Below are 72,089 nucleotides of genomic sequence, written 5' to 3' on the forward strand. Positions count from 1 at the left end.
TGGATTAGCATGTCTAGGTTCCCATGCATCAAATTTCTACTGCTCTAATTACTGTTACAGCACCTATAACAAAAATAATGTTTGATATTTTGTTTTAGCTTCTAGTGTAGATCTGCTCTCACACCACTGGTTTCTGATTATACAACCTCAGAGGTCTCATCAGCTCTTAAAAAAAAAGGAATGATTGTGCTTCATTTCTCTGTGAGAGTGTACAGGGGTATAGCGTCCTGCAAAATGTCCTTACATTTGTGTCATTTAGGTTGATCATTGTGGTGCTTGTTTGGGTAAGTGAATCAGTGGGATCAGTGCATTGGGCAGTAGTGAGACAATCAGTGGGCAATGATTCATAATGTGGCTAGTGCTTACTGCCTTCAATGAGAATATGTATGTGTGTGTGTGTGTGTGAGAGAGAGAGAGAGAGAGAGAGCACATGCTTGTACTGTGCAACAAAGAGAAGTCTACAGTGTGTACATTGCCTTTGGAAAGAAGTTCAGGCTAGCATGAATGTAATATATCACATCTGTTTTGGTTATGAAACAAAACATTTTTTCAATGAAAAATTACTTTTTACAATAAGCAACTGTTCAGCAAAAAAATGTGCATAATTTGCAGATATTTGCATGCAGAGATGTATTGCAACAAAGTTGTCCATTTTGCCACCTCACAGAATTTGGAACCCCAGTTTGATTCCTGTCTGGGGTGGTTTTGGACATGTATGTTCAGTGACAACACAGTGGAGGTGATATTCAGAGCCAAGATTTTTGTTTTGTAATTCAATGTCTTAGCCAAGGCCTATACATTGGCCAGGAATGCCTCCTTTGCCACACAGCAGCCTCTTTCAGATGAAGCCATACCTTTCAACTGTCTAGATTTTTACTTAAATTTTTGGTCCATTCCTCATCAAATGTATGGTTTACAGGCAAGGACTGTAGTTATTAAATGACATACATTTGAATTTCAGACTCCATATCCTTCAAGGAAATGCATATTAACACAAATCTTGATATTCTATCAACTTTTTGACTTTGTAAAAGCAATATTTACAATCTGAATCTATTTTTGAGCCTCTGTCCTCCCGTTATTTTAGTCTTTGTTCAGGTTTTTGCACTAAGAGTTTGAAAGGTATGGATAAAGCTCAATTAAGTCTGGCAGTTTTGTGTATTTAAAAAATGTTGATACATTTAAGCATTGTTCTTGTAAGGAATCATGATAAATGCAAAAAGGCAATTCCAAATAAATGAATGATAACATTAATTTGACAGAAAATCAGTAGTGACTAAGTAAAAGCTAGTGAAATCATACTTGTGTTAAGTATATGACTGTTGGAAGAGGAGTTAAAAATATTAGCCAAATGATCATTATAGTAATTGTCTATCCTTTTCCCTTTATGTAAAGTACAAAGGATTACTTTTTATGAATAGTACCTTTTTATCTCGGGGAACCATAAGAACTTTTTTATTGTTTAATTGCAATCAATTATGAGAATCTTCACTTTAATTCTTCTGATACACTGGTTCTTTAAAGTCAGTAGTAACAATCCTGTGCAGACTTTAAAGTAAAGGTGTTTATGAAAGATATGTGTTTTCTTATCTGGCATCGACTTGCATATTATACACAAAAGGGCTGAGGAAAAATGATTGCATTCTACTGAGTTTGAAGCACTGTCAGTTAAATGTAGTGTTGCATATGGTTGCCAAGAAGGTCAGTTTTAAAAGGTTTGATATTCTCAGAAAGGACAGGACTTATCTATCATGTTGGTTTTTCATTAACTTTTTAAATCAATAAATATGTATTCAGTCATAACCACTTAAGTATAATGTGTCTGTATCTTAAAGTATGAAATCAGTTGGCTGTGAACTGCACAGGCAGAGGTCCCTTGCATTTTGACAAAGTTTAACACCTACTAACAAAAGTAAATTTGACTGCATGCTGCTTAAGCAAAATCTTCTAAAAAAAATCAGCCAGTGAAGCAAAAAAATAAATGAGTCTACTCCAGATAAGTTGTTCCCGGGTCCAGAGAGTTTGGCAAAAATAGAAACAGATTTGTTTGTGACAGTGAATGCTGAAAGCACACAAAATTCCGTAATTTTTCATTTCATACAGATCTGTAGTGCTGGTTTAAATACTGTCCTCATCTGATATTCATTGCACTGGCCGTTGTAATATTGTTTAAGGTGACCTTCAGTGTAATACTTCAGCTTTCTGTTTAACAGCATTAGTATAATCAGAAATTGGTCTGGGTGTTGAAATATAAAATATAGAACAGTAAGAGACTAAAATGTCAAACTGACCTTCAAAGATAAGCACTGGACTTCACCTGTTAGATTCCAATTAGGACCTCTGCTCTAAAACAGGTACAAGCAGATAAGGTGATATAGCAAAGGTACAATATACAAAGGCTTCCAAGTAGAACTCTGTGATGTATTCCAGATTAAGCAATGACACTATCTATATGCCTTACCCTATACTCTATAGAATATCCATATGTTCTACTCCTAGTTAAACAGCTATAGTACACTTGAGATAAAATACTTAAACACTAAGTGCAGTAATCAGAAGACTTCATTTAAAAGCAAATGCTACCACTTAATCTCATATCAGCATGTCCATGTTATACATTCAGCAATTTGTTTAGTTTTGTAGATGACCTTGCTTTATTTCTCAGCAGACTGACTTGCTCGCAATGTAGAACTGACAGCCATCATACTTTTTATAGGTAGTTATTTTTTTCCAAAATAAGTATCCTAAAGGGGTGGACTAAAGAGAGAATTCAGTTTACGGAATTATATATTTTGTATGTCATTTGCAGTGTATACGAATCACTGACAAATTTATAGGCATCCATTAGTTATGGTTGATAACTGCTGACGCTGGCATACTAAGAACACATTACACTGATAAGTAGAATGTCAGTACATGTGATTAGTAATTGATAATGCATGTCATTATTTTGCTGACCTGTATAATCAGTTTTAGTATTTGCTTTTAAATGAAGCTCATCTTCATTAGTTACAGATAACTGGCTGCACTGGTAAGTGAAAGGCTGTGACAATTATGTGTCAGTCTAAATAATAGTTAAAGTATGGCTGTGAGTTTCTATTGCTACTGAAAAGTGAATGTGATTAAATAGGAGGCAGCTTTGTGATCCAAATACAATCACTTTTGTGGCAAGGGTGCAGCTCAGTGTAGGAATTAATATGTACAGAGTGGTATGGAGGCAAAGTTCCATTTAACAAATATATGGAGGGATACAGGGCCTTTGCATCTTGCATGACAAACGATTTATGCAAATACTTGTATGTGGGCTTTGCATATAGGAGGTGGAGTATCAAGACATTTTAATTGTTGGATGACTTTATAAGCCAGCACAAATGCTTCACTTCATTACTGAAACTGGAGAAGAATAGCCCACATCTTCCCTTCCTAGAAAATCTTTAATATTTTTATTATTATTTTCTATTAGCATTGTTCAGGTACATTCTGCGTATTAATAAGGGTGGTCAGGAGAAGGATAATTTCTTCTTTTGCAGTATGACTTCATTTATACTTCATTTCTGGCCATATGTTATAAATTCAGAGAAGCAGTGGCAACTCAGGAATAAACTAAAATGTATGTTAAATGCAACCACCCCACCTGGAATAAATGAATGTTTTCCCGTGAAACCATTATTAAGTAGCTGAAGTGGGCGTGTCCCTTAGGAATTAATTAATTATTTATTATTCATTACATATATATTCATCTTTTGACTGTGGTGGTGGTGCTGCGGTAGCGTTGTCACCTCACAGTTAGACGTTGCCCGTTCGATTCTCAGTTAGAGCATCTTCTGTGTGTCGACATGCATGAATGGGCGTTCCTTCATTGAAGGTTGTGCGTTAGGCCCGGCAAGCCAGCACGTAAAAATCTACTGCCAGTCATTAGCGGACCGGAGTTCCACTGTGGCGACCCCTAACCGGGAAAAGCCGAAAGACACAAACAAACATATATATTCATCTGTTACATAAAATGTGTTTTTTACATAAAATGTAACTTTGAAGTAGTAAATCCACGATATAAAATGATAAACATGTAGTTACATTGTATACTGCATCCATGCACATTTATATATACAAATACAGATATTTCGTTGTTTTAGTTATATTTGAAAATTTTGAAATGTGTTTTATATACATATATATTTATATTTAATTGTGTATTTAACATTGTTTTATATATTCCTTTAAGAATGGAGTGTTCGAGTTTTTAAACAATTGATTGTATATTTTAGATTCGGAATTTAAGGTATGAATATGTAGTTATGGTAATTAATTAATTAATGAATATTTATGAAGTTAATTGATGAGGTGAAGTGATTGGATGGCCTTTAATATTTAAATGTTTAATGTCTCAGTATATAGTGTTCCGAGGAAGTCTACAGTGAGTAGATGAAAGCGCTAAACCAATAAACCAATAATAAAGTTTGAGTATTCATCACGGAATTTGCTTTCATTTGGGGGGCTTGACATCGTTGTTGCACCAGTGATTCGGACTTGTTTTTCTTGTTGTGGATAAAATGTATGTTTGTCAGCAGGATTATGCATGTACCAAAAGTGGAATCAGTGGTACACAGAACAGGTGCCATTCCAACTGTATATGCAATGCTGTAGGCATGGAGAGCACACAGAGAAGGGTTTGAAAATAAACTGAAAGGGCACACAGCAGGGTAGCATGGATAATAGACAAGATAGGCTACACAGCAGGTTGTTGCTGTGTCTCTTAATATACAAAAAGCTTAGATGAAGGATGTCTAAAACTTAGATTGCACTGAAGTGCTGCACTGTATGCCCTACAATTGTAAAGTGTGGTACAATTACTACACAGTATGACCAAGTATTAAGGTGTGCAGCTGAACAGCACTGTATGAACTGAAACAATGAAGTAAAATACTGCATACGAGGGAACTAAGTGTACAAAGGTACAACACTGCGTTCATGACAATAGTAAAGTACAACAGAACACATACAAAGTATTAGGTTGCATAACAATACAACACTGTATGTTCACTATAGTGAAGTACAACAACATGTTTGGGTGTACTTTGAAGTATTAGGTTATATAGCAGAATAGCACTGTTTGCCCCTCAACGGTAAAGTACAAAAGCAAATCTGAGGGGCATCCAACTAATTCAGATCTCGAGTGTTACTGGCATTGTGCATAAGACACACAACCTTGCCAACTGCATTTGTGTGATGGAAAGCACATGGACTCCTTGGCAATCACATTGACGATACTCGCAGCATATAGCAGTGAAAGTGTGAAACACAACACTGAACTGCACCATGTGTGATGCTCCGCCCATTACAACAGTATCAGTGTTCAACAGTCGACTGGTTACTAGCATGGCCTTTGAGGTTTGCACTTTAGAAGGTGAAAGTTGCTGAATTCTGATATATTATTATGCTGAGGCTTAAACAATGTTAAAATATTTAAATAAAACACAAACTCCACAAAGTAGATGAACCACCAGGTCTGCTTTAATCCTGGTACCTCGGCATTTCGCCTTCAATGGATATTTCTTCGTGATACACCAGCATCTTAAATAGTATTACATTTGAAAGAATCTTCCAATTAAATAATTATACAATTATCTCAATTAATTAATTGACTATTACAAATGCAAATGCAGATTCCCAACACTGAACAATACCCCCCCTTTAAAATAACAATAATTATTCTTGCACTTCACCAAATCATAACAAATATAAAGCAATTTATAAATATATACAAAGCTTATGTATAAATTTGGTTAGCAGAATCTAAAGAAAGTTGAGCCAACATAGTTAAAAAATGTCCCTCAAAAAGTGACACAGTAAATAATACAATTGTTATTACTTTACAAAAGTACATGCTTTAAAATTTCATTGATACTTCTTGATTTAATCCACCTGGATATAAAGTGCCATAATTATAAATGAATGTGGTCTCTATATAATTTAGCCTAGAGTTAAATGTACCCCCTGTTTTCTCGACCTGGGCCAAAACACTGAAAAATAAAGAGGAGCCATTTCCCCCATGGACAGATGAAAAATGAATGGCTACTGGGCTTTCCCTTTTGTTGTTTCTAATGTCTAAAAGATGTTCTCTGACTCTTATCCTAACTTTCCTCTTTGTTTGCTCTATATACCATCTTGTACTATAACATCCACAAACCAATATGTATACTACTCCAAAGAAAAGAGCTTTGTATATATTTATAAATTGCTTTATATTTGTTAGATTTTCGTGAAGTGCATGAATAATTATTGTTATTTTAAAGGGGGAAGGTATTGTTCAGTGTTTGGAGTCTGTATTTGCATTTGTAATAGTCAATTAATGAATTGAGATATTGTATAATTATTTAATTGGAAGATTCTTTCAAATGTAATACTATTTAAGATGCTGGTGTATTATAAAGAAATGTCTCTTGAAGGCGAAATGCCGAGGTAGCAGGATTAAAGCAGACCTGGTGGTTCATCTACTTTGTGGAGTTTGTGTTTTATTTAGATTTTGCTTTGGTGAAGTTTTGTTGTTAATGTTAAAATATTATTGTAACAACTGGGATTCGAGCCCAGTGGGATAAAGGATGCAAAAATTACAACTTAATGTACTAGGTGACATTGCCACAGGACAGTTAACTTTCCGCCATAGAAATTTGACATACAGTGATAGCTGAATGAATGGAGATACATCTCAGAGAGGACTATATGTGTGTGTGACTGTAATTATGTCTTGGAATGCATTCCTACATAAAAGTTATTCTTTCTGCAACTAAATATAGTTCAGATGAATGCAGATGAAAGTGATGATTAATAAAGGTCAGTTTATGTTACATAAATACTTCACAGGACATAAGGGTTCTAAACACATAGTTGGAATATGTAATGAGTCATGATGATTGCAACAAAAGCATTGTGCCTATCATAACTATGCAAGATAATTTAATATGAAATATTTTCATTGTCATGTCTAAGAAAGTGGACATACATTAGGCTGTGTTTATCTCTAAAACATTAATCTTATATGCTAAACAGCACATTTTCGTTATGCAAGGCTTGCTGTGCTTGCAAGAAACAGGTTTAACATTATCCGTTTTCTTTACTGCTGCAGTCCTATTCAAAAATTTGTGAGAAATATGCTACTTACACCCATTTTAAAAAGTAGCTTATAACTGGATTTGAATAATTAATAGGCTGTATTATTTACCATAAGTCACTGCCCTTACACCTTGTGCCACAGAAATAAGTCTATGACATGTGGAATTTCTCCTCTAAGTACAGTCCAGAGTGTAGAGGAAAGCACACCTTTGCCTGGCATGCTTAAACTACCTAAGGCAGCCAAAACTAAATTTTCACTTTTTCCTTAGGCAATGGACCGTGTCTGCGTGCTGCCAAGCAGAGAGCAAATATACATTAAAATGAATAAAAATGGAAAAGTAAATATTGTGAATAATGTGAATAATATGAAAGCCTTCTGTAAACAGGATTTGAATGATGCTTTATGTGTCTTATTTCTCTTGATTCACTTCAATTATACCTTGTGTCACAGAATTTTGACATCTGTTAGGTGCGTTTATTGAATAAGTACTCTCACAGTTTTGCAAGGCTGTGCAATGATGCTAGGCATATTTGAGTTACCTAAGGCAGCCTAAACTAATTTTTTTACTTTTTCCTTAAGTAGTTAACTGTGTTTGCATGCTGTCAGGTGGAGAGCAAATGAAAAAAAAATGGAAAAGTAAATATTGTGAATAATGGCAAAGTGTTCTGTAAACAGGATTCTCAAAATGATTCATGTACTTTATTTCTCTTGAATCACATCAGATAACCTTGTACCATAGAATTTGACATATGTCAGTTGTATTTACTGAAGTAAGTACTATCTCTATTGCAAGGTGGGGGGGCACAACAATATCAGATGTATTTGAACTACCTAAGGCAGCCTAAACTAAAATTTTCACGTTTTTCCCTTAGATAATGAACCCTCTTTGGATGCTGCCAAGCAGAGTGCAAATGGTAAAGATATAAGAAGAGCGATACGTGATAAAGAAATCAGAGAAAGTGAATAAAATACAACACATGGGTGTATGTAGCAATGGCCAGAGCAAGAGCTGCATTTAAGTGATCAATTTTCCTTCTTACATCTCCTTGCAACATTAGACATGTACTTTGTGGATCACGTTATCAGAATGTTAGTTAATGAATAATTATGTTAAAATGGACAGAATAATGATCACATGTTGTTAGCAATACAATCAGCCAAGGACAAGAGTGAATTCCAGTGTTGGTAGAAACACAGGACTAAGCATGGCAAAATACACCAACTGTGAGCCACCAAAACAATTGTGGGAAGCTTTTAATAGAAAAACAATAAAAGCATCCACAGTTATGCACTTTTGTCTTTTTGTTACCAAGTCATCATCAGAACTATGAATGTAACTCAGACTAACTCCATTTAAAATGATACAAATGCAGACACACCTCTAAAACAAACTAATCACAAATTAGTGATGTAATCAGTACAAAAAAAAGCTTTTTAGAGAACACACTCAGTAGAGTTGTATAAGTATCCCATGCACACAAAGAAAAAAAATGTTCCTAATGTTAGCCCCACTAAAAATTCTAACAAAAATCTTTAAAAAGATTTGTATAATGCTTGTTAAATAAATGAAACTGAAGCAGCAACAATGTGCCTAAAATGAAGGCACCTCAACATAATCTACTTGCTCTTCTTTTAAGCTCATTACTGATTGAAAGATTATCATTTAAATCATGAAGGCTTGTAGCATCCAGCCCTTATTGCCAGTACATTTCCTAGTGAAGCAGCTTGTTCTGCCAATCACATACAAAGGGAAAAATGTTTATTTCTTCCAAAACTAAGCAAGTAAACTTCAGAAAACCAGTAGAAACCATGGCATACCTGGCTAAGGCACTTTTACCATCTTTATGTTGAATACTATAAAGATGTTCTTAAATGCACTTGTTTAAAGCATTTATAGTTTTATCCATATAAATATGGTGGCACAATGCACAGGTAGCCATGTAAATAACTCTCTGGGAAGATCAATTGAACTTTCCACTGTGACCAGCCATATCAAGTTGTCCTAATAAAGGACTATTGCAGAGTGTATTAATGTAGGGGCATTGATGGCAATGCCCAAATTTCTTAGTAATGAAAATTCAGTACAGTGGTCAAGGGGCTTCTCCAAAAGGGATTTTATGTTCCATTTATTTTTGTAAGTAAAACATGGTAATGTAGGGAAATATTTTTGCCACTTTCGTCACTTTGCAACAAGAACCAATTTTTATGTAAAATCTCAGTGGCCTTCGCATTTAATGTATAGTGCAGGACCATGTTGCTATGCACCTCATCATCAAAATGATTGTCCTTTCTTGCTACTTGACTTAACCCACTCCTGATAATTGGAGCATATTTGTGTTTCCTCTCTGCCCATATTTCATCTCTTATGGAATCCAAGAGGAGAGGGGGGGGGGTAACCATGGTCCAAAAACATAGATTGCAACTTCTCAAATTATTCCAGGCACTCTATGTCTTCTGACATCAAATGGGAAGCCCTAATATATTGGCTCTTAACCACACCCTTCTTTTGGTGGAGGGGGTGCCTGCTGGTAAAGAAAAGAAATGTGTTGCAGTAAGTTGCTTTCATGTACATATTAGATGAAAACTCTTCGTTGGCACCTTTTCTGATATCGACATCAAGGTAGTTGATTCTGTCAAGCTTGCATGGATAAGTAAACTTAAGAAAGGAAGTACTGGCTTGAAGTTGAGAAATAAACTCATCCAGCTCAGCCATGGTACCTTGCCAAATAATCAGTAAGTCAACAAAGTACCTGAAATAACCAAAACACTTACCGAAAAGGGGGAGTTTAAAGAGTGTTTTCAATTCCCACCTCAAAAGGACAGCATTAGCAAATGTAGTGGCACATGTTGCCCGCATGGCCACTCCAAAGGCCTGCTTGTACTAGTCTCCCTCAAAGGTCAAAAAGTTGTAACTAAGCACCAGTTCCATAAATTTGATGACTAGATCAGTATCAATCTCAGAGAGCAAAGCAAATTACCTTAGGATTTCCCTAAACCACTCAAATCCCACATTGTGTGGTTTTACTTAAAACAAACTCTGCATGTCACATGTCACCAACAAAAATTCATCTTTAGCTGGAATTTCCTTGAGCTTGTCTAAAGGATCCCAAGAATCTCTTATAATGTGTGGAAAAGAGGAAAAAGCATTCTTGTTTCTGGTTAATAGACTTAGCCTGGGTTTTCATAACTGATCCCCTGGCAGCTACAATTGCCTTAATGGAGGGTCTGATAAATTGGAGTGGATCTTTGGAATACCAAAGATCTTTGGAATGATGGGAAAATCCACTCTAAGATAATCATAAAGACCTCGTGAGAGTTTCTCAAACAACAGCGGTTTGTCCAATGTCACTTTAATAGCCCTATGGGCAAGACTGATATCATTAATAGAAACCGCATTGTAGACACACTCATCATGTAGCAAGTTCAACATTCACTAAGAATAATCAACCTGGTGCATTATGACAAGACCCCCACTTTTGTCCGACTTCATACATCTAATGTCAAAGCTGTGCACAAACTGTTGGAGAAGCTGCTTCTCAGGGAATGACTAATTGAAGATTTTTTTTCTCCTTAACTGTGCAATAACGCACATATTTATTTTTCACATTGCCTCTCGAAGATGTTAATGATGGGATGCAAAGGGGGGTTTGCTGTGCTATCCTCTTAAGTCTGTTGGGTGTATTACTGTTTACTTCATTACCAAAAAGTAAACAGCTTGATGTTAAGTAAAGCATCCTCCACCTGAACTCTAGTGGACTGAATGAAATTGAACCCCTTTAAAAACAAACTATGATAGTCAGGGGTAATAGACATCTCAGTGTAAGTATAAATGTGGTATCCAAAAAAAGTGGTAACATTGACACTGTTAGTCTGCTTGCAAATAATATTGTCCATGTAAGCCAAATCACCCCCCAGGGAGATGCAAATCCTGACTGGAAAGTGTTCTCAAGTTGCTTCTTGGCCAGTCTCGCCAATCTTCTCAATGGTTATTCTTCTAAAGTGATATCAGAAAAAAAATGTTTTCTCCTAGTTGTTGAATCCCTGAGCAATTTGTTTTGTCTTTTCTGCTCTTTATCTCTACAAGCCTGTTATCAACCGCTTGGAAGATGTTGTTGAATTCCAATTTGTATCTGTGAAACTCTAAGTCCCCAGTAATGGAATCAACTACTTTAATGATCTTTGGCTTATATTTAGCTAGGTGTCTTTTATTCTCCTTAATCAACAATCTCATAAGTTCTAAGCCTGTATGGTCAAAGAACTCTTAACAGTTCACTGTGGAATGGTGAAGTGGTTTCCACTTCTTGTGGAAATTTCCACAAACAGAGTCCTTTTGCTATGCGCTGCCTCTGTGCACTATCACCCAAAAAATAGCTGTCAAGTTAAATCATTTTGTATTTATATAAGTTCTTATCTGATAATGGAATTTGCTGAGACAGCTTTAAGTACTGTCCATCAGAAGACTGAATGTATTCTTTCTGGTTTAGAAACTCACATTTATCCAGCCAGTGGTGAACATTAGCAGCGGTAGAAAAATCAATGGGAGACTTAGCGGTAGACACATTAACAGCATTCACTGTACTTGATTCTTACTGCCAGCAATGGATGCTCACTCTGTGTATATCATTAAGCTGTGCAAGCACCTGGGTGAGCTGCTGACTCAAAAATGCAAGATTTCCAGGTTCAGCCATGAAAAAATTAGGTGCATCTTGAAAAAGATCCTGCAAGTTGGCTGCTAAGACAGCCTAAATTAAATATTTCACCTTTTTCTTGGAGTAGTTAACTGTGTTTGCATGCTGCCAAGTGGAGAGTAAATGTGCCTTAAAATGAAAAAATATATATGGAACAGTAAATAATGGCAAAGTGCTCTGTAAGCAGGAGTCTAAAAATGATTCATGTGCCTTATTGCACTTGTTTCACATCAGATAATGTTGGACCACAGCATTTGACTTCTGTAAATTGTATTTACTGAAATAAGTACTGTCCATGTGTCTCTGTTGTGGGAGAGGGCAACACTGTCAGCTGTGTTTGAGCTACCTAAGGCAGCCTAAACTAAATTTTTCACTTTTTGCCTTAGATGGTGAACCCTGTGTGGATGCTGCCAAGCAGAGTGCAAATGGTAAAGATATGAGAAGAGCGATACGTAATAAAGAAATCAGAGAAAGTGAATAAAATGCAATGCATGGGTATATGTAGCAATGGCCAGAGCAAGAGCTGCATTCAAGTGATCATTTTTTTTCCTTCTCACATCCTCTTGCACATCAGACATGAACTTTGTGGAACACATTATCAGAATTTTAGCTAATGACAAATTATGTTTAAAGTGGACAGAATAATGATCACATATTGTTAGCAATAGTGACAGCTGTTGATTAAAAAAAATAACAGTGGTATCATAGAATGTTAATATGTATCCAGACAATCCTCAGTAGATTCGAACCATGCATCAGATATATTTCTTGTATATGCTCACCACACTTACACCTTTTGCCACAGAGAAAGTTAACTGTCAGCTGTATTTTCTTCCCTGAGTATTATCCAGACTACTGATGGCTGCACAATGCCACCTGACTGGTTTGTGCTACCTATGGCATCCTAAACTACATTTTCCTTAAACCATGATAGTGATTTTCATGCTTCAAGTAGTGCACAAAAATACAAGAAAAAAATAAATAAACTATTGTATATCAAATAATTTACATGTACATGTGTTATGTTGCAAAATGGACCTGGTTGGATTTGAACACTTAAGGTTATTGAAAGCAATTATTTTGCACTATTTCTCAGTTGCCACAAACAAAGATATATTTTAGCAAGGTGATGAAGAGCTCAGATGTAATGATAATGTGACATTGTATCAAGTCACATTGAAAGTGCAACACAAACAAGTTATGGCAGTTGTTGTTTCACATTTGACTGTAAATGTCTGGAAGACTGCGATATTGCAAACCATTAGCATAGGCATGTACTCACACAATATTAAACAAAGACTGCAATCACTGCAGGTGTATCCCTTTGTGTCTGGAGCATCCTTTCATTATCTATGCTTTCATAAAAACAACTCTATATCTGTTTTCTTGTCATATGTTATCTTTAACAATGCTTACAGTATTCCCTTTAATTTGAAGAACATTTCCTACTAAGGGCCAGTAACTGTGGTCATTTAAGCCAGCATTTGAATGCTAGGACTTTTGGTCCCCTAAATCAGTCAATGTACATGCAGTCTTTTTAAGTGTGCCATCTCCTTGACACACACTTAGTAAGTGTATATCAAAAATGGGAGATGTGAACGCTGATTACTGCTGCAGTCAAAGTAATCAGAACCACCTTCAAGCCATCAATGGTGAGCTCTCCTCAATTCTCATCCTTGCATTACTAGGGTATGTGTTTGTAATCGTGTAGGTCTTTACACCAAGTTTTCATTCCTGTTGGTACTCGGGAATGCTAACAATTTGATATGTCATTTGCATAATCAGAGTGTTCACGGGTCTGACTCTGCACTACATATAAAGGTGATGGTGTAGATAATGCCCTTGTATTGTACTGGGGAGAGTGTTTTGAAACGAGAGCTCGATAATGCTAGTAAAACAAGACTTTGGGAGATTTATCTATTTTCTACATTGCTGTATTGTCAAGGAATGTTATTATTTCTAAAGAAATGCTTTGAATTTAAACGTAAAGTGTTGTGGCTGCTTAAATGCATTTGTATCATTTTAGATTTATTTACATTTCTACCCTCCTTTTGCAATAGCCATGTCTGCATTTCTACAGTTATGAGACAAAATGCTACATGATCAATTTATTATTATTATTATTATTATTATTATTATTATTTTATTTTGTATGCCATGATGTCACACTTACTGCAAGCAGTTGAATTGTTAAGATGTATGAAGATCTGGTGATTTTATCTGTGTTAGCAGGGTGTTCTGTTTTTGTATTTCTACCAGACTGAACTCCACAGCAGTGAATATGGCAGTTTTAACATTTTGGTGTTACTTTTCTAATGCTGCATTTATAATTGTTATTGTTAATGCGGTGATGTATTACAAACTTTAAACCTGTGTTATACCCATTACATATGTGTTATAAGATCTGTGCTGGTAATTGAGTTTTAAATATACTTCTTTTTTTGTTGTGGGGAGGTGAGATGGGTGGAGATTGGAGGGGATAAGGGGGCCTAACCTGTGTGTAGTCATAAGTGAGAAATTAACACATAGAAATTGTTTGTTAGTATGTTGGTTGAATACGGTCACACAGAACAGAGATGACAGCCACCCTATCTGTTCATTATATATGTAATTATGTGTGTCTGTTTTCTGTTTCTTCTCATACAGGGATATAGCACCCAAGAAGACATCTGTACTCCATAAGCCTCCATATAGTGATGCAGTAATTGAGGTCATTATCCAGGCCCTATGTTGCCATGGAGCTTTTCTGTTAGGAAAAGGTAGAGGTGACAAATCTGCCTGATACAAGATATGGCAGCAGGTATTCCATGACCTGAATGTAGTTGGAGGTCATGGGAGATCCTATTCCCCTGACATGATAACCTCTGCCTGCCATAGGACCACTGTAATTGCCCTGGAACAGGTGGCTATAGGAGTGGTCCTGTTACAGAACTGCCATTAACTGAAACTGAGGAGTTTCTGTCCACTATCAGAGATCAAAATAGCTCATCAGAGGGTTCCATCAAAATCCCTGATATTGGTGCAGACAACAGACCCAGAGTGTCACAAGAAGACCTTCCAGGTATGCTAGAAGCAAGTGTCATTGTTATATTTTATATGCACCTATCTAACATGTCTGATATATATATATGTGTGTGTGTGTGTGTGTGTGTGTGTGTGTGTGTGTGTGTGTGTGTGTGTGTGTGTGTGTATGTATATACATTGAGCCAGCTATAACTGTATGAGTCAAACTACAGTCATACAGAATAAAAAGGATTTTGCTTTGAGTTTGGGAAGAGCCAACTGTTCACTAACTTTTTTTATGATAACCTTTTTAATCTGCACTTATGAAAGGGACTGTTCTCTTTTTCTTGTTTCATTTGCATTGAAATACTTATCAGATGTCTTCCCTTTCCATTCTTCTCTTTCAGGTACTTCTGGGTTGCAGGCTACCAGCCCACCTGCACATGCTAAGCACACATTTGTTTATTGTTTATACTGCATGTAATGTCTATTCAGGTCTATAGAACAGTAATGTTTTTGTAGCTTTAGCATCTGTTAAAAAATTTAAAATATCTTTATTATAAAAAAAATATGTGATCAATTTAATTCTCCATGTTTCTGTTGATTGTGTTTATTGTTTGTTATCATAGATGATCCTGAGAGTGGCACTGTGGAACTACCTCCTGATGGAGTATCAGTAGCCTCTGATGATGGTGGTGGTGATGAACAGGCACAATTTGGGAGTGCAGAGGGTTAGTCTGACACTGATGTTGTGACTCCCATATCCACTGTGATGTTGTGGACACAGCCAGTATCCCTACTCATACCTAGGACACAGGGACCTCTGCTACTGGACAGGTTGAGGTTGCCACAGTTGATTATGCTTGTATGGTTTCTCTGGTTGCAGAGCCAAGCCAGTGTCTCACCTGATAGCCATCATGAGGGCATATTGCCACAAAGGAGGGTTGGTAAGGATGCTTAGAGGAGGCCTGCTGTCCACTATCTTCCTGAAGCTGGTGTATTATTAGGTTCCACCAGACATATGTGTAGGGCCGTAGTCAAGGCACAGGCACATTCTACCTGGACCTAGGAAGACATACTGCAATTACTGAGTGTCATGTATTCTGACGTGAATGACTCCCAGAACCATGTGTGTAACTCATTAGACGGGATGAATGACACACTGGATTGGGCAGTTTTTGTGATGGAACGTCTGCTGGGGGAATGTGTCCATTCACATGGCTGGAGAAGTGTGACACTACATCCACTGCTGCATTACTGATTGCAGTGTCCACATCCAGACATGGAAGGCCACAGGGGTCATGGTCCTGGATGTAGTACTAATGAGAGCTCATTCAGCAGACACCACTCACATTCAGGTAGCACCCCAACTTCTAGCCAGGGATGTAGAAGTAGAAGTTTAGCAGTGCAGCTCATGGCAGAGGAAGTTCTCCTGGCTAGGGGTGATGATGCTGAACTGAGTAGTCTGCCACACATGGCTGACACCTGTCCAAGATGCCATGATGTAGTACTTGCACAGTGCTTGATTGTGTTATGCAGGCACATGCACAGAAAAAAGTAATTCACTTAACCATATTACTTTACAGACATGCAAACTACCTAAACAGTACTGTTGAGTGTCATACATTTGTTGTTTCTGGCTGGGAACACTGCACACTCTGAGAGGTGCATCTGTTCCTTACTTGCACATACTCACTTCTTTGGTGTTAGCCTTGCTATCCTACCAGTCCTCCCACCATGTGCAAATGATGATGACTGTGCCCTGCCCTTTGCACATGTCTCTGTGACTTATGGTTGCATATAATTCTGATGCACACAGTGGATAGCTGATGCTTGCTTACTCACAAGCTTGGATTTATCAATATGTAATGCAGAGCTCTAAGTTTGTTGATTTCTTGTTCCTACTCATTTGTGAATCCCTTATAGTTATATTGTTGCAACATATCAGATTTCAGTTAGTATTGTCATTACAGCATTACAAAAATTAAGTACTTCACTCTTGCTTCTTGGTATAGTTGTGCAAATGTGAATATAATTGACCTGTTCCATGTTTTATGAATGGTGGTCAGTTGAAATGCTTGATACAAACTATTGCTTCTGACATGTACCTTTATGTTGCAAACATCCTTACAGAAGAAATATTACTGACATAACTGTAGACCACAGAGAAAAGGTCTGCTTAGGGGCATATATCAATTTCCATATGAGAATAATTAGTTATATAACGTTGCCTTTTTTTCCCTTACAGGTTACATACTTACCTTGTTATTACTAGAGGTAAAACTTGTATCCTTGGGGGGGGGGGTTGTCCCTGTCTGATGCTATCAGAACACAGCCATTTCATGCTTAAGTAAATGTTGTGTTGTCTAACAAGCATCAGTTTTCCTTTCTGTGTGTGCATGGGATCTTAGGCTTTGACCTAGGTAGTGATTGTGCATGCTGTCATTTGCCTCTTAACAAGAGCCAGGGCATACTGTGCACACCTCCATCTGCCAGTACCATTTGCAGCTGGTGGTTGTCCCTCAGATGTCTCATCTGTATCTGATGCTGTTGCTGCTGGCCCTGTCTGTGTTCCTTGAAACAGTGGTCCTGCACCTTACTGTCCTTGTTGAAGCTGTTTCCCGAGAATTATATCATGTAACGTGGCACAGACTGAAGTATTTCAGCACAGGTGCCTGGGTCATGCTACAGTGCACCTCCTGATGTGTCTAGACAGAGAAGCCTTGATTTAAGCAAACCAAATGCACATTATATGATATCCCTAGTTTGAGCAAGGGCCACATTGTATCCTTGCTCAGTTGAGTTATGTGGATTTCTCATGGGTAAATATACAAATGTAATAAACTAATGAAAAAAACACAGCCCAGCCATTCAGGACCCGAAACCAGCAGCAAAGATGAATTCAAAAATAATCCAAACAGTGTTCCAAGCAGTAGCGGTAGCCAAGTATTTTGTAAAAGCCAGCAGTCTTTATTAAACAAATACAGTAGACCAAGCGCTTTCACCCACGTATTACCGGGCTTTTTCAAGGAAAATTCTTAAAACACCTTGTGCACCTCATTAAATAATAAAATTCAAATCACGTGATAAAGTTAATTGGTTTCCATTGTGTTGTCTTGTTTTACAAAAGGTAATTTTCTTCAGTACAATGTTGTACTTGATTTAAAACTGAATTTCATATATTCAAATAAAATATAGCTTTCCATTAAATACATCAACCTAAATGTCTTTCAAAACTTGATAATGTTAAACTTTAAACAATAAAATTCATGGTATAATACATAAAATACCTACAAAACTTCAAATTCAAGTCCCCTCTTGTAATAAAAAAACTTAACATTTATAATTTTTAGTGTTTAATGTCCTTGAATAGTATTCATGTTAATTATGAAAATTGATTTTCTCCATTTTTTTAACGTAAATGAGTGGAAAATTTACCTATAAAATCTTCACAGAAGACTAGTTGTCAAAAAAGTGTAAATCAATTGAATTATGTGTAATAAATAAATTGAGAATGGTTCACAAGTATTAGTATCCTAAAAAAGGGGGTAAGGATTGTATAAATATAAATAAAAGTAAAAATGGAAATAAAAAATATATTAGAGTGAACTTTTTAAGGGAAAGATGACTAAAACTGTTATAATCGTGCTTTTCTTAATTTTAAGACACTCATAATATTAATACTATCGTTCAAACCGGGAAAATTTGTGGAGTTCAATTTCATTTGCCAATATAATTCGCGATACAGTTTTAGTCATCTTTCCCTTAAAAAGTTCACTCTAATATATTTTTTATTTCCATTTTTACTTTTATTTATATTTATACAATCCTTACCCCCTTTTTTAGGATACTAATACTTGTAAACCATTCTCAATTTATTTATTTCACATAATTCAATTGATTTACACTTTTTTGACAACTAGTCTTCTGTGAAGATTTTATAGGTAAATTTTCTACTCATTTACGTTAAAGAAATGGAGAAAATCAATTTTCATAATTAACATGAATACTATTCAAGGACATTAAACACTAAAAATTATAAATGTTAAGTTTTTTTATTACAAGAGGGGACTTGAATTTGAAGTTTTGTAGGTATTTTTATGTATTATACCATGAATTTTATTGTTTAAAGGTTAACATTATCAAGTTTTGAAAGACATTTAGGTTGATGTATTTAATGGAAAGCTATATTTTATTTGAATATATGAAGTTCAGTTTTAAATCAAGTACAACATTGTACTGAAGAAAATTACCTTTTGTAAAACAAGAGAACACAATAGAAACCAATTAACTTTATCACATGATTTGAGTTTTATTATTTAATGAGGTGCACAAGGTGTTTTAAGAATTTTCCTCGAAAACCCGAAGCGCTTGGTCTACTGTGTTTGTTTAATAAAGACTGCTGGCTTTTACAAAATACTTGGCTACCGCTACTGCTTGGAACACTGTTTGGATTATTTTTGAATTCATCTTTGCTGCTGGTTTCGGGTCCTGAATGGCTGGGCTGTGTGGTTTCTCATGGGTGTCATGATCCATGGCTCCAGTGCATAACCTGCATCCTCCACTGGATGCTCTTGACGAATGTTATCCTAGCAAACCTGTCAGACAGCTCACAAGTGTGCCATATGTGTGAATAATGGAAACTGCCTGGGTTACCTGCAGAGACATTGCAGATGATCCGTTAGGCATTACATCAACCTGACATTTTATAGAGTGGAAACCTTTTCCATTGATTTCCTCCTTCACTGTTCCCTGGGTGGGACTTTTATTTCTATTGTGTGTGCAATTTATGGCCACTAAAACTTCAGGGAAATCCTGCAAAGTCCCTGCTCTCCCCTGTGATGCCCATGGGAAACAGATATTATCTCTTGCATGTAATCGCATTGCATTTAAAACTGGTATAATATTCTAGAGGCTGATGCCTGTGCTACCCCTAATATAGTATCTGTGGAACTTCTGAGAAGTACTAGCAGCTAGTATACATATTGTTACACATACCTTTGTTTTCACTGGAATGCATTTTCCATGATTCCCCTATTGCCTGAGGTGGGGTGGCAGAGGTTGCATATTTCCTCCAGTGTTTTCCTGTCCACCCTGTATCAGATAATCTGTCAACAGTTTCTGTTTCATGGAGTGCATAAGTTAAACAGGGTCTAAAGAAACTTCTTCTTCTCCTTCTTCTTCTTCTTGCCCAAGGTCTGGCAGCAGCAGCACACTGGTTTAAAGTCTGTTGCACTACATAATAATAGCAGCAGCAGCAGCCCCTAACATGTTTTTTTCTAAGTGTAATCATGCCTGTATTCCAAAAGGTTTTGGTGTACATTATTGCTTTATAGCTTCCTGAATAGCTCTGCCAGTTTGGATTGGTTAATTAGTATGTAGTTTGTCTCTTTATGCTTTCATTAGCATATTATGCAATTTCCTTTGTTTTGCAGCTCTGCATATTGTGTAGAGCCACTTAATGAATACCAAATAGCAAGCTATCGTGTTGGCTGTGCTGCACGATGCCACCATGATCGATGCACTTTGTGTAGCTCTTTATGAATCATGGCACAGTGGTGCAGCAGTAGCATTGTCACCTCACAGCAAGAGGTTCTACAGTTTGATTCTTGTCTGGAGTGCCCTCTGTGTGGAGTCTACTTGTCCTCCCTGCATTTGTATAGGTTTCCTCCCGGTGCTCCAATTTCTTCCCATGTTACAAAGACATGAGTCTGGAGTGTTTTTCCCGGCCCTCTGCTGAAAACTGTCTTTCTTCTAAGTCGGACTTTCCTGGTTAACAAATGTTAAATAAAAAAATGGCCATTATTTACATATTTACAAAATGTACATATCTACAGGCACAGACATACACACATTTCAACTTTTTCACTATTTATCATTTTTCTTAAAACATCCTCATTGCTATTCTTCCATAACTGACCACACTCCTTTGTCCACAACCATAATCTGATTTTTTTGCAATATATCTCCCAAGATCCATTTCTCATTACACAAACTTTTTCCATCCAAATAACCCATATTACATAAAATGAATTCTTATTTGTACTTTTTACATATTCTTTATACGTGTTATTATAATATCCATACATAATTATATTTGTATCTATATTTATATCATTAATATTCTCAAACTCAATTGTCACAGAACTTTTCCAGAGTTTTACTATGCTTTTACATTTCAAAGAAACATGCTCTGTTGTCTCTTTCTCCTGACAAAATAAACACACTCTTCAAGCTTTCTTTTTTATATAACATATTCCCCTTTATTGGTATCTTATTTATTACAAGTCTCCATAGGAAATACTGGCACTATAGTATCTTGGTACTCCACTTTTACTTTGCTTTAATGGCTTTAATCACTCATTCTGGTATTTTTGCCTATGGATTTAGATAATAATATGGTTTATCACATTATTATACCATATACTTCTATATTTCTCTATATAATCAATTTTTATTTTCCACTTTAGTATTTTTTCTTGGTCATTTTTAATTTCTTCATTTGCATATTCTTTTTTTTTCTTTTTCTTATTCTCATCATCTCACAGAATTGTTATGCTTATATTTAAGCATTCTTACTATTAAATTCTTATTCTCTTCCTTTACCCGCTGTAATACTCTATACAAGTTTGAAGAAGCAGAAAAAAACAACTAGATTTAGTAACCCCAATCACCTTTCATCTTCACTCATATAAAACACACCTCCTCACTTGGGTTAATCTTGAACCCATAAGAAAGAAAACACCAGTTACATATTTTCCTTTTCATATTTTCTTGAGATCATATAGACATTTGTCATATATGCTCTTTTTCCCATTAATATAGAATTTACTAGATAATCATTTTTTTGAAATGCTCATCTATACAGCCACCACAGAAGACATATTTCTTTCACTTATTTCATCAAACCCTCTCATTGCGTACATCATTTTCCCATAACTTTATTCCTAGCAAAGACACTTCATTCATTGAAGAATAAAACTCCCCCAATTTTCCCCACATCACTCAAGTCTTTACCATTATCTTTATCCAAGGTCAATCCCATTACCTTTAAATACCCATTCAGACAAACCAACACTTCCCTCATCCATAATTTGTTCTTCACAACTATAACTACATCATCTGCATATGTCAAAACTAATATAATCACCACCTCCTTTTCTGCCATACATCTAGCATGTTTCATTGTAAGCTGCTTTACTATCAGATTCATTACAAATGCAAACAATATTCCACTCATGGGATGTCTTTGTCTTATACCACACTTCATGAATATTTCTTTACTCAGTCAACCATTCACTAATACTCTTACTCTACTATTATGATATGGTGACATACACACTCTCTTAATTCTATTAATTTTGCCATATATCTCCATAACATCCCACAAAGCATCATGTCATACTGTACAATTGCCTTGTTAATATCACCCACAATAACTTTTGCATCCTCCCTTTTACTTACAGTATCACAATTTCTCTTACAACCAATAACGAGTCTTGACGTTCCTTTCCTTTTATACCATATATCCCTCATACTTCCTACTATTCTCCACCATATTGTTCAAATAAAAAGATATAATCTGTGTTATTTAGTGTGAAAAGTCTCCATTTTTTATTCCATTCTTCACATATTTCTTCCATATACATTTTTATATCCCACTACATAACTCTTCGTAAACAAGCCCTTCATTCAACCATTCATTCAGTACATTTACAAAATATGCTTCTTGCCAGTCCATTAATTCCATGTACATTCCATACCCTATACCATCTGGGCTTGATAATGAATCAGCCGTTACTTTCTTAAGTACTTCATGAAACTCACTAATTGTAATCTCTTTTTCATATTCTTCCTTAGCTCATTCTGGATTTTTTTTTACTTTCTATTCTTACTTATGTTCTGTCTTTTTACTCTTATACATATATACTACATGCTGTACTATAATACTCATAATTTGCTTTTGTATTCTTTTTACCTCTCCATTTACATTGTTGATCTCCCTCATTATACTACTATCCTCCTTTACTATTTTACTCAAATATGCAGATACCTCCACACATTTCCTCTTAAGTATTTGTCTAAACAGTAATGCCTTATTTTTTCAATTTCTTTTATGTATTCCTTTTTTCTGTATCAAAAAAACTATTTTGAGTTATTCTCTAAATTCTCTAATACACTTCTATAAATTTTCACATACGTTAATTTTTCTTCATACTTATATCATCCTACCATTAAAAACACTTTTAAAACGTATGTTTATATGCACTCTAACATTCAGGCAATTTGTTACAAAAGTTCTTCATGGTTATATGATACTTCCTTAACTGCAGTATTTCCCATTCTCCAATTGCATCCAATAATTTCTCATATATTATTTTATTCCTTTTCCAGTGTTATACTCCCTTTCTTCCATCACCTCAATCCGTATTGCTAAACGGTCTGAGAAACCTGTCACAACTGCATCACCGTCAGCTATCACCAAACCTTCTGATAATACAAAATAATTAATTTCAGATCTAAGTGCCCCTCTTCTATAAATTCATTGACTTTTGATCCAGAAACAGCTGATTTTCCACATTTTATCACTTCTTGTATTTTTTTCTATCTTTCCATTTCTTCCTACATCTTCCCCTTAAATCACATTTAAAGTCCCCTGAAATTATAATTTCATGTTAACCACTAGTCTAATATTTGATGAAACAGATTCTCTCTTTCCTTGCTAGTTACATATGCATATAATACTATAGTTCTATAAACATACTGTCTTAACCACACATCCAAAATGGCTAGACTTCCCATCCTTACCAAAGCTACATCTAGTACTTTCATTTTTTTTGTTACAAAACACAGCTACTCGAGAACAACTTTGACTTCCTAATTTTAATTTTTCTGTTTGCAGCCTTTCCTCACTTGTCAGGAATCTTACATCCTCTAACATATTAACATCCATATTACATTTAGCACACAATTCCAGTACATCTATGTTAATAATACTTTTCACATTTACAGAAATTACAGAAAAAATGTTGCTTTTCCTGCTTTTTAAATTTATGAGAATGATGTTTAAATTTTTTTCTTATTTTTATTCTTTCCCAAATTGTATATTTTTCTGGGTTTATGTATAAATAAGGTAAATCCTCAGAATCAGATTTTTCACTGACCATAACTTCAAAAAATATTAGTATCAGTACCTTCTCCTGACCTGTCTTCCTGCCTGTCCTGTCTGTCTTAATGTTTTACCTCCATTTTTCTCTACAGCTTCTTCACCTATTTCACCCTCTCTCCCTTGTTGTCCTACCTCACATAGGTTTTCACCCTCTGCGCCAGTCTCTTGTTATCCTTTCTTGTGTATGTTTTCTTTTCTTTCACCTTTTTTTTCATTATTTACTGTTTTTCCAATTTCCTCTTCTTTTTTCATTATTTACTGCTTGCTCTGGACAATCCATCCAAATGTATCCCCTTTTTTAACACAGCTTGTATTCAGGCACATACCTTCTTGTGTAGGTCCTTTCTCCCCACACTGGTTATATTGTACATTGTCATAATCATGAATTAAATAACAAAGGTCCCCAAAAAAAAAAAAAAAAAAAGTCATGATTTAGGCTGGCCGGCAAATTTTAATTCCTTTCTATGACCAGCCATAAAAATGACACTTAGCAAGTGTTTCACCATGTTTTTTCACATTTCAAAACAGCTTCTGACCTCTACCTTCCATTCTATAAGTTTCACTCATGTCTAACTTTTACAGTGTTATCATTTGTTTCTCACAGGCCCTGCATGCATTTTTTAACATTGCCTTCTTCCAGTTCATCACTTATGTACTGAAAAGTAACATATTTTAAACATTTAACTTACTTCCAGAAAACAAATAATTGTTCCACGGATAACACAGTATAGCAAACAGTTTGCTACAGTTTAAAAGTAACAAAATATTTTTAACTAACACCTCAGGGCTATAGTACTCTGTTCAGGCAAGGTATAAATGTTAGCAAGTGTTTACTCCCTCTGTAGTTAGCAGTTTCCTACAGTTTAAAAAGAAGATTTTTTTTTAACTAAACCATGAGTGCTGTAGTGCTTCTACATTTTAGAAAAAGATTAAAAAAAAAAAGGATATGTTGAAGGAAGGTTGGGGCAGGGCACAGAAACAGGACCTGAATGGATGAGGCAGCAGGGATGGAGGAGTGTGTCATGCATCTAGTCACCTGATTGGTGTGCCAGTAATAGGAATATCCATTTTCTTGTAGTTGTTGCTCTTTGCTGTTAGAGTTGAGGGAGTCTAGATCTAACTGTACTAAGCTGATAGTTTACAATGTAGTGATTGGCTTATTACAGTGAAGTTCTGTATTTTTGCTCTTCACTTGAAGACCCAAAGGGGGTGGGACATTACTTCATAGTACCGGCTCATAGCACTCATTGAGCCAGCTATGCTTCTTACCAATGAAACAGTAGATCTGTCACCTATGTAATCCTGCATAATTATTTTTAAAAGAACATCATTTGTAAGCCCTCCTGACACTATTCTATTATCTGCACCACTTCAGCAGAATCATTTAAGACCTTCTCAGTGGAGATAGCTAAACACTGGTTATTTGTAACAACCGCCACACTGGAATTTTTGTTTACATTCTGAAACTCTATATTGAACAAGTTTCTCTCCAAATTCTCACTGTCTATCTCCAAACTCTCCATAGCTTTTCTGTCTTACTTTATGCAGCTGCTTCCCTTAGGCATCTTTCTTGCTACTGCAGCAGTTCTCTGACATCATCTAGTAGCTTCAAAGAGTAGGGGTCTTTTATTTTACAAAAAAACATTTACAATATTTAAGTTAAAATTTACATTACATAACTACATACGATTAGAACATTCTTAATCACTTAGTATATATATACACTATTGTTTTCTTATCTGACCCCTCACTCTAATTTCCATAACCGAAATCTTAATTTTTTAAAATATTTTGGCTAAGTTCCATTTAACATTATACATTATTTCTTTAACTTGTTGATTCCAAATAATCCAAATCACATTAAACACTCTTCTATCCATTTTACATTTCATCTACTTTTTTGTTTTTACCTTTATAAAAACATATTCAATTGTGTCCATATGTTTGTCTTCTGTTCCTTTTATATCATCAAAATAACTTGTATTACTTAATTTATCCCATAATGTCGCAATTCTTTAACATTTCAGAAAAAATGTTCTGCAGTTTCCTGTTCTCCACAGATATTACATACTTTTTCATATTTTTTTTCATAAGACATGCCAGATTTCACTGGCAATTTCTTTACAGAAAGCCTTCACAAAAAAACTTGCCATTCAAACATACCTTTACATCTTTCATGTCTAGTTTTTATAGCTTTGATTTTCATGTGTTCTAATTCATTCTATGGATTTACATAACATAAAATTATCCATTACATGTTATACCACACTTTCTATCATTTTCCAGTTCTTCTATATTTATTTTCTACCTTACAATTTTTTTTTCTTGGCAAGTTGTTATTTCATCATTTTTATAAACTCATTCTCTTTTATGCTTTTTTTATCATACCCCTTCTTTTTATATCTAGCCTTTAATCTTTTATTTATTAAATTTTATTTTTTTTATCTTAATAATTTAAGCATTTTATACAAATTTAAAGATGCCACATTTACAATAGGGTTTGTAACCCCAAACCTTCTTCTTCTTTTCCTACATACACCATTCCTCTCTTTGCATGGTTTCATCTAGATCTGCATATAAAGAACATAATATTAATAACTTCCTTTTTGTACATTATCTGCACTTTAAATTGACTAGATAAATAAGCTATTTTTCCTAATACTGTTGAATTAAAAAGGTATACTTTTTCATAAATGAAAGTCTGATTGCTTTCCAATAATCACACAGACATTTAACTTTTCCTATCACAATCTTAATTGTAAATCTACAATATTTTGCTTCCACAATCTAATTCCTAATAATTCTATGTATTGCATATTGCAATCAAGTTCTTTTATTTTTTTCCATTATAACCCGATCCTTCACATTCTCTTTATTCAGATTCATACCTATTACTTGTAAATATTTATTTAAATGGTCTATGACTTCTTTCATTCTACTCATCTATCTAGTGATTAAAATAATATCATCAGCATATGACAACATTATAGGTATCTCTATTCATTTTTTGTTATATAGCTTACATTTTTAACTCTTGATTAATATAACTTATGACTACATTCATTAGTAATGGAAATATCAGAATATCTATTAAATCTTTAAATATTTTTGACTTAATATTTTGTATTCCAATTTTTCTTTTCTATGCATTCTAAAAATACTTTTTTGTATTTCTTTTTAAACTGAATCTACAAAATTCTCAAATTTTCATAAAATCTCATACAACTATGTTGTTGCTATAATTCTATAATTTATTTTCTTTCTTCTGATCCTAACCCTTTTTCATTTACTCTTTCTATACATTTTCCCATTTTAATATACTCCTCATTTTCATGAATTCTTATCCAAATTGCCACATGATCAAAAAAACCCAGTATATTTGATTCCATTTTGTATAATCTTAGACTGTCTGATATCAAAAGATAAGCAATTCTGTCTTAATTTCATTTCTTTTATAAGACCAGTGTTTATTTTCCCATATTTTTACATTTCCACATTCATAATTTCAGTATTCATTTTAACATCACAACTATTCTTTTGATTTCTCAAATTACAATTCAAATCCCTTGTCGTTATTATAGCCATGATAGCATAGACATAATCAGGTATACTTTTAAATATTGTTTCTCTTTCTTTTTTTGATATATATGCATATAAAGCTATGGGTCTACTTTCTTTCATTGAATCTCATTTCACTGAATTTCATTTCACCCCAACCACATTGCTGAAAACTCAAATTACTAAAAACTCATTGCACTGAATCTCATTTCATTGAACTGCAGTTAGTATATATGGCACTGTGTAGAGTACTGTAAGGCAAGTAAAAGGTATATGCTCTTTTCCCCACTGTAGTGTGATCCTGGAGTTAGTATATATAGTTAAGGGTGGGGCATACAGCCCCCCACATCCCACATGGGAGGTGTGGTGGGCATTGCCTCCCACTTTCTTTGAGTACATATTGTTTACTGGAGAGCATCACTGGTGTTGTAACTATGCATGTCTATTCTTTAGAATATATTGTTTTGAAGTTTTCAGTAAAATACAATATAAAACAAACTAGCTAAGGGGGCTATGCCCCCACACACCCCAATGTGAGGGGCTGTGCCCCCATGCCCCCTAACTATATCTACTAACTCCAGAATCACACTACAGTGGGGAAAATTGCATATACCCTGTACTTGCCTTACAGTACTCTACACAGTGCCATATATACTAACTGCAGTTCAGTGAAATGAGTTTTCAGTAATTTGTGTTTTCAGCAATGTGGTAAGGGGGAAATGAGATTCAATGAAACAAAGTAGATCCATAGCTATTAGTCTATATACATGCTTTTTCCATCTTATATCACTACTGTTATTCAACTCAGTTGTACTATTGTAATATCTAATATTTTTATATTTTCTTGGCATAATATACATACACCTGAGCATGTTTTTTTGCTTATGTTTCAAATAACACTACCATTCCAAACTTCTGTTTGCAACCTTTCTTCTTCTGTTAATATTCTAATATCTTCTAACATGATTAGCTGACCATCTGCTGCAGCACACCATTATAAAATATTAATTCTTCTTTTAACATTCTTCATATTCTTCACATTCAAAACTAATATTTTCATCTATATAGAACAGTTATTAAAATAATTTTCTTATCCCTTACCTTTCTTGCCTTTCTTATTTTCTTTAAACATTATATGTGTACATTTTCCTTTTCTTTCCCGAACCCTTTTTCCTGTTGAATTCCACTTGCATTTTTAATATGCCACTCTGACTCTTCTTCACTTGTTTCCTCTGTATGTCTTTCTTTTTCATTTTCCTTCTCTTTGTCTTCCCCTTAAATTTAAATACCATTTCTATGTTTTTTCTTGTTGTGTTGTGTGCTCTTGTACAACATATTTTAAATCATTTTCCTTTAAATTTCATATTAATTTTCATTTTCATGTTCATTTTCTTTTTCTTTTTCATTTTCTTGTATTTCTACCTCACATTCTAATCATGAATGCCCTGCATTACCACATTTCTTACATTTCTCTTCACATTTCTTTGTATTATGGCCTGTCTGACCACATAAATAATTACTTTTTTGTCACACTCATTAATCAAATGATCATTTTTGTTGACAAAAGTAACGGGTCTTTGGTTGTTCTCTGTACTTTTCAAAACCTCTGTTGCCATGCACATTAATAATACTAGGTATGTGTATATTGTCATTTTCCATTTTCAAAATTATGCCACATTTCCAACCTCAATTCCATAATCTTCTTTAATCATAGATTTTGGTAGTGTCTACTATTTCTTTACATATTGTTAACAAATATTCAGTCAGTTCTTCTGCTTCTACTTCAGTTCTAAGCTGAACCAAATTCTTTATTTTTTGTTTGCTGAACAAGGCTTGTACCACATATTCAGACCATGGAAAGTCTGCTATCTTTTTTCATAGACCCCCCAGAATGTTTTTCATGACCTGACTGGGTTTGAAAAACAAGTCACAAAAAGTTTCTTTGCTAATTAAAATGAAAGTTCTTACCTTGTCATCTTTTACTCCCAAAGGTGCAATGACATTGTTCCATACCTCCTGTCTCTCCAGGCCTGTTCTTTTTTACTGCTCACGTGAACAACAATTTCTTTCTTTATTTCCTTAATCTCTGTCTTCTCCTTAATTCCTTCTTCCACTGTTTAAACATAGGAATTTCTTCTGGAACCTTCTCTGGCTCTTTTTCCTTCTGCTTTTCTCCCTCTTCTATTTTTTTTTTATAATGTCACTCCAGGATGCAGCAGCCCCACATTCCAGCTCAGTCTGGTTAATTAGCTCTTCCAGATACTCATCCCACAACCTTCCCACTGGGAATTTAAAATAACACATTTTTCTGCTGATACTGCTACGCCAAACAGGTTTTTCTGAAAAAAATGTCTTCTGAAGCCATCTCTACCACTACATTTAGTTCCATCTCCTTCTTGATCTCCTCACCATCAGCAAACAACATTTTCTCTGCTTCCACATCACCCGAAAACAATTCTGGTAGTGATTCTACCATTGTTTCTCAATTTTCAACATACTTAATTTCCCAAAAGCTTTGGCTGTCAGCAGCCATATTTTCTCCCTTTTCCTCTGGGCTGCATCTGTGCCTGAAATGGAAGTAAGAAGTTAGGATGTGTAACACACAATCTCTTCCTCCTACTACCTAGTGTAGTTTTTTTATTGATATATACATTACATATTACTTACATATTTACATATTTACATTATTTGCATCTATTTACAAATCCCCATATATTATAAACTTCAATTTAAGCATTCCCCCTACACTTTTATCCACAACCAAAACTTTATTTTCTCCAAAATCTTTATTAATGTCCATTTTTCATTGTATTTAAGTTCATTTAGTCTCTCATTCCATATAGTCCATGAAACATAAAATTTTATTCTGTCCATTTTCTTCACTTCTTCTTATTTTCCTGCACCATAATAACCAAATTCTATTATATCCACATTTATTTGTTCAAATTTTAACAAACCTTTTACCCTATTTTGTTTACAATACATATTTCTTTCCACAAATTATCAACTCTTTCACATTTCAAAAACACATGCTCAGTAGTCTCAAACTCCACAATTATTACATTTTCTATCTTGCTTTTTTTTGTATGGCATATTTGCCTTAACCAGCAATTTTCTAATAGACAAGCTCCATAAAAAAATCATTATACTCTTTAACTTTTATAGTTGTTATATCTCATCATTATGGCTTTTTTCTTATCTATTTCTAAATCTTTCCATGGATCAATGCAATAAAATGCTTTCATAATACTTAAGTACCATTCATTTCAATTTTTCTCACATATATTCTTTCTTTTAATTTTCCATAGCACAATTTTGTTTTGCTACTCTTTCATAGGTTCATAGGTAAGTACAAGGCTATCTGCTCGAGGGCATTTATAAGCCTAGACAGAGTGTGTCGGCTTTTGCTGCCCCATTGATTAATTAACTGATCCTCTGTCAAGCAGAGCCAATGAAGTGATCCCAGGGGTGTATTTTCTGTTACCCATCCACTCGTCAAGGTTTCTCTTGAAGAGTGTTAGTGAGGGGCTCTGCCTGATGTAATTTGAAATTTTGTTATAAAGCATGGGGAGTCTCTGTGACAGGAATCTATCCCTCCAACATGTTCTTTTTATTGTTGTGGTGAGGTTTAGCTCACTAGAGTGCATGGCTCGCAGTGACTTGAATTTCTTTAGGTGGAGCATGTCCATCAATTCTGAGTTGGACATGGCTTTGTAAGTCAGGCAGAAATCACCTCTGAGTAAGCAATATGCCAATGGGTACAGCCGGAGATTTTCAGTCAGGCTGCATAGGACATATGTCTGAGACCAGTAATCCTCTTGGTGAGGTACTTTTGTGGTCTTTCCAGCTGTTGGACATGTCTTGTGAGGTACATCCCAAATGGGGCATTGTACTCTATGATTGGTCTAATGAATGATGAGTAGAGGGGTACTATAACCTCTTTATTTCTAGATGCAAAGCCTTTAGTAATTAGATGGGCCACATAGAAGGATTTCCTAACTACTTTGGCAATATGATTGTCAAAGGAGAGATTACTATCTACCTGGGTCCCCAGATCTCTTATTACCTCGTCTGTATTAAGGGGGCTGCCACCTATGTGGTAATTCGTGGGTATTTTGTTTTTCCCAAATGGGATGACTATGCAGTTTTTGGCATTTAGCTTGAGGCCATGACTTTGACACCAGGTGTCCGTCTCAGTAAGGCCCTTTTGGAGGATGTCCGTGTCAGCTGGAGAGTCAAATATGGCTCCCTTTTTGCAGTCATCCTCAAACTTGGTTAGCCATAGTTCTCCTGTGTTTGCCTGTACTTCTGAGAAGTATATGCCAGACAGTAGGGGTCCCAGGACCGAGCCTTGCAGGACACCACTTGTGACTGGTTTGGAGTCGGACCTGGAGCCCACTATTCTTACCGTGTGAGTTCTGTTTGTAAGTCAGTTGGCAACCCATCTCTTGATGTAGGGGTTTATGTCCAGGCTGGTGAGTTTTTCTGTAATACCCGTGTGGGAATGGTGTTGAAAGCCTTGGCGAGGTCAAGGTAGGATGTGTGAACCACCTTTCCCTCATCTATGGCCCTGGTGACTGTCTCAAAGAAGTCAACCAGGTTTAGTAGGCATGATCTGCCCTTAACAAAGCAGAACTGGATTGGGTCAAGTGTTTGGAGGTTCCCAATGTCTTTATTAATGAGTTCCATGATGATGCGCTCCATAGCCTTGCAGACCAGGCTAGTCAGGCTTATGGGGCGATAGTTACCAGGGTCAGTTGTGGCCCCGCCTATGTGGAGAGGAATAACCATTGCTGTGCACCATTCTATGGGCACATAGCCTGTGGAGAGGCTGAGGTTGAACAGTGTGTTTAAGTGTTTTGTGTTTAAGTGTTTAAGTGTCTAAGTTTGTGCAAGACGCAGGCTGGGACACCATCTGGTCCCACTGGCGCTGCGTTTTTTTGGCTTTTGAAAGGGCTGTTTTCACCTGTGTGTCTGTGAATTTTTGGGACACTACACATTTCCAGTATTGTTTTGAGTCCTTTTGGAGGTGAGAGGGGGGTGAAGTGTGTACTGAATCTATCTGCGAGGATGTTGGCAATATCAGTAGGTTCAGTATATTTTGTGCTATTGTGCACTAGTTCAGTGCATATCTGTGAGTTGCTTAACATAGCTAAAGAAGGCTTTGTGGTTATCTTTTGAATACTTGGCTATTTTTCTTTTGAAGTTAGCCTTGGATGATTTCATGAGGGACCCCAGTTTCTTACTGATACTGATCAGGGATGTCTTTCCTTCTTGGGTTTTGCTTTTTTTTCCTGAACTAGTTTCTTCCTTCTATTTTATAGCCTGTTTATTGCAGGGGTCCACCAAACTGGTTTCCTTCTCTTAGAGGAGCGAGTCTTGGATTTGCTAGGGATGGCACAATCCATGCATCCTTGTATGTGCTCATAGAGTGCATTTGTAAAGGTTTCTGCATCTTGGGCAGCATTATCCTTTAGCGTGGGGGCTGTGAAACTTACCACCTCTGTCTTAAGTAAGCTGAAGTTTGCTTTAGAAAAGTTTTTTACTGTGGTTTCCTTAGTTGGGGGTAGTGGTGGGGTGTGGACATTCAGAGTGATTAGTTTATGGTCTGATCTAACCAGTGACGGATTTCCCTCCAGTGTGGAACACCTGTCGCCTATGTTGGTGATGACCAGGTCCAATATGTTTTCACCTCTGGTAGGGGAGTTTACCAGCTGATCCAGGACATTTGAGTTGATGAATTCCAGGAAGCGCTGGGCCTAGGAATATGTACTCGAGTAGTTTTCCCAGTGAATCGTAGGGTAATTAAAATTGCTCAATATCAAGGTGTTTGGTAGGACCTTCATGTTTTCCAGTGTCTTCAGAAAGGTGGAGTGGTGGTTGTGGGTCATAGAGGGTGATCTGTAGCAGGCCACAATTTGCATTGCAGATTTTCCCGATGTTAGTTGCACATGGATGATCTTAGAGGTATCATGTTGCACCACTAACCTGGAGGTGTGGGTATTCATGATGAATATGGATACACCCCCCTCCTTTTGTGTTTTGGTCCGTCTTCTGTGGCCAAAATGTGTGGTATGAGTTGTAGCCCAGTAGTGCTGGGGTGCTCTCTGGAGCCTTGAACCAGGTTGCAGTTACTGCACAGATATTGACGTTCTCCATACTGAGGAGTGCTTCAAGCATGTGCATTTTGAGATTTAAACTCCTGGCATTGAGTAGCATAACCCTCAGTTTTTTGTTAATTGTGCTGTTTATGGAGGTGGGTTTGACTTTTGAGCCTTGCCTAAAAAAGGCACTATTGGTGCAGCAAGAGCCTTGGCCAGTATTTGAAAGCCTAGGGGTGAAAGGTGCAAGCCGTCTCTTGTGAAGCAACGCGGCTTGTCAAGAATGTCATCCCAGGCTGACCGACACTGGATCCCCTTTGAATGACACCAGAAGCTTAGCAAATTGTTGTATTGATCATTTTTTCTTTATACTGAGGTATCATTCTTGGTGAGAGCAGGACGCTACTCAGGGTCAGGTTCATACCAGCCTGGGCTACATGATCAGAAAGCTCTTCCATGTCTCTTTTCATGTAGTCCAGGGAGGTACGTCTCAGGTCATTCACACCAACATGAACAATGACAGAGTCATATTTGTACTTGTTCTGGAGTGGCCTGAATGCTTGTGCTATGTGGCAGAATCTGGCTCCTGACAGGCAGCTAACAATAACCTTCTGCTTGTCCAGCCTAGTGAGTGGGACGTCAGTGTGCCTGACTATAGACTCACCTATATTTGTTAATTCACAATGCTTTTATTTCTTTTAACTTCCATTCCTTCCCACAGTTCTTTTTATTTATAATATAGTATCATTTCTATCAAGTTTTTATTTTCCTTCATAATTCCTTTTAATGCCTTAAATAAAATGAAAGATGCTGCATGTACTATTAGGTTTATTAAACCCAAGCCTCCTTGCTCTTCTTTCATCTAGAGCCTTATATAAAAGAAAATGTAATCATCATTATTTCCTTTTCATAATTAATAGGAATCATATAGATGTTAGCAACATAAGCAATTTTTCCTATTACCATGGTGTTCAACAAGTGTTCTTTTTTTCTATGTGGACATTTATATGATTTCCAAACACTAGTCATATCCTTTACTTCTTTGAATACATTATCCCATTGTTGTTGTCTAGTCATTCCTTCAAAATATTATTCCCAATATATCTATATATTTTTCATTTAACTCAATACCTCCTATCATACATTCAAAACTAAATCCTTTACTTTTCTCTTTATTTACATTTAAACCAAATATTTGCGGTGGTACAGCGGTTGTGTTGTTGCCTTACAGTAAGAGGTTCTTCTGTTAGATTCTCGATTGGAGTGCCTTCTGTGTGGAATCTGCATGTCCTCACCATGGTTGAGTGGCCTCCTAAAGGCATGCATGAATTGGCGTGCCTTCGCTGAAGGTTGGGTGTTGGGCTGGCAACTCGGCACCATAAAAATCAACTGCCAATCATTAGTGGACTTGAGTTCCGCTGTGGTGACCCCTAACCAGGAAAAGCCGAAAAGACAAACAACAACTTAATTTTTCATTTACTTTTTCCATCCACACTTTATGTTTAATGATTAATACAATATCATCTGCATAATTATACATTATTGGCAATTGTACTTCTTTCATCATTTTGCATCCACTAGTACTTGACATTTTATTAATTTCTTTCACTATTACATTCATAACTAATGAGAAAATTGTACTGTTACCTGGGTAACCATGCTTTATTCCACATTCTTTTGTATTTCTTCCCCAATCCAGCCATTTACATTTAGTTTTACATAGTTCCTTTCATAAACAGATTTTATTACTTGTAATATTTTTGCGTACATTATATGCCTGCAAAATTCCCCATAATGATTTATACTGAATATTATCATAGGCTTTACTTATGACCCCTATCATAACCTTCACTTCTGCATTTTTATTTATGCTATCATCAACTATTTCTCTTATTATCCATAATAACTCTTGATTTCATTTTCCTTTTCTTGCAAAAATATTTTGGTCATATATTTTATCCATTTTTGTAACCTTTTTCTTATTATTCTCATAAAAATTGTATAATCCAAATTATTGAATGTTTTAAGTCTTCAGTTTTTTATCTCCTCTTTATTTCCTTTTTTAAATATAAATTTTATAACTCCTGTATATATCTCTTTCCCTTTAATTCCAGTTTCTAACCATTCATTCACACCTTCTATAAAAATTATTTTTGCACTCTTTCATTTCTTTATACATACCATATTCAATTTCATCCACTCATGTTGTGGAATTCATGTTAATATCTTTTAGAATTTCATTCAATTCTTTCATAGTTATTTTTTGTTCTAAATACTCATTATCTTCATTATTTCATTTTTCACCGTTATAAATTTGTTCTATGTTTTCTTCTCTTTTAACAAATAATTCCAATACATATTCTTTAATTATTTTGTATATTCCTTCTTGCTGTCTTATTTGCTTAACTTCCTTATTTTTTAATTTTCTTATTATTTTTCCTTCTTTTTATCTTTTACGCAAATATGATGCTACCTCTTCTTTCTTTCCTTGTAAACAATATTTTTGTTTATATAACAAGTTGTTAATTTTAATTTGATTCATTATACGTTTCTCTTTCTTTTTCATAAAAGGAATTTTTCTACTGTACTAACTCTTTAAATGTCTCTTGACTTATTATCTTATATCTCTTTTTCTTTTCCTCTTTTCTTCCTTAGACATTCTAAATACACTTTTTTATATTTCTCTTTAAAATTAAGCCACCAAACAGTCCAATTCTGATAAAATTTTCTCATATTCATATGATTTCCATAATTCCATAAGTTCTTTTTTCTTCTAAATCTAATTATTTTTCATTCTCTTTATTCATTTTCCTATTCTTATATATTCTTAATTTTCCTGTACTTTAACACATATAGCCACATGATCTGAAAATCCAGCATACTTAATTCCTTTTTAATAACTTTTAAACTATCAGATATTAAAAAATAATCAATTTATGTCCTAATTTTATTCTTTTTGTAGGTCCAGTGGTTATTCTCCCATACACTTAACTTTCCACTTCTCATAATTTCTTTAACCATTTTAACATCACAATTGCTCTTATTTTTTTCTTAAATTACAATTAAAGTCACCCACCACCATAATGTCCATATTTACACACACATATGCAAGACTATTGCTAAGCATCCTTTCTGTCTCTCTTTTTGTTACATATGCATATAAAGCTATAATTCTTTACACATATTTTTCTTTTCCAAGTCTATTACAATAATTTGCCCTAGTTTAACTATGGTTACATCTAATATTTTAATGCTTTCTTGACATAGTATACATATGCCTGAGCTTATTTCTTTCCCCATGTTCCAAACTACCACACCATTTCAAAGTTTTTCAGTTTGTGTTCTTTTTTCCTCTGATAATAATCTGATATCTTCTAAAACAATATGCACATCTACAGCAGAACACCAATGGAATATACCTATGTTCCTCTTAATAGTTTTCATACTGTTCACATTCAAAGCTAATATTTTCAGCTTTTAATAACAGTTAGTATAATAAAACATTTACCCCTTTCCTTTCATATTTTCCTCTAAGCATTATATTTTTGAATTTTCTTTTTCTTTCTTCAACTCTTTTCCCTGTTGAATTCTTTTTATTTCTTCCTGTGTGCCAATCAGCTTCTTCCTCACTTGTCTCCTCTGTTTCTTTTTCCATGTTACTTTCTTTAACTTCATGTATAAACTCTTTATCAGTCAATCTTTTTGTACATTTTCTTGTATAACACATTTTCTATCTCTTTCTCCTGTGCAACTTCATTTTCATTTTCTTGCACATTCATTTCATATTCTAACCACAAATGACCAGTATTGCCACATTGTTTGGACTTTAAATCACATTTGTTTTGTATTATGCCCTGTTTTGCCACATAAATAACATCTTTTTTTCACATTCATTGATTAAATGATCATTTTTTTCACAAAAATAACAAGTCTTTGGTTGACCCCTGTATTTCACAAACCCCTATTACCATGAACAATAATAAGACTAGGTACATGCATAATATTTTCATTTTCCATTTTCAGTATTACTCCACATTCCCATCCCCTAGTCCATAGTCCTCTTTCATCATACATTTTTGTAGTGTCCATTACTTCTTTACAAATCGTTAACAAATGTTCTTTCATTTCTTTTGCTTCAACTTCATTTCTAAACTGGATCTTTATTCTTTTTTTTTGTTTGTTTATTTGTCTGTAAAAAGCTTGCACCACATATTCTGACCATGGATAAATATTTTTCTTTTGTTTATATGCACCGAAAAAAAATTTCTATGGCCTGCCCAGTCTCAAATATCAAGTCACAAAAAAATCTCTTTATTAATTAAAATAAATGCTCTTACCTCTTTTTGTTTGACACCCATAGGTGCTCTGACAGAGTCCCAAACCTCATACCTGTCCAAACTTTCTTCTTTTTTACTGCTCACATGTACTATATGCTTCTTTTTTTGTTTCTTTTATTTCTTCTTTCTTCTTTGGTCCTTCTCCAACAGTTTGTGCATCAGTTTTTGTCTCTGAAACTTTTCCTGGCATAGTCTCTTCTATTTTTCCATGATGCCGCTCCAGGAAATTGCTGCTCCACTTTCTGGTTCACTTTGGTTTATCATTTTTTTTCCAAATAATCATCCCCCCCACCCCCTGATTGGAGAGTTGTAATTATGCATTTTTCAGAGGTGACTGTCTCTCCTTCAAATAATCTCCCCTGAAAATATTCCTCTGAATTCATTTCAGTTACAGCTGCAATCTCCTTTTCCTCCAATGTCACTGTTTTTTCTGCACCCACCTCATCAGAAAAAACATTTGGTAGTGATTCTACCATTTCAAATACATTTTCATCAACTTTTACTCTGAATTGGCCATGTTTTCTTCCTGTTCCTCCTGGCTGCATCTGCACCTAGAAAGGAAACAGGAAATCAGGATGTGTAACACACAAAACCTTCCTCTGACTAACAAGAGTTGGAGAAGTTCCCTGATGCCCTGGCCAAATTTTCCCCAGTAGTAGAAATTCAACCTTGTGTATTTCCTTGAAAGACGTCACTAGCTTAGTGAGACTAACTCGGTCAATGAACAATAAATAAATAAAGTAAATAAAAATGTAAAAGTTGATGCAATCATAGTATACAATTTATATTTCTGTTTACTTAATTTATACATTGCATTATTGATTCACTGTCTTTCAGCACAGGAATTTTTCTTATGTTCATTTTAATATAATAAACCTAATGATCTCTTGGGTCTGCTTCATACATAACTTTATACCTGTGCAATAGTGATTAAATACATAGCCTTCCAGTGCTGGCTCCTTTGATACCATGCATTCTTCTGATACTGTGCACACATATCTACTTCAAGCTATACATGTAAAAATAGTGTTATTAGCTGGTGCCCAGGACACTGACAAAAATCAACATTTTATTAACTCTCATGGCTGGTTATCAAATTGCAAACAAACAAAGAAAATAAATGTGTGTGTGTGTATATATATATATATATATATATATATATATATATATATATATATATATATATACATACATATATGTGTGTGTGTGTGTATGACTGAGCATGTGTTTGTGTGTGTGTGTGTGTGTGTGTGTGTGTGTGTGTGTGTGTGTGTGTGTGTGTGTGTGTGTGTGAGGCTCATATGCACAATTCTGCAGCTATATTACTGAGCAAATTGCAAGTTATACTTCTGCAGGAACACAGTAGAAATTATATAAGCACACTTCTGTAATCTCAAAGCAATGCAGCTTTTATAGACAGCCTTGACAACCAGCATATCTATTTATAAACTGAGTCAGCACTCTAATCATACATATATACTGTAGAGAAGCTGCCTGCATGGTGTGCACTAACACATCCTTTTAGCAGCAGTACTGCATAGTTCTTCCAGAATCTGGAGTTGGTCATTGAGCTGTATTTTTCAGTTCATTAGATGTATGCAGTATAAACTGTTTGAATCCTGAAATAAATCCAGTTACAGTTTAGGAAAACACACAATATGCATGACAAATTCTTAGTGGCACATAGACTTGTTTACCTTAGATACTTTCTGGCCTTGTGTGCCTGGGTCATTTTGAAATATTTTAGATATCCTGCAACTTTACAGATGCCTAACACTGCATTGATACAGTATTGCAGAAGATAACTTGTATTAGTATTTTGTTGTGCAGACAGCAATGTGATTATGTTCCAAAATTGGAAAAAAGATAAACCTGCTATACGCTTCTGTGGTGTGAGAGCTGGCTGAAACAGCACTTTCAAATGTGTGTAACAAATGTGACACACCCTCTAAGTGCTGTTACAGCTGGGTATAAGGTAAAGGATATGTTTTCACTCCTAACAGTTCCTGAATATCTTTCCTCATATATCCACATAAGTTTACAGACGTCAGTTTGTAAGTAAGTTATTTAAACTAGGACAGTATTTAAAAACTGTCCCTGATTTTTTCCTTTACCTGTTGTCCATGTGAAAGCACTTGCTAAGTACTTTACTGGCTTTCCAAGCTGATAAAACAGTTTAGCTTTTTTTTTTATTAACTGGTAGGTCATGGGGCAGATAGGGTTATGATCATGTCTCACCAGTCATAACCCATTATTATATGTTCTCGACATGGATGCCAAGATTCAAATCTCGAGTTTGCTCTTGAGATGAATTTCTTGGTATCCGTGTCTCGAATAAATAATAAGATGGTTAGAATCATAGACCCAATATAACTGTCTGTATTCATCAGCACCATACATAGGACAGTAAATATTTATCATCACGTCTGAAAGTAGATGTATCACTTTGCACTTTGTGTGCACATGCCCCCTTTTGTTTACAAGCCGGTCGCACCTTTTTTTTATTCTTCCAGTTAACACCCATTGCTCTGTATGGCATCTAGAGATTTTTTAGGTCTCTCTTCCTTAACTAAATAAGTCACCAATTAATAATAGGCAGTATTAGAAAGCGTAAGATGTATATAACAAAATTATACTAAGATTGTTAATTCCATATGTCCTGCAATGGAGAAATTAACCTCCAATTTTCTCCTTATTATTCGTATTTTCATGTATGCATTCATATTTTCAAAACTTACAGACTTACACATTATTGAGGGGCATGGTGTGAAATGTCCTAGTGGAAGAAAGAAAAGTACATTGTGAATGGGCAATTACGTTACACTGTACTGGAGATATTGATATGTTTTTGTGAGTAATTATGAATATATGAAATATTTCCATATGTTCTTAAAGTTTCTTGAACTGGGTGACTTGCAAGCTATTGAATGGCATCAGATGAAGCATTAGATGGTGCTGAATAAAACTGTCATTGATATTTGCAATCGAAAGTTACACATCTTGAGATATATTCAGGGTTATTTATATTTTAATGATACAAATTCTTTTATTAACAGAACTATGAAGAATCATCTCAGTAAGCATGCACACAGAAAGGAACTTTTTGCTGTCATATGAAAACTTAAGTCTGGCTAAGAAAAAGAAGTTTACAAAATATATTTAGTTTATACAGTTTCTAAGATATGAGAATGTGTTTGTGAAACATTAGAGAAAAATATAATTCTGGGCTGGTATAGATAATATTATAGTAAAGCATTGATATAAAGATTGTCACAATAATGACCATTATCAATGCAAAGAAGACTCTTCACTGATAACATTGCTGTTTGTGCCATTTTAATAGCTTTCATTGTTCAGTAAATATTTACATTTCTCAGTGTTATGCTATTTAAGTTGATTTTCCATAAAATACTTTGGAATGTAAGGATGTGTACAGGCTGGAGGAGGTATGACATTCCAGGCTACTGGAGATGTGACATTCTACATCACATAGGTGATAATGAATTAATTATCGCTTGTTTTCTTCATTTTGTTTGTCACTTCCCCATCAGGTTACAGTACAGACTGCATCTCAAGCAGTGAAAGGTGTGTGCAGCCTAATTAGCTTCATTATTTAATGTTCTATAACCACAAGAGGTTAGGAGCTTTCTCAGTTGCATCGTATTTATACACTAGTCAGTGTTGCATCTAACAGCCCAAGTCAAAGAAGACAGATATTTTAAGTAACTCTTATGATAATATTTAAATAACAGAAGGTCCCCTTAGGAAACTGAAGCAATTTATAATATGCTGATAGGCCTATAAGAACAGCAGCCTCTGGAGAATGCAGCAATCACAAACCTGCTTAGCTTTACTTCTTGGCTACCTTTCAAAACAACAAAAGATTACATTGTTAGCATGCCCTAGAGGTCTGCTGCATTTAAATAGTGAGAGGAAACTTATACTGTATTGGCTTACATTTTAATTTTTAACAGTGTGCTTTGTTCTGTGTGCAAAAAGGCCAAATATAGAAAACACTAGAGAAGACAATGCCTTGCTGGAATGGTGTGGATGCTGACAACGTAGAAACTAGTGCCATTGATTGATGTAAACAAATAAATATATTGTCTCTGGGACAGTTCTAAGCATTAAATGCAGTTTATGTAAGCGGTGTGCCCTATGAACCATTACTAAGAACACATGGTTGTTTGGAAATAATATTGCTGCAGTTAACTCTTAACTAATTTGACTAAATGTAAGACTTTAAATCTTACATTTCCAGTAATGTATTGTAGTGTCTATGCCTTATGAAGTCTCATGTCATTGTTACAGCGTTAAAGGAAAATGACTGTTATGATATGCAACTGAGTTCCCTTGCATTTCTTTCTTTGATACCTCATGTCTATTTCAGTATTTAAAGTAATCATCAATATATACAAAAGAATAAATAATGTAAACATTATGCAATATAACAATAAAAAAATAAGTTTAGCTGATAAATAGAACGTGTCACATGAAGCAAATGAAAATGAGGAAGTAGCAGAATTAAAACAGAAGTAGAAAACATCTCTTTTAAGGGACCTTTCAAAGACAGTATATGACAGTACCCACTAAAGTAAGCTAGGTAGTAGATTCCTAAGGAGTAGAAGATAAGTGATTCTAAAGGACTCAGGCTACAACCTCTAAAATGCTATCAGTCAATGGGTGGCAGAGTGGGGGGAAGGCGATATTGCATAAGCATCTTTTCCATGTAGAAACTGAGAAAAGCTTTGCATGTTTCAACTGGAGAAGGCATCTAAGTACACTATGACTAGATAAGTAACCCCCTTAGTGAAATCAGGAAACTTTTGTTAGACTCACATATGCTTTCTTTTATGATGTGTAAGATTGCAGCAGTCTGACAGGTTTAAATAATCTCTGTTTAGCATGTGTTGTAAGTTATGAATTAAAATGTTTTTTTTTTTCACCATGCTGACAATGAATTTCAGTTTCTTCAGTTAATGATCTATACATAAGATGCTACTGAGTATACATTTAAATAATGGCACTAGCAGCCAGAAGAAAATTAAAATAAATACACAGACACAGACAGACAAACATGACACACACACGCACACAAACACATACACACACGCACGCGCGCACGTGTGTGTATTATATGCGTATTTGTGTGTGTGTTTATTTGTTGTCAGATGTAATTGGCATCTTTGAAGGGTGTTGTCAAGGGTACATCTTGTCTGCAATTATACTCATAGACAATCCACCACTTGCTAGCACTTACAAAATGTACTCCTTTATAACAAATTCATAATGTACATTTAGAACAATGTGTACATTAACAAGTGTAATAATACTTTATAAATGCCAGTGGTGATCAGTGCAAAAGAAGGCTAATGAATATGTGCATATTACTATGTTATGGATGTCTGATGCTATATGACAGTTTCTTCCCTGGACAGCTATTTCCAAATTTAATGATACAATAAATAGAAGAATAACGTAGAAGTAAAATGTCTGATGTATAGTAATGCATACTCTACAACATGTTACAAGCACATAGCCTTAGCTTAATGTTCAGAAGGTTTATGCAGACAGAAACAATTAAATAGCATTGTGAATTATTTGTGCTTAGCCCTATGCCTGTATACTGGTTCAACAGACATTTCTTTAAAGCCCAAGTAATATCTATACTTGAGCAACAGAGACGGTTTATTAGACCATCACAAAAACTAATGTATGTAGTTACCTAGTCAAGGCCTACACTTATAATGATCATAATCAAAAGGTATTTAATATGCAATGTTCCATACAATTAATTCTGTAGTCATGAATCAGAGCTTCCCAAGATATCTGTTAATCATATTTCACTCCAAGAGAATCCACAGTTGAATTTTAATTGCCCTTAACTTGGTATGTTGGAGAGTCCTATACTACTCTTATGAGAGCAGGGACAAAGTATAATCCTTCAATCATGAAATGCTTGGAATGGCTCCAAACAGAATACAAAGCCCTTTATACCACCTCTGTTGGATATTCATAGGAGGACCATAGCCAGTTTAATCCATGACATAAAATCACTTACAGAATAAGAAGAAGGAATTATATTTTGTTGATAACAGTCACTGCTGTAATTGGAAACAAATATTTTTCTATCTACAAAGACTGGATTAAAGGTCCACTTAATGCTAATTTAAAATTATGCCTGACCATTTCACTATGGGCAACCCTCCTTAAATACTTAAAGCCATCAACGCACCATTGGAAGTTGTACTGAGCCCAAAATGATGTTGGATCAGAGTAACCGATGATAAATGCAACTGTCATAGTTAAATTTAAAATATAACCCAAGACAGAACTGTAAACTCTCAGTTTTCACGGGTAAGGTATGGATTGTTTGGAGGCTGTCTGATAAATCAAAATGTTATCTTCAAAGAGGTAGTGTACATGCCCTGTAATTCTTAAAAGAAGAGCTGACAGCTCAAGTGGACTTCTGATCTGTAAAGTCAATGACTTTTCCAGCAAAGCTAATAGTAGCAAGAACAAAGAAAGAAAAAATATAGCTTTGCTTGGTGCATTTGCCAGCCTTGATACTGAGGAAGAAATGTGTTATCCTATTTTAATAACCATTGTGGAGCCTCTGCAGAGAAGTCCTAATATTTTGGATAATTGGAATGAAACTGATAAGTGCTCAAGAGAAAGAAAATTCAGACCTAATGCCATTTATCAAAATAAATGAATAAAAAATAAATAAAAATATAAAAAGTCAGTGTCCATTCTTAAAAGTACTGCTATGATATCCTTAGTCTGTATGCACTTAGCTAAATAATATTAATAATATTCAGTATATATACAGCCAGTTGTATGGCAACTCAAGATAAACCTGAAATAGCCCTTATAAATTAATTTGCAAGTTACAGAAGATAAGGAGAAACCACATACCTCTTAAAGAACTTATAGCCTGGGTTAAGTGCAGAAATGAGTCTGTAGGAGGAGAAGTAATTGTTAGGTTTATTAGGTTTCGCTACTGAATTCCTGTGAAGAAAAAGAAATAGACAGCATCCACGCCTTCTACTATTGATAGTAGATAGTATGTCATACAACATTCAAGATTAAAACTAAAAAGTAATATCAGATCTGAGAAAAGTGAAGTCTTGATCCTGGGAAAAGCATTCACTTAAGTCAACTTTCAGGATATCCAGAAGTGCAAACACATAGAGAAGTCTCAAGCCATTGACAATTTGCAGAGTTGTATGCAAATACCAATAAATATAATCCAGCCAGCTGGCACATTCATGTCTTGTCTCCTTGTTGGTGCAGATAACAGATGTACCTCTTTTCCTGTATACTCAAAAACTGGACAGTAAAGTCATCTTGTTGAATTTATTTAGGATCTAACTCAGTTAATTTATTCATGGGACAGTTGTTTACATCATTCCATTGTTGGTTTAGAATGTCAACTAAGCAGAATGTGTTGTTGGTTGATTTTTTGGCTTACTATTGGATGGCTTTTACTTTGTAGTGGTTTTGGAAAGGTTTACTCTTCCGAAGTGAGGTGGTATGGCATTTTTGCTAACTTGATTTTTTTGCTAGAGTGCATTACTGATATTGTGCACAACTGTGTACTGGCAGTTCTTTCTTAACTGCAGGAACTTGTTCATTTGTCTGTGTTTGTGCAGTTATGAAGTTGATTTATATAAGTTTGGGGTGGGAGGGAGACTAGACCCCATTAAAAAAGAGTCAATTTTTTGGGTGTTCTCACTGGAGCAGTGTGTTTTATAGTTGGTTGGTGTAACGTGTAATGAACATTTTTTGGGGGTTGACTTTTTGACTTTCTGGGTGGTCAGTATTGGTTTCTCGTTGCTATGTTGTTCGGTGCTTTTGGTGGTTGAGTTTTCATTACATAATCCTCTTTCATCACATCATAGCTACTTGCTTATTTAAACTCATCATCATCATCAAAACACTTTCAACTCCCATCTCTGTTTTTTCTTCTTCTATACCTTCTGTTAGACCTTCTCCTTGATCTCCGCCATCTTGAAATGTTTTTTAAGTAGCAAACAGGTTTTGCTGCTTCTTCTAGCTCTTACCACCTTAGGTATATCACTGGACCATCTTTGGGCTTTATATTCACTTTCACAGTATCTCACAACAAATCCCCTTAGTTATAATCGTATTAACAGATGAAAACTCCTACAACTTCCTGTTTTCTTTTCCAAGTGTCCAATTTGGTATCAAGTATTCTGCCCTGATCCATTCATCTACTGTTATTTTCAGCCCAATCTTGGTCCTCTTTGAATTATATCCTTTTATCACATCATTAAGTGCAAAATCATGTGTGGCTCAACAGTCTGCCCTACTCCCATTGCACTTTCTCGAAACCCTTGGACTTTCAGACTTGTTACTATGACACTGCCAAATGAAGCTCAGAGAAGAAGGATATATAACCCAGGTTGTTGTGTCTTTTGGCTTTTCCTCATTAGGGGTCGCCACAGTGGAACTCCGATTTGCTAATGATTAGCAGTAGATTTTTACATGTCGAGTTGCCAGCCCTGACGCACAACCGTCAACGAAGGTACGCCCATTCACACATGTCTCCACACAGAAGATGCTCTAGTTGAGAATCGAACAGGACAACGTCTTACTGTGAGGTGACAACGCTACAGCAGCACCACCACCACAGTATTTGGACTCATTTATTCTTATTGTATACCTCTGACCTGCTGATAAGCACTGTTTTAGAAATAAATCCATCGTATAGTCCTGACAAATTTTTAATTTTAGAATCACAGTAATGATTTTTAACACCATCATTTTGTTTTTCAACTGCCGCTCCTTAGCAAGCAGGAATGGAGATAACACTGTGTTTAATACACTTTTCATTTAATCTTGTCTGTTGTGCCCACCATACAGAGTATGCCAGTTTCACACTTCCTGCTTCTGAAGCTTGAAACACTAGTGAGAGTTTCCTGATAAAAACTCTTCTAAGTTCATATTCTTGAACATAATCTGTTTGTATTTGTGTCTTGCCTATTGTATTTTAGATTATTTCTGGATTAGGATTATCTGCATACTTTCAGCAACATAAGATTTTGTGGTTCACTGCATACTTTCAGCAACATGAACCTAGTGAAAGGGGGTACAGAAAATTCTAAAACTATGAGCCCAGAAAAAGTGGGAACAGCTCCCCCCATACATACACACACACACACACACACACACACACACACACACACACACACACACACACACACACGCGCGCGCGCACACACACACGTATATGTATATAACACACCTGTATTATGCATGTAAAATTGCATAAACATTTGAGATGGAACTGAGGAAGCCTAAGGATGAAAGAGTTTCTGAATGTTTACTTTCTGATTGAATTCTGTCCTTGTTTGTCCTGTTTTATTTATCTATTTTTTAAAAAGTATTTGCTCCTTTAAGTTTTTAGGTGGTGGTGGTACCTTTCATGCACTGTTGATGACAGATACTTAATACTGGTAAAATGTAAAAAGGTATAAGATTTTGTAACTGCAGGGTAACATGGAGACACCAGATAGATCCCCTCACCCAGGCAGACCCAGTACCACCCCCTGGAATGATACTATTTAGGCTGCTCAATTTTCAGTCTGGAATCAGAGAAGGACACACAGCCATTGTTGAAAAAAGATCTGCTTAAACCATTAACTGGACTGATTTTTCCTCTGGAAATAGGATTTTATTTGTTTTACTATGTTAGCTGCAGCCAGCATCCAACATTCTGAACAGTTATCCTTATTTCTAGTCTTTTACTTTGTCCTGTAGACTGTTGAAGTTGCAGGATTGGATACCAGATCAGTGCTTCATGGATTTGTCTGTTTTTTTTTAACAATGGAGACTGCTACATTGAATATAAAAAACAGCAAAGCTAATAGAAATAGTGATAATAAAACCAGTATTGCAAAAACACACAAAACTAAAACAAAATGCCACTGAATTCTCAATATGGATGACTAGTAAAAACATGTGAACATTACAAACATGTTAAATTTAAAAATCCTTACCTATACTCCACAGAGACATGCAAAACTGTGGCAAGAATGAGGTGGAAACTTTGCCAGCACACAGGAAGGACTGTACCCCCTCATACAAATATAAAATAAAAACTCACATACACGCACACACATGCACACACACATGCACAGAAGAAAATAAAAAAAATGTCTCAACGCCAAAAATAATGTACTGTCCCCCACAGCAATGTTCTAAACTCAACAAGGAACACATTAAAAATCTTTGAAGTGGGAAAATGCCTCAGTAAGTCATAGAGGCACTGGCTGGCATGGACATTTCCAGAAAAAAATGCAAAGAAATGTCTATAAAAGGTGAAATGTACTTGGTGAAAACAAGACTAAATCTAACTTTAATACCCTATGAAGCTCTATGATTGCCATAACACTGCCTAAAGCCTAAAGTTAGACCCAGCAACATTGAAGCACATGGCTACCCTTTCCCATAGCTCTAAAAGGTTGTCACAAACCCTAACACCTGCATTCCTTATGCAAATTTTTAACTGCTTCTAAGAAATGTATCTTCCAATTAATGCCCAACTGAACCTTCCACCCAGAATATACATAAACAATAATATTCTTGGCTCAAATGGCAGCACATCATAGCTATAGAGGAAAAAGGATAACTACCCTGACACTTCTACAGTAGTGACTTAACTACAGAGCACTCTAACCCACCTGAAATTTACCTGTCCCAAAAGAGAAGGAAAACAATGAGTGAAAAAAAATCTTACCCAAAAATACCCATCACCTAATAAATGACCTCAGATAACCTTACCTAGAGTAAGTACAAAATGAAGTAAAGAAATCCAGTCCACCAAAATGAGGTAAAACAGCCTTTATAGAAAGTCCACAATACAAAATATGAGCGCTTTCGTCTACAAGCTAGACTTCTTCAGAAAAGAAACAAATTACTTCTGCTACCCTTCCATTTTATATTACTGCCCTCAAATTAATCAATTAACATTTTGAGAAAATTAATTAACTTTTAAAAGGGGCTTTTTTTGTACACTTCATTTTTATAAATGATTACTACATTTCCATAAATAGAAAAAAGTTTTAAAATAAAATGTTAGAACCAAATAAACACTTAATGCTAAAATATATACTTTACTTTACACAATGTGAGGTGAAAACATGCCTCGTGTTTACTAAAACAAATAGTGTAATGGAAGAAAACCATTTAAACTAAAATCCATATATATTTAAATAAAAAACACATATTGATAATCCAAACCAGAATAATGTACAACATTTCATAGCACCATACAGATTTACATTACACAGTGGATTATTTTCCCCTTGTAATAGGATGATCTGTATGGTGCTATGAAATGTTGTACATTATTCTGGTTTGGATTATCAATATGTGTTTTTTATTTAAATATATATGGATTTTAGTTTAAATGGTTTTCTTCCATTACACTATTTGTTTTAGTAAACACGAGGCATGTTTTCACCTCACATTATGTAAAGTAAAGTATATATTTTAGCATTAAGTGTTTATTTGGTTCTTACATTTTATTTTAAAACTTTTTTCTATTTATGGAAATGTAGTAATCATTTATAAAAATGAAGTGTACAAAAAAAGCCCCTTTTAAAAGTTAATTAATTTTCTCAAAATGTTAATTGATTAATTTGAGGGCAGTAATATAAAATGGAAGGGTAGCAGAAGTAATTTGTTTCTTATCTGAAGAAGTCTAGCTTGTAGATGAAAGCGCTCATATTTTGTATTGTGGACTTTCTATAAAGGCTTTTTTACCTCATTTTGGTGGACTGGATTTCTTTACTTCATTTTGTACTTGGTTCTACAATTACGTGGAGTTTACTTACCTAGAGTAAACCTATATCAGTGTGCTAAAGACAAAACTTCAGTCCACTGAAATAAATGGCAATTTAAATTCATATATTAGAAATAAATAAACAAATAAATAAAACAGAAAAATAAAGTAACTAAATGGAATATATAGGGGACTGCTTTTATTAAATGGATGATGTTTTTTTAACAAAACAATGTTTATTAATCAATAACATCCTATAATCACTGTGCAACCCACATGCATGGTGCACTTTACCATTATCTTTCACTCGTTTAACAATGTCCCCGTAACACTGTGCACTCTTCCTTTATATCATATTCTTACTCCATACATTATGCTTCATTTTTTTCAATTGCTACTTTAACATTCATTTTTCAGAAGATTTCCTGTAATGCACAAGCATACTAACTATAAAAGAAGATTTCCTATAATACACAAGGATACAAAATATAAATGAAGATTTCCTATAATACACAAAGATCCGAACTAAACAGTCTAAACATCCCTCTGCACTTCCTTCCCCTCCTCGGCAGAAGCAGCAGTTTTATTCACAGCAGTTTTAGCACATTGTACATCTAGTGTAAATCTCATGTGGTGCTCCTTCCTGTTGTCCTGGTGGCTAGATCCAATGTTATGTACTTTTTAATAAATTTCTTTCTATTTAAATATCATGTGCATTAGATCCTGCTCCCCACCTGGTTTACCATATCCATTTATTTAACTATTATTATGTCCTGTCACATTTTTTCAGCATTTGTTTCTTTATGATCTCTTTCAACTACTTGCATCTTCTTAATCAAACAGCTAACTCCTGATTTTTTATTTTCTGACCTCTTAACCCTGTTGCCTCTTCTTAACAACTATATACATTATTTTCATTTTTATCTTCTCTACCTAACTTACTTCTTTACTTCTCATCTACCTAATAGTCTTCTATAGCCCAACTTTTCTCCTCTCTCACTTTATTCCTCTCCATCTCCCCCTGGACAGGCTGCCAGATTAACCTATTTCTTTTCTTTAACTCCTTTCTCCACTCAACTCAACTTGGGCTTCAATCTTCTGTATGCATTCATGCCACTGTTTAATATGTTCTTTCTTTCCTTTTTTTCTCCATGAATGTCTTCTCTTCTTCTTCCTTCATGTTCACTAACCTGTCTACATCTTGTCCCATTGTGGGTTCTCTGCTCTCCCATCTTTACAGGATCATCTTCTTTACTAATGTTAAAACTAGCCCCATTATTTCTGGCTCTTCTTTGTGGACTGTAACTCTGTATCCTAATATGAACAATTTTGATGTGAGTTCCCCTGCCTTTGACCATTGTTCAGTTAGCACTTTTAAATCTATTCTGAAGCCTTCCAGGATCTAGCAGCTCTGGAATATCTGTATCCATTTCTAGGTTCCTTCCCTGTACCTCCAACAGATTACCTGTAGCCCTATGTGTATCTTGACTAATTGTGTGGAAGTGTAAAATAGCTGTGTAGACAATTCCATGCAAATATTTTAAATCTGATTTCTCAGATGGGATACCTAGCTCCCTCTCCCATTGCCTTTTTTTGTTTTTCTTTTTCCTTTTTATTTTCCCTCTTTAGATAACACTTTGCAGTTCTCAGCATTCCTACTGTCCTACTTCCATCTTTTCTTCTCACCTCTGTCTCTCAAATATATCTTGGTATATCAGTGTCTATGCTTATCTTCCTTTCCATCATATTTGACATACTGCCGCCCCATATTCCCAATATAGCACACCATCTAGTTGCATTCATCTTTAGTTCCTCACATTTCCATTCTATTTCCTCTCATTAATCGGGGTCAGTATCTAACTCGGTTTTGTTTTGCATGCCATCTCCATATCAGATTATTCTGAGCATGGCTAACATTTGACACCCCCCTTATTGTTATGATTATAGCTCTCCATTTTTTCCATTCTGGGTCATTCCATCTCCTAGCAAATAGTCTATAAATCTCTCTTGTCCAATCTAATTATATTTATCTTACTAGTGTTTCATATAATGCCTTTACAATGTCTTCACATCTCCTCCAGCTCTGCTCCCGGTCTCTAATCATTTGTTCGCAATTTCTACAATGTCCCACATCTGTGAGTCCTTCAATATTCAACTCTAAGCTTGCCTGTGGGTTAGTATGTAGGTCAGGGACACCCAATCCTCTGTTTTCAGTTGTTTTTTCCATTTTTTTCCCATGCTACTCTGGGCCTTTCTCCAAAATGAATTTCCTACATATCAGTTTGACCTTTTTCAAAATGTCTAGATTTAGAGTGTCAAGAATCCCAGTCTTTCATTGACAAACTGAGGCATAATGGTCATCTGTAGTAACTTTACTCTTCAATCTATATCGATTTGTATAGCCTTCCAGCTCACCAGCTGTTCTTTTACTTTAGAATATATTTTTTTCAGATTATACTTTCAGGGATTCTTCACGTCTACCTGCTATCCATATATTTAAGTATTGTAGCTACTTCTCCCAAATCTTCCACGTCCCTACACACTCTTTCTCCCTTCCTTTCCTTTCCCTTCCCTTCCCTTCCTTTCCTTTCCTTTCCTTTCCTTTCCTTTCCTGTGAGCATCACTGCTTTGATTTTATCCTGTGATTTTCCTTTACCAACATCTCCCATACCTTCCCTATATCAACAAAATATCATCTGCATATAGTGCTATTTTTTTTCTGATCCTCCCCACTCATATCCCTTATAGGTTCATAGGTGTATACTAGGCTAATGACCACAAGGGCCTTTTTAAGCTTAACCATCCATCCAAATCTCTGACAAGTTCTGGTATTCTAGATAGGTTTAACCAGGGGCTTAGAAGATGAAACATTTAAAAGCAGGGGCGTGGGAGATGAACAATTTAAAGGCTGCCTATGTCCATTAGAGACATAAGTGCCAAACCAGGGATACATTTCCTGTTCTCCATCCAATTCTCCAAGTTACACTTGAATTGGATTAGGGAGGAACTCTGCTTCACATAGATGGGAAGCCTATTCCAGAGAAGGAATAGTTTTTGGGATACATACCTGTATCTCCAGCATGTCCTATTTATATCATAGGCAAGGTCTAAGACTTTAGAATTGATAATTCTGGTGCTGTTTGTTTTGCAGACATACAGGACACCCATCAGGGTGAGGTCTGACAATGCTCTGTATCCCAGGCATAGCTCTCCCCTCAAAAGCCTGTAGGAGACAGAATACAGAGATAGGGCCTTGAGGTGTCTGCATAGGGCATGTTATTTACACCCTGTATTATTTTAGTGAGGAACCTCCGTGGAATTTCCAACTTTTGGATGTGCCTCATTAGGTACATAGCAAATGGGGCATCATACTCAATGATAGATCTGGTGAATGCTGAATACAGTAGAACAATGACCTCCTTGGACCTAGATGCCATACCTTTGTTTATAAATTACACAACATAGAATGATGTCCTCACTATTATGGACATGTGATGGTCAAAGGCTAGATTGCTATCTATGTGTGTTCCCAAGTCCCTGAATACTGGTTCAGAACTTAGGGGTGTGTTGTCAATATGATAGTTACCAGATGTGGCTGACTTCCTGGAGGACACTATTATGCATTTCTTGGCATTTAGTTTTCAATCATGGCTCTGATACCAGTTGTTTGTATCAGCCCTTCCAGGAGAATGTTTGTGTCAGTGGGGGATTCGATGGCTGCTCCAAATTTGCAATTATCTGTAAATTGACATTGACCTTTACTTTAGAGAAGTAAATGCCAAAAAGAATTGGTTTCAGGACTGATCATTGAGAGACTCCACTTGTGACTGGCCCCTTTGTAGGGGGGAACTCCCCAATTATAACTTTCTGGGTCCTGTCTGTGACCCAGCTGGCTAGTTGCCAGGTAGCATAAGAGTTTATACCTAACCTCTTGAGTTTGTCAATGATGCCCAAGTCGGGCATTGTGTTAAATGGTTTGGCCAGGTTAAGGTAGGCAGTGTTAACTGTTTTCTTCTCATCCATTGCTTTGGTGACCTTCTGAAAGAAATCCACCACATTGAGTAGATAAGACCTGCCTTTGTCAAAACCAAACTGGACTGGGTACAGTGCCTTGTGGTTTCCTATGTCATTATTGATCATTTCCATTATAATTCTTTCCATGGCTTTGCATATAAGACTATTGAGACTTTTGGTTCTGTAGTTCTCAGGGTCTGTAGATGGTCAACTTTTGTGCAAAGGGATGACTGTTGCTGTTCTTCATTCATGAGGTATGAAGCCTATTTGGAGACTACACTTAAATAGCAATTCCAGAGATCCTGATAGGTCACGTTTCATGTTAATTAGAAGACATCCTGGGATATTGTCTGGGCCCATTGATGCAGTGTCTTGGCCTTAGAGATACAGTTAAGTACCTGTTCCTTAGTGATTGAAGGGGGAATTATATTGATTGTATTTCCTGAGGGGAGGCTGAGGGGGGACAATGGGGTAAAGTTGGAACAGAATTTGTCAGCCAGTAATTTTGCTACATCTTTCAGCTCAGTATAGATGGATCCATTAACAATAAGCTCTCCCATACAATTGTGTATTGCCTTTGAGGCCACAAACATAGCTAATGAATACCTTATGGTTGTCTTTGGCCTAGAAGGACAAATTCACCTAAAATTTGGCTTTGGTAGACTTTATTTATCCTCTAAGTTGTTTGTTTGGTTTGAAGAGAATGCTTTTATCCTGCTGGGTGCTACATATTCAAATTTTTGCAATATTTTTTTCCTTCTGTTATACAGCCTATTGATAATGTGTTTCCACCTGGGCATCTTGTATTTCTTTTGTATTCAGTTCTGTACTTTTTCCTGGTGGCACAGCTGCCTCTAAATAGCTATTAACATCCTTGTATAAGGTTTCTGTGAACACTTACGCATAAGCAGCAGTGTTCTCAGGGTTTATGGGGGCTTGATATTTTGCCAGGTTATCACTTTATATTAGGAAGTTGGCCTTAGAGAAGTTTCTGAGCATTCCAGGGTCAGCTGCCTTTTTGTGGTCTGAACTTATCAGAGAAGACATTACACACGGGGGTGTGCAGTGCTCTCCCATATTAGTGAGGATCAGATTGAGTAAGTTTGCACCACCGGTCAGTGTATTCAACATACATGCATTTTAGCATCTCCACCCATTTCTCAGCATCCCCATCTACCTGCCACCTTAAACATATATTGCCACCCTACTTTATCAAACACTTTGTCTGCATCGGAGACTAATTCTACCTCATTTCTCTCCTTTTGTGCATCTTGTACCATCATTAGTATTTTAATCACATTATCTATTGTTCTTCCATCCCCGGAAATCTTTTTTGGTCATTATTAAAACTTTGGTAGCAATTTCCCCTATCTTTCTGCTAGAATTGACATAAAACATTTTTAATCATGACTCAAAACTGAAATGGCTGTATATGATGATGATGATGGGACTAATGGATCTTTCCCTTCCCTTCCTTTAGAATTAGTATTACTATTACTATTGCTTCTTTATATGAGTTCAGTGTGGGTTCACCTTCCAGTATTCTGCTAAATATGTTTAACCATATTTTTATCACTTGAAACTTCTATTTCCCATACCTTAAATAGAATTCTGTGACTTTCTTGTGACTTCCCTTTTATCATTTTTCCCATGCTCCCACCATCTCATCTCAATTAATGGTGGCTGTCAGTCCCCTGGCATTCTCTTCCTCCATTTGTTTCAATATTGGGATTCGCCATCCACCATGCCTTCCCATCACACTGTCCCTCTAATATAATATCTGAGAATATTCCCTAAAAGCTTCTAATGTCACTTCCAGTGACTCTGTGACCATATTACCCCTCTTCCACGTTTAATTTGTAGATACTCCTTTCTACCTCCTGCTGCCAGGGTCACACTGCCAATGCTTTCATTGGTTTGGGGTTATCAGAATTATACAGGTCTTCTACCACTACCCTTTATAGCCATACGTTCTCATCTTCCCATTTTTATATCTGCTGTTTTATCTCCCTACTCCTTTATATTCTATCATTTTTTTCCCTTTTCAACTTTTATTTTGCATGGAGACTTATTCCTTCAGTAGTTTATTCGTACGCTTTCTTCTCTTTACTGTTGTTGTTGTTATATAATTCTGTATCCCTTTCCTTATTTTTATCTCCTCTCAGTTCATGCCTTCCTGTTTCTTTGTTTTCTGTAATTCTCTTGTTATTATCCTCTCAGTCTGTTTTCTTTCTTTCTTCCTCTCCAGCATATATGTAGGAAACCTCCAGTGATGGTCCAGTACCTGATCCTCTTTCCCTTTTAAATGTACTTTTATCACCACACAGTCTGATAGTGTCAGGAAATCTAGCGTGCATTCTGCTACTAGTGTCATATATTCCAGTGAGATGTAAGGTTTATCTAGTTTAGCCCAGCAGTTATGTATGTGGGAATAAAACATGTACTCATGTTCCCCATCTTATCTTCCAATCTCCATGCATCTATCATCCCTTGTTCTGTTATCACTCTGACAGTACAATTAGTGCATTAGTGTCCTTCATGATCTCTGCTGTTTATCTAGTACCTATCCTTTCCCTGGTTCTTTTTTCCAGATTCCCCATCTTATTATTTTGTTTGGTTCTATCTTCCTATCTCCTCCACCTTCTCACGTGTCTTTGACAAGTATTTCCTTGTATTCTCCTCTATACTATCTCTGTCTTTTCTGAATCATGCCCTACCCTACCTTATCAAGCCCTCTTGCCCCTCTTGCTAGGTGTTACTATTTTTCTATGCAATATTGAGTTGTTCCTCTCTTTTCATCGGACACTTTTTCATCCCATCACTTCTTACCCTTCATGCAGTGTTTTTAGCCCATTCTTATTTGTGTGTTGGGCCTACTAAAACTAGAGTGATTGCTTTTTGTTCTGTAAATCAGGGAATTTCTTTTCCCTAAACTTCCCTATGAAGATCTACTAAGTATTTTCCTGCTGCCTCATCTCTATGATTTGCAGCTGTTCTTCTGTTTTTCCACTGCCTGTTTTTCACTAGCCTAGTCCCCACCCTTAGTAACCTACTGTTTCTGCATGTCAGTCTTTGGGCCTTCCTCTCCACTCTGCATTTACAGTCTGTTAAATTACTTCAAGAAAACTCAGGACCAAATATTCCACATTTATCTTTCTTAACCACATTTTCCATATTATTTTCTTTATATCTCACCTGTTATAGATTATTTTTAAGTACCACATTTAAACATTTATTAATAACAACTTCATCATTCCAATAGTACTTAGAACACGTCTTTAAATAAATCTGCCAAATCCCTTGGTGATCTAATAGCTTCAGACGACCCCTGACAAGCAATTAGGCATTTTCAGAACTACAGGATCATCCATACTTCGGGGCACTCCTTTACCTCCTCTATCTTTGATATAGCTATTTATTATTTTTTTCAATTAGTATAGTTTTGCCCCTAGTTATGGTATTTCCAGGTTGCTCTTCCCATAATCATCTGCCTTCATCCCTGTTTTACATTACTTCCTACATACCATTCAGATTTCCTCACATGTAGCAATATAGTAATATAGTATAAGTAAGTTTGCTAAAAAGGATAACAGCAAAAAAAACAAAAAGGCTCACAAAAGGCATGCATTCTATGACAGATTTATAATGAGCATTTTTTTACTAACAGTGTCTTTTGGTTATTTGTACTCACGCAACAAGTTTGGTGTCAAAACAATTTAGTATTTCCAGTTGTCTTTGTACTGGTGATATTCCGTGTATTTTTCCTCCCTTCTGAGGGCCTACCTATACTTAACAGGAACTGCACCAACCGTTCTATTTTCTTTTTAACCCCCTTAGTCGTGTTCCTTTTTCAGTATCTCCAATGACTTTTCAATGTGATCCACTCAGTATAGGTTCAGTTATATTTCAGCCCATTGTCCTGTTTTCTCCCTACTATTCATTAAAGTCTAGTAGTGTCCCTTCTGCTTCCTCTTCTTATTCATTTTCTGTACTTATCAGGATTTTTCTGCCCCCGTTTTTCTCCTATCTTTGAGCAGCAATACCTTCGCTTTTAATTTTTGTTGCCTCTTCAGTAATAAGAAGTAAATGGATCCTGTCTCCATGCTTCTTTCCCCTTCTCTTTCATTCTCCTTTTGATCCTATCTGTATTGTTGTTCTATCTCTTTTCCTCTTCTTCTCTGGCTCACAGGTTTCTTAATATATTCTTGGGCCTCCCTAGGATTAGTGAATGATTGGATCAATCTTTGGGTGAATATCCTCATTATGGTCGGATAAAGCATCCTTCATCTCAGCCCTTTTTACTTTGACTCCTTAATAGATGGGATAAATGCATTCCTTTTTATTTTTGTCTCATAGGCAAAGTCCTGGGCCATAAAAATTTATGTTACCCAATGTTAAATCTCTTCTCTGGCTTCCAGGCTTCTCTCTGTACCCATTTCTTCATCTCACGTGTTTGGAAGCAGATTTTGATTGGCCTTTCCCCCTTTCCCTCCTTCTATGCCACACACTTGATTGCCATGCTGTCCTGTGAGGTCTTTCAATTAGGGTCTCGGTTGCTGGTATGCCTGTCCATTTCTGCAAGCTTCGATGCAATCTGACCATTAGTGCTGCTCCGGTGTGTGTTTTTATGCCTGGCAATGTCATCATGGTCCATTAATTTTGCCTCCAGGCAATCCAAATGCATTTTTGCTATCTCTGCTTTCATTTTAAGAAACTCGTTTTCTTTGATAAGGTCCTGTAAAGTCATAGAGTACTCATTTATTCCTTCTGTCACTTCATTCATTCTCTTTTTCTTGCACCAGTGAGCTGTCCATCAGTGTTTTCTATTAACATACTTTAGCTACTGCTATATGGCTTGCAATATAACCTTGCCCTCTCTGCATTCTTCCTTCTGGTCTTCACCTTTAGTCTCATTTCTCTCTCTTCTTCTGTCCTCTATCTGTTTCCATGCCTTGATTTGCCATTCAGTCTGTTAAATTTTCAGGTCTCCAATTTTTCTTATTTTTTCTAGCATTTTTTCTTACTATACTCTTAATGCACTAATGATTTTTTTAGCAGAGCAGTGCAGCCTGTCTGTGTCCAGCATGGTACCATACCAGAAATCCTTGCCATTTTGTTAAATGGAATATCTGGTACATTTTAGTTAGGAAACACATTTTGTGACAGATGGATTCATTATGCATTATGAAACTTGTTTGTTAACCCTACAATGTGGCATATTTCTTCTATTATTTATCTAGCATAGAAGGAACAAGCACACACATGCACACACACTGTGTGTGTGTGTGTGTGTGTGTGTGTGTGTGTGTGTGTGTGTGTGTGTGTGTGTGTGTGTGTGTGTGTGTGTGTGTAGATGGGTCAACTTCTAAATTTTAAAGTTTCAAAACTTCGAATTTCTTATGGTTGAGATGATAACACTGAAGTTTTGAAACTTCGAAATGTAAATAAATAAAAAAAAAATAATAAAAACAAAAAAAATCTTTTTTTATGTTTTTGAAGGGGGGAAGCTTCCCTGCACCCTCACACCCCCTCCTAATTAAATACACCAACTCCAAGATCGCACTACAGTGAGGAAAATGATAAATATACCATTCCACTCTGTATGGCGATCTTCATTTAAATTGTTTGAAGTTTCAAAACTTCGATCTTATGGTCTTGAAATTTAGACGTAGACCCATATATATATAGATAGATATGCAAACAATTCTAAATACTTCACCCATCACTGCAATGCTCGTAAGTCTCTGAAATAGCTAGAACTACCAAACTATCTCTCCTACATGCAACTATCCACTGCTTACAAAATATTCTTTCGACCCCCTAGACTGTCCTGCCCCGAGCTCAGCATTCATCTACTACCACCCAAACAGGCCTCTTAGATCAGAGTATCAGAAGCTCTTGCAGGTTATCAAACCTAACCTCCTGCCCTGCCAGCATCTTTATTTATGCTCATTAGCCAAACACTGGTATGCTCTGCCTCTATCCATTAAAACAACTCAAAATCCTACCTCTTTCCCCTCACAACCACCTATCCTCAAGCTGGAAGTGCACCTGCACCAAGCCCCATAGAAAGTGTATGCCACACTATTTCTAATCAGCCTTATTTCCTTTTCTCTTTTTTGTGTGTGATAATACTTCTGTAGATACAGATTATAAAGACAGTACATTATGTAGATCTTTACACTAATTGTTTCAGATTATACTACTGTACATGTCTCTCATAGTATTTACCCTCTATTTTGCACATACTAATTCTTTGTATTCAGTTTTGTATTTCAGCTGTTAGTTTCTTGTACTGTGGAACATTTTTCCCTGGGCATTCACTGAAAATGGGTTCTCTATGGCCCAGTAGACTTTCCCCAGTAAACAAAATGCAAATAAGTAAATAAATACATAGACAGATATTTAGATACATATGGATACACCTAAACTGATCTTATGCTAACAATCTCAACATGAAAAATATCTAACTGAACACATCTAAAAATAATTTTTTGAAGAGGCGACCCTCCCAACACCCTCTTCAGTCTCCACTATATCAAATGTCACAAAGTTCACAATGAGGTCTTTGGTAGAGCTACAAATGAGGAGGTGGAGAATTTTGTTGTCACAAGGGCAAGACTTGAATAATCATTTTTCACAATAAAAAGCACTCTTTATTTTTTGATAAGTGGTTTGGCATAGACAAATTTGTCACAGGACTGTTTATTGTGGGATGAAGGGGTGCTGGGTGGTGGCTGTACTAGGTTATTTGGGTGGCTGAGAAGGGTTAGGAAAGGGTTAAGGGAGTTGGGATTTGAAGGGAAGTGAGAAAGTGTGAGGGGTGTGGCTTGAAGTGTTTTTGAAAAGAAATCCTGAGTGAATAAGCACATTTTGGTGTGTTCTTGTTTTTGAGGCAGGATCACGTCCTAGACAACCTAAGGTTGTGAGTAAGGTAGGCCTTGGGTAGTTATAAACAGTGAGGTGAGTACAGCTTTGTTGAGTGTTTAAGGATTCCCTTATAAGGATATATATGAAGGTTAAATGTAGTGTTAGGTCTCTTTCTGGTGTGGGGCTTGTTTTTCTGTTAATTGAGGCCGTGGTGGTTTAGTTTTTTGGGCAAAAGGCGTATTTTAAGTTGCTTGTTAGGTTTTTAGGAAGGTTTTGTGTATTTAATAACTTTCTCTGGGGGTCTAGTGCTGCACCATCCTTAGGAAGAGTTTTGGTTTAAGTATTATCTTTCCCTGGTGGGATAGTGCGGTGTCGTACATAGGAAGAGGTTTGTTCCTTATGAAGCGGTTTATTGTTTAATTATTAGCATTCCCCGGTGGTCTAATGCTGCGCCGTTAAGTTTTTTGTTATTGTTTAGCTTTCCCTGGTGGTCTAGTGCTGCACGGTCCATAGAAGAGGTTTGTGGTAATTAGCAGGCTGGTTTTTGACTGTTAATGGCCGGATGTGCATGCGCAATGGTGTCAGTGCAGTGCTCAATGGATATTATCAAAAAAAAAAAAGAAATCCGTAAATGGGATGGCTGTTTCAATCGATTAGTTTGTCAACCAGTTAATCCCCCTGGCCTTCGTCCCTGGGGTCTAGTGTTGGCATGCAGTGGTGAGTAACATGGCCGTGTTGTTCCATGGTGGTCTAGTGTGTTTGTGCGGTGCTTGAGTGGGGATAGTGTAAGAGGGTCGTATGGATGTTGGTTGTTCATTGCCCAGTGGTCCAGTGCTGGCATATGGTGACTGTGTGGGATGGCTGTTTGGTTGTTTGCTTTCCTGGTGGTGTAGTGGTTTTGTTGTGTGGTATGGCTGTTTAATTTTTCTCTGGTGAGCTAGTGTATGGTGCTTGTGTGGGATGTATTTTTGGTCGGTTTGTCTCCCTGGTGGTCTAGCGGTTTGTTGAGTGGGATGGCTGTTTGATTTTTTTCCCTGGTGATCTAGTGCAGTTGTGTGGTGGTGTGTGGTGATGTTGGACTCTGGTTTCTTGATATTTTATATGGTTTCCTGGTGGTCTAGAGCTGAGGGGGCAGAGCAGAGATGCTCTGTTTTCCCAGGCTTGTCAAGCTGTGAGGCTTTCCTTGCATGCACAGTAGTGCGGGCAATCCAAGATTGCCATTTGTTCTGTATATATATATATATATATATATATATATATATATATATATATATATATATAAAAGAAGAAGAGAGAAAGAATGGAGGTAATTTAGTTGATGGTGATGCATGCTTAGACAGGAGAGGTATGTGTGGTGATCTAGATAGCATTTAATTTAAAGATAGCTGATGAGACAAGGTTTTTTTTTCCTGGTATTTCAGAGGGACATATGGCGATGGTAACTACAGTGTGTATGACTGGAGTTTGAATGGTTTGTGGCAGAATAGGTAGTTATTGAGATTAACTTTATTGTGCCAAGTTTATTATTTGTCATTAACTTCTTTGTTTCTTTCTAGATGATTAAGACGGAGGCTTTGAGACAGAGATGGGCCAGTATTGTAGCACAGGCTGAATATTTGTTCAATGCCATTCCTGCTGAGGTACCAACAACTAGCATGCAGGGAGTGACCACTTGTAAGAAGCAGCAGATGACTACAAGCTGGGCATCCAGGGTGAAGAAAGCCAAGCAAACACCATCGGCAGAGAAGGCTACAGAGGTGATGATGCACCCTGTATCAGCTGCAGGTAATAATTCATCAAGCTTGGGGGGGTGAGAAGGCTGGTGCAGGTGCAGGGGGTAAGGTAGGGGGCAGTGAGGGTATACATAGTGGGCTACTAGGTAGCAGCTTGGAGGCTTTAGATGAGTGTAGAGGGGTTTTTGAAGATACCCTGTCCTTGTTAGATCAGGAGCTAGGGCCAGATGTCCATAAGGTAGGGTCTAATTTTGGATTACGGCCGGGGGATAGGTTGACATCACAGGCCCTATGACAGGAAGGGGCTCCCATTTTATTGACCCCACACATATCTCTGTTAGTAAAGGAGAAGATTTGGAAAGGGGAGTTCATCGAAATGTTTGAATTGATTGATGCAGATGGGGTTTCAGTGGTTGAGGAAAGCGGAGACAACAAATGGGAAGGACCTCTTGGCTGCATTGGCTGCGATAGGTCACAAAAGGGTAGGGAGGTTTCGGGCTAAGACATGGGATAATTGGGTTCAAGGTTTCATTTATTTTATGGCAGTGTGTTTGGAAAGGGACTCTTCAATGGCTCTTCCTCTTTTGGCTTATTTTTTAACTATTAGGGAAGTGCAGAGGTTGAAGCTCGGTTATGCATGGTTATGGTATGACCAGAAATTTCGCAAGCATAAAGCAGTAAATAAATCTTTGCATTGGGAGGGCAGACATCTGGACATTTGGCTGTCCACCATGATAGATACTAGTGGAGGGGGTAGCAGATTATCTCAGCCATCTGAGGGAGGTGCAAAGATATGTTGGACTTTTAATGCCAGTAGGTGTTCCTGGGTGGGTTGAATACAGTTAGCTAATGTATTCAAGGGTAGATTTGCTCATATTTGCTCAAAGTGTATGGGGACGCATGCATTTACACAATGGGGGGAATCAGGCACTGCACTTTGGGGGTATAAGAGGATGGACTAGTTCCCATTCAGCATTGCTAGGTGGGCATTGTCGGGCTAATTTTCGGGGCCAAAGGGGGGGTCCTTTTGGGGAGGTAGAGGGAGTTTTGGGGAACCATTTACCTATTAAGATGAATGTATTGAAGGACTTATTGATGCATTATCCGCTGCCAATGGTAGTGTGGGAGTTAATAGAAGGCTTTTCCAAAAGGTTTTCGATTAAGTCTGCATTGGTGGGAGGCGGGAGGGTGGGGATAAATTTGAGGTCTGTCAAGGGGAGGGAGATGATTTTGCAAGAGTTGATTGACAAAGAGTGTCAGGTTGGGAGGGTGTAAGGTTCTTTTTGTTACTCTCCTTTCCCTAACTTTAAGGTGTCACCATTAGGCTTGGTTCCAAAGAAAAAGCAGGGTGAATTTCACTTAATTCATCATTTATCGTACCCTTCGGGTGAATCAGTGAATGATTTCATTCCCAGTGAAGAGGCTAGAGTAGCGTATTCATCTTTGGATGATGTAGTTCGGGTCATTAGGAGTTTCAGGGACCATTGGTTAGTTAAAGTAGATATTGAGTTAGCTTTTCATTTGCTAACTGTGAGGGAGGAGTATTGGCCATTATTAGGTATAGTAGTAGAGGACAACTTTTATTTTGACACTTCTATGCCTATTGGATGGGCAGTGGCATGTGCTACTTTCGAGAAGTTTAGCTCAGTGTTGCACTGGATATGGCAGCAGAGGGTGGAGGATCAGCAAGCTGTACACTATTTAGATGATTTTTTATTGGTGGAGGAAGGTAGGCAAGGGGCGCAGGTAGCTATGCAAGAGTTTGTGGGGATGTGTGAGGTCTTGGGAGTACTTTTGGCTAAGTATAAGTTGGAGGGCCCAGCAAGCGCCTTGGAATTTTTGGGGCTGATGGTAGATGCAGAGCAGGGCTTGTTTTGTTTGCCTCAAAGTAAGATGGTTAGTTTGTGGGATAAAATCATTTGGGTGAAGTCTAGGCCTAAGGTTCAGGTGAAGGATGTTATCGATTGTTGGGTTTGTTGAACTTCGCGTGCAGGGCGGTGCATCCTGGGTGAACGTTTTGTCAGTCTGTGGCATTTTTGTTGAAAGGATGCAAGAGTAAGCACCACAGAGTACAGGTCAGTAAGTTGGTATGAGAGGATTTAGATTTGTGGATGGAATTTTTACAACAGTTTAATGGGATTTCATTTTGGCAGTTGGACTGGGTTACACAAGTAGAACTGCAGTTGTTTATTGATGCAGCTGGGGGGTCAGGAATGGGTGCTTACTTTGCAGGTCAATGGCTTGCTGTTCCATGGCTGGAGCATTGGTCAGAGGAGTTGAAATGGGATGTTGCCTTTTTGGAGTTGATGCCAATCTGGGCGGCTTCAGTTGTATGGCAGGATCGTTTGAAGGGGCGGAGGGTGGTATTCCATTCAGATAATTCTGTGGTAGTGACAGTGCTACAGATAAAAATGGCTAAAGCACCTCACTTGTTATTTATTCTTAGGAAATTGGTGTTGCATAGCTTGTTGATTAACTTTTCTTTTACAGGGTTGCATGTACCAGGGGTTTCAAATGAGATAGCTGATAGTTTGCCTCATTTTCAGTTCCTCAGGTTCTGTCAGGTGGCTCCAGAAGTGGTTTGCATCTGTTAGTTGTCCCACCCAGCATTTGGCAGATTGGGTAATAGTGATTGGCAGGTTGGTGCAACAATCATGGGTGGTATCCACGAGACGAGCCTAAGGTAGGGCATTGCTTGAATTTGACAACTTTTTGTGGCAGTTTTCTGATGAGGACTGTGTGTGGTCTGAGAATTTACTATTATGTTATCTAGCCATGTTGAAGGGGCAGGGAAGGGCAGTGCGAATGGTGAGGGTGGCCTTAGCAGCCATTGCTGCGTATACTCGGATGGTTGAATTACAGGATTTCACTAGTTCATGGGTGGTGAGTAGAGTGTTAAAAGGGTGGGCTAAAGTTCAAGGGAGCAGTACGAATAAGAGCTGGCCAGTTATGAAAAGTATTTTAGGAATGTTATTAAATGGTTTGGGTTAAGTGTGTGGTTGTTTGGATGAGTATGTGTTGTGGTGTGCAGTTAGTGTTTGGATGTGTTGCGGTGCATTTCGTGTGTCGGAGTTATTGGATTCGTTAGTATGGTAGGATGTATTGCTATTACCTAGGGCGGTGCCTATTAGATTGCATTTTTGAAGACAGGTCAGGAGGGGTTTGCGCCACCCATTGTTTTGGAGGAGGTGGGGGTAGCTTGGAGATGTCCTGTAGTTTGGGGAAGAAAGTTGTGTGGGGTTCAGAAGGGTAGAATTCAAGGGTTGTTTTTTTCAGCAGTGAGTGGTAAAGCACTGACAGGCAAGTAATTGAATGTGGTTATAAGAAGGTTGCTTTGGAGTGTGGGTTTGCAAGGGGATAAGTTTTTTCACATTCCTTTCAGATGGGTAGGGCATCTGATCTGGCTAAGGAAGGTAGGTTAGTGGAAGTAATAAAAAGGGTGGGTCGGTGGACATCCAATGCATTTTTGAATTATATTAAGTAGTTTGTGGAGGCTTTGTTTTAATTTTTTTCTCTCTCTGTCTCTTCTCTTAGATCGGAGATGGATCATCATTTTGGGCCATTCCTTCATATTCTGGGATGCTAGGCGTGTGGAGATTAGACCCAATGGCATAAATCTGGGTTTGGATCATTTTGGCTTAAAAATCATTTGGCATCGTGTTAGAGGGCTAAGGTGGAGTCAAATATTGCAAGAATTTAATGGGTTGCAGGTTAAGTGGGGGTTACCTCAGGTGTTAGTAATTCATTCAGATGGTAATGACTTAGGCAGGGTATCAAAGAAGCAGTTGATTTGTCAAGTTTGTGAGGACATTTTAGCATTGTGGAGGATGTATCCAGGGATGTTTTTTATCTGGTCTGAGATTATTCCTTGGCTGGTATGGAAAGGGGCACAGACTTTTGACGCCTTGGAGAAGGCTCACAGATATGTCAGTTTTAAGTTGGCAAAATATTTTGGAGATATTGGGGTACATATGGTCTGGCATGTAGAGTTTGACAGTAAGGATCCTGTGTGGTGTCGGCTGGATGATGTTCACCTCAACAATTTCAGTTTGGATTTATTTAACCTTAATTTGGGTTTGATGGTGGAGAATCTTGTGAAGAAAGGTATTGTTTGAGGGGGAACAGCTCGTTAAGGGCTGGAAGGTGGAGAAGAGGGTCAGGCCTGATAGTCTTTTGTTCCCCCTCTACAGGATGGTTGATGTAAAATTGGAATTTGTGAGGAATTAAGGTGAGCGGGGATGCTGCCTTTGTTGTTTATCCAAGGTGAGCTGGTACGCTGCCTTTGTCTTTAGTTATTGTATATATGGGTAAGTGGGGACGCTGCCTGTATGTTGATTTGATTGATGTTTGATACAGTTTTGTTGTTGTTTCATTAGTTAACTGTATTCAAGGGGTGAGCAGGAATGCTGCCCTTATGTCTTTTATGTCTTATGTTACAATAAAGTTATGTTATTAAGCAACTGTATCACAATAAAGGTCATCAAACATCTGTGGGTGTTTGTGTATTTATTAGGACAGTGACAAGTGAAGTTTGGCACAGATAAATTTGTCACAGGACTGTTTAATGTGGGATGAGGGGGGGTGCTGGGTCGTGGCTGTTCTAGGTTATTTGGGTGGCTGAGAAGGGTTAGGAAAGGGTTAAGTGAGTTGGGATTTGAAGGGAAGTGAGGTAGTGTGAGGGGTGTGACTTGAAGGGTTTTTGAAAGGAAATCCAGAGTGAATAAGCACATTTTGGTGTGGTTTTGTTACTCTCCCTGCCCGTTTCAACTGATTTTGGTTTGAGGTTTGTTGGGCAGAGAAGAGGGTCAGGCCTGGCTCTCTTCTGTTCCCACTCTACAGGATGGTGGATGGAAAATTGGCATTTGTGAGGAATTAAGGTGAGTGGGGACACTGCCTTTGTTATTTATCCAAGGTGAGCTGATACACTGCCTTTGTCTTTAGTTATTGTATATATGGGTGAGTGGGGATGCTGCCTGTATGTTGATTTGATTGATGTTTGATACAGTTTTATTGTTGGTTCATTAGCTAACTGTATTCAAGGGGTGAGTGGGAACGCTGACCTTATGTCTTTTATGTCTTATGTTATAATAAAGTTATGTTATTAAGCAATTTCATCACAATAAAGGTCGTCAAACATCTGTGGGTGTTTGTGTATTTATTAGACCGTGACAAAAATTAATGCTCAAGTCAGTCCATGGCTCCCTTAGTTGCTCTGTCATTTGTATGTAAATAGTGTCATTGTGCCTTGCTTATAGTTCACCTAATAACTTTGATGTGTTGCAACATAGTATGTCAATTATTTTGCCTTGCAGAACATTGACACAACCTTTAAACACCTTTCTCGTAGCTATTAGTTTCATGGCAAAACAGGATTTTTATCTGGGTAGGTATTCTTGAGCCATATGTCTATGTGTTATTAAAGACAAACTTCTTCACTTCTAGCTGCGGCATCAAATTGTTTTAATCATTTCCTGGCTTTATGTTTACTGATAGCCCTGTATCTATCAACACTTTTTTTGCTAGCTTTTGTCTGTTGCATGACTTTGGTTTCCTCACACTGTTTTCCTTATTTAAGGTGTAAACATTTACACCCTTTTCATTGCCATCTGAATTTACATAACTGGATTTACTTAGGTGCATGGCAAAGAGAGAGGTGGCGAAGGCTAAGGATAAGGCATATGAAGAATTGTATGAAAGGTTGGACAGTAAGGAGGGAGAAAAGGACCTGTACCGATTGGCTAGACAGAGGGACTGAGCTAGGAAAGATGTGCAGCAGGTAAAGGTGATAAAGGATAATGAGGGAAACATACTCACAAGCGAGGAGAGTGTGTTGAGGAGATGGAAAGAGTACTTTGCGGGGTTGATTAATGAAGAGAATGATAGGGAGAGAAGGTTGGATGATGTAGGGATAGTGAATCATGAAGTACAATGTAGCAAGGAGGAAGTAAAGATAGCTATATAGAGAATGAAGAATGGAAAGGCTGTTGGCCCAGATGACATACCTGTGGAAGCATGGAGTTGTTTAGGTGAAATGGCAATGGAGTTTTTAACCAGATTGTTTAATGAAATCTTAAAAAGTGAGAGGATGCCTGAGGAATGGAGAAAAAGTGTTTTGGTACCGATTTTTAAGAATAAGGGTGATGTGCAGAGCTGTAGTAACTAAAGAGGGATTAAATTGATCAGTCACAGCATGAAGTTATGGTAAAGAGTAGTGGAAGCTAGGTTAAGAAGGGACGTGATGATTAGTAATCAGTAGTATGGCTTCATGCCGGGAAAGAGCACTACAGATGCAATGTTTGCTCTGAGAGTGTTGATGGAGAAGTACAGAGAATGTCAGAAGAAGTTGCATTGTGTTTTTGTAGACTTAGAAAAAGCATATGACAGGGTGCCTAGAGAGGAGTTGTGGTATTGTATGAGGAAGTCAGGAGTGTCAGAGAAGTATGTAAGAGTGGTACAGGATATGTACGAGGGTAGTGTGACAGCGGTGAGGTCTGCGGTGGGAGTGACAGATGCATTTAAGGTGGGCGTGGGGTTACATCAAGAATCAGCTCTGAGCCCTTTCTTATTTGCAATGGTGATGGACAGGTTGACAGACGAGATCAGACAGGAGTCCCCGTGGAGTATGATGTTTGCAGATGACATTGTGATCTGTAGTGAGAGTAGGAAACAGGTGGTGGAGACCCTGGAGAGATGGAGATATGCTCTAGAGAGAAGAGGAATGAAGGTCAGCAGGACTAAGACAGAATATATGTGTGTGAATGAGAGGGAGGATAGAGAAATGGTGAGGATGCAAGGAGTAGAGGTGGCGAAGGTGGATGAGTTTAAATACTTTGGGTCAATAGTTCAGAGTAACGGTGAGTGTGGAAGAGAGGTAAAGAAGAGAGTACAGGCAGGATGGAGTGGGTGGAGAAGAGTGTCAGGAGTGATTTGTGACAGACGAGTACCTGTAAGAGTGAAAGGGAAGGTCTACAAGAGGGTAGTGAGACCAGCTATGTTATATGGGTTGGAGACAGTGGCATTCACAAAAAGGCAGGAGTTTGAGCTGGATGTGGTAGAGTTAAAGATGTTAAGATTTGCACTGGGTGTGACGAGGCTGGACAGGATTAGTAATAAGTATATTAGAGGGTCAGCCCATGTTGGAAGGTTTGGAGACAAAGCCAGAGAGGCAATATTACGTTGGTTTGGACATGTGCTGAGGAGGGATGCTGACTATATTGGGAAAAAGATACTAAGGATGAAGCTACCAGGTAACAGGAAAAGAGGAAGGCCTAAGATAAGGTTTATGGATGTGGTGAGAGAAGACATGCAGGTGGTTGGTGTGACAGAGCAAGATGCAGAGGACAGGATGAAATGGAAACAAGTGATCTGCTGTGGCGACCCCTAACTGGAACAGCTGAAAGAAGATGATGATGGATTTACTTCATTAGCTCCTTCTGTCTCCCAGTCTTGTAGTCTAAGTATTCTGGCTTGTCATTTCTATTATAGTTTCTTCATATTTTTGCAAGGTAATCATATTTTTTTACATTATGCATAAAGTTTATGAAGTGTTAGATACTGCCGTTATCTGGATATGGCCATTCATAGTACTTACACTGTACTTTGGAACTCATTGTTATTTTATATTCTTTTAGCAATTCCTTCCTGAGTAAATAGTGGATATATTTCTGTGGCAGTACAGTATCATCTGAGGCACCTAAAACATTCTTGATCTGTGCATCATATCTTGGTTCCTAGATGTAAACCACACCCCCACACTGGGTGGAACAAAGAAACCGCAGGAAGTGAGAAGACCAGAGATCCACCATAGCTGCTCATGGAGATGGATGTTTACTATGGTGGAGGACATACTCTTTATACGCTGCTTCTCCTCCTTATAGACTACTGAATGTAATGAGGCATAATCTAGAAACAGTTCTGTCCAAACTGAATGTAGTGACCCTATGCAAGCTCACTAGCATGTATAGCCTGGCTTCTTTTTTGTGACATGTTCTCTACTAAGGCTCCTAAAAATAGTTCTGCCTTGCTCTGCATGTCACTTTCTCCCTCCCCCCTGAAGATATAGGAGGTAATGGAAACTCATCATTCACTTTACCACCACCCCCATACAAATTCCCGCAGGTATGTGAATTGCTAATCAAACTTTTGTTGTCTCGGTTATAGTCAACATTAAATTCATGTCAAAGAATTGGTTAACCCTTTCCACTGTTTGTTGCATTTATTGATTTTTGTGTCAGTTTCTGTTACGTTTTAGTTTGTTTTTCTTCATCAATAAATTATTCATTTACCCCTTTCTCATTATATCATTCAGTATTCACTATTTGGTACGTTAAGGGATCTAACATAATTATATAGGTTGATTTCTTGGTCAGCTATACTTTCTTCATTTAGCATTCTTGCAGGACTGTGAATTTTGATCTTATTATTCATATCAGTAAATTCACAGTTTAACTAATGTCCTCTCATCATTATGGATGTATCCTTATTTAGTTTGACATTCTTCAGTTTGTAGATTTCAAAAATCCACATTTTTTTCTTTGCTGCAACAATTAATTTATCAGACATATCTTGAAATATATCACCTTGCCATGTTACAGTTCTGTATGTCATGCACCTGTTTCATACAGAAAATTTTTACCTTTAGTCTGCCATCTCTTGAAATATTTAGGGGACTATGATAATTAGTGAACCTGCTTGATAATTTCTCTCACTTTGAGTTTTTGTATTGAATATATCTCAATCTATGTCAAATGCTAACAGGTTAAGGATCTCTGTAGCTGTCCTTCTCCTGATGTGTGCACTTCACTGTTCTACCTTTTCAACTTTCAGTAGCAGTCTTGCATGCCATTTCTTCTTGAGGAACCCTCTGTGACAATGTTTCATAAAAATACTTTAGAAAGTGTCCTAGTGCTCCTGTTTATTTTTACATGTAGGTTTGTTGCAGAGTCGCTTTTCCTTCCTAAAGCAAGAAAAACATACCGGTGTTCAAGAATACATAAATAAATAAATAAACATCTTCCATTTAAAATACTTGATGTCAGTGAATGAGACTGTTATCTTCAATGCCATTTTCACACCGCTATGCATATACTGGAGCTTGGAAGCAAACTCAATCGCAGTTTGACATCATGTCTCTTTTGGGGAAGTACCAAGCCGGCTCTAAATCATTTGGGACAGTACTTTATAACAACAGACATACATTCATGGCAACAGCTAAGGATTTATGGAATGAATGAACTGTGGACGTGTTCATTTAAAGCTATGTCAGTAGGATAAATGATGAATAATAGTCACTATTTTCTTTCTGCCAGGACATGACTGCATTAGTTTAGCTCACAATGTCCATGCAGCTACAAAGAAGTATTAAATACTTACAAGATGATACAAGAGTAACTACGATGAATAGTAGACTAGTAAGGATCTTTACTTACATAGGTAATTATGCATGAAGGTGCTTTTGGACTGTCATGGAATTTACCAACATTAATGCTGAAAATGAACTGATGAAGGAGCGAATATCACCTACACTACCAGATTGATAATTATTTAAATTAAACTAGAGAGGAAAGTGATAGGTCTGTTAAGGACTATGAAAAACTTTAGCAAGATGTGGTTTGAGTAGTGGATCAGTTATTCAACTACCAGAAATAATATTCAGGAAATTAATGACATGCTGGATAAGTACCTTCGTTGAAG

This window comes from Protopterus annectens, chromosome 10.part0, assembly GCF_019279795.1.
Source record: "Protopterus annectens isolate FY-2018-M chromosome 10.part0, PAN1.0, whole genome shotgun sequence".
Taxonomy (NCBI): Eukaryota; Metazoa; Chordata; order Ceratodontiformes; family Protopteridae; genus Protopterus; species Protopterus annectens.